Source organism: Phyllobates terribilis, unplaced genomic scaffold (assembly GCF_046119375.1).
Source record: "Phyllobates terribilis strain yellow unplaced genomic scaffold, ASM4611937v1 Scaffold_116__1_contigs__length_5312468, whole genome shotgun sequence".
Lineage (NCBI taxonomy): Eukaryota > Metazoa > Chordata > Amphibia > Anura > Dendrobatidae > Phyllobates > Phyllobates terribilis.
Window position 1 is genome coordinate 831,857 of NW_027362876.1, and position 64,276 is coordinate 896,132.

The 64,276-nt window shown below is 46.1% G+C and overlaps 1 protein-coding gene across 2 annotated transcripts; it reads right to left on the reverse strand.

Annotated features, from left to right (window-relative positions):
* Positions 1-27,708: 27,708 nt before the first annotated feature.
* LOC141201464 (uncharacterized) lies at positions 27,709-59,377 on the reverse strand. 2 transcript variants are annotated; one of them, XM_073663456.1, is made up of 7 exons: positions 59,296-59,377; positions 40,226-40,375; positions 39,929-40,096; positions 39,722-39,845; positions 39,541-39,638; positions 38,331-38,421; positions 27,709-29,340 (listed from the first exon to the last, which is right to left on the reverse strand). In XM_073663456.1, exons 2-7 carry the CDS (start codon positions 40,301-40,303, stop codon positions 27,812-27,814), a joined length of 2,088 nt encoding a protein of 695 aa, XP_073519557.1. In that variant the 5' UTR covers positions 40,304-40,375; positions 59,296-59,377; the 3' UTR covers positions 27,709-27,811. The 2 variants fall into 2 exon arrangements, with proteins under 2 accessions (XP_073519557.1, XP_073519556.1); XM_073663455.1 differs by having other exon boundaries at positions 27,709-29,343.
* Positions 59,378-64,276: the final 4,899 nt, after the last annotated feature.

The window sequence follows — 64,276 nt, forward strand, 5'->3', positions numbered from 1 at the left end:
GTTTTTTAATGCTTATTTTGTGACTTTGATTTTCTTTAGTAGTTGGTAATGAATCAGAAGACAGGACCTGTTTCATAGGATCAGATGACAGATCTTTGCTGTGAAGGGATGATGGTATATCTGGAGTAATGGCATTCACTTCATTTTTATATTGTGGGATCTTAAGATCATCTGATTTAAAAATTGAAGATGTCGGCTGTCCCTCTGATCTCCTGATGCAGTCATCTGCCAAGAATAAAAACAATTATTATTTTAGAATAAAATATCTTTGAATTTTATATATTTGAAACCCTTTACCCCCGAGGGTGGTTTGCACATTAATGACCAGGCCAATTTTTACTATTCTGACTACTGTCACTTTATGAGGTAATTACTCTGGAACGCTTCAACGGATCCCCCTGATTCTGAGAATGTTTTTTCGTGACATATTGTACTTCATGATAGTGGTAAAATTTCTTCGATATCACTTGCGTTTATTTGTGAAATAAACGCAAATTTGGCAAAAATTTTGAAAATTGTGCAATTTTAAACATTTGAATTTTTATGCCCTTAAATCAGAGAGATACAGTACAGACCAAAAGTTTGGACACACCTTCTCATTTAAAGATTTTTCTGTATTTTCATGACTATGAAAATTGTACATTCACACTGAAGGCATCAAAACTATGAATTAACACATGTGGAATTATATACTTAACAAAAAAGTGTGAAACAACTGAAAATATGTCTTATATTCTAGGTTCTTCAAAGTAGCCACCTTTTGCTTTAATGACTGCTTTGCACACTCTTGGCATTCTCTTGATGAGCTTCAAGAGGTAGTCTCTGGAAATGGTCTTCCAACAATCTTGAAGGAGTTCCCAGAGATGCTTAGCACTTGTTGGCCCTTTTGCCTTCACTCTGCGGTCCAGGTCACCCCAAACCATCTCGATTGGGTTCAGGTCTGGTGACTGTGGAGGCCAGGTCATCTGGCGTAGCACCCCATCACTCTCCTTCTTGGTCAAATAGACCTTGTACAGCCTGGAGGTGTGTTTGGGGTCATTGTCCTGTTGAAAAAGAAATGATGGTCCAACTAAACGCAAACCGGATGGAATAGCATACCGCTGCAAGAGGCTGTGGTCGCCATGCTGGTTCAGTATGCCTTCAATTTTGAATAAATCCCCAACAGTGTCACCAGCAAAGCACCCCCACACCATCACACCTCCTCCTCCATGCTTCATGGTGGGAACCATGCATGTAGAGTCCATCCGTTCACCTTTTCTGCGTTGCACAAAGACACGGTGGTTGGAACCTAAGATCTCAAATTTGGACTCATCAGACCAAAGCACAGATTTCCACTGGTCTAATGTCCATTCCTTGTGTTCTTTAGCCCAAACAAGTCTCTTCTGCTTGTTGCCTGTCTTTAGCAGTGGTTTCCTAGCAGCTATTTTACCATGAAGGCCTGCTGCACAAAGTCTCCTCTTAACAGTTGTTGTAGAGATGTGTCTGCTGCTAGAACTCTGTGTGGCATTGACCTGGTCTCTAATCTGAGCTGCTGTTAACCTGCGACTTTTGAGGCTGGTGAATCGGATAAACTTATCCTCTGAAGCAGAGGTGACTCTTGGTCTTCCTTTCCTGGGGCGGTCCTCATGTGAGCCAGTTTCTTTGTAGCACTTGATGGTTTTTGCAACTGCACTTGGGGACACTTTCAAAGTTTTCCCAATTTTTTGCACTGACTGACATTCATTTCTTAACGTAATGATGACCACTCGTTTTTCTTTACTTAGCTGATTTTTTCTTGCCATAATACAAATTCTAACAGTCTATTCAGTAGGACTATCAGCTGTGTATCCACCAGACTTCTGCACAACACAACTGATGGTCCCAACCCCATTTATAAGGCAAGAAATCCCACTTATTAAACCTGACAGGGCACACCTGTGAAGTGAAAACCATTTCCGGTGACTACCTCTTGAAGCTCATCAAGAGAATGCCAAGAGTGTGTAAAGCAGTCATCAAAGCAAAAGGTGGCTACTTTGAAGAATCTAGAATATAAGACATATTTTCAGTTGTTTCACACTTTTTTGTTAAGTATATAATTCCACATGTGTTAATTCATAGTTTTGATGCCTTCAGTGTGAATGTACAATTTTCATAGTCATGAAAATACAGAAAAATCTTTAAATGAGAAGGTGTGTCCAAACTTTTGGTCTGTACTGTACATGGTCCAGGTCATGTATACAGTGCAACTGCTCTTATGAGGGGATGATGTCACCGGAAGGGGCGTGGCCTCCTCCAGTTGTGCTGAGGCTGCTGGAGATGAGGCTTCTCTATACTAACAATGAGAGGAGGAAGGCGTTGCATCATGGAGCTGTAAGGAGATGGGAACAATGTCTTTCTGTTTTTTAAATATGGGACTAAGGACGCAGTCTGACAGCCGTATTAATCGGACGTATATCGGAGTGCAATGTTAAACGGCGACTCTCCCTACTCAAGTGTGACAGCTCTATAGGAATACATGAAGTTGTCACGCTCGTGTCGGGAGAGCTGCCGGCCAGTCCAATCATTGCATTTCGATCTATATGTAAGGGGTCTGGGAGGCGGAACCTCTGAGCAACTATACAAGGGGGCGGTCCTTGTAAGGAAGCGGGTGGCTCCCAGGGAAGACGGGCAGGTAGTCACAGCAAGTGACAGGGACAGTCTCTGGGTAGAAGGACGGGTAGTCACGGCAAGTGACAGGGACAGTCTCTGGGTAGAAGGACAGCAGGCAGGTGGCTGGTGAGTGCTCCCAGGTGAGCGGGCGAGAGTCTCTGGACAGGCAGGTGGTCACGGCAAGTGACGGCAGAGCCTCCAGGTAGACTAGCAGACAGGTAGCAGGTGGGCGCTCCCAGTAGAGCGGGCAAGAGTCTCTGGACTGGCAGGTGGTCACGGCAAGTGACGGCAGAGCCTCCAGGTTGGCTAGCAGGCAGGTAGCAGGTGAGCGCTCCCAGGTGAGCGGGCAAGAGTCTCTGGACAGGCAGGTGGTCACGGCAAGTGACGGCAGAGCCTCCAGGTAGGCTAGCAGGCAGGTAGCAGGTGGACACTCCCAGGTGAGCGGGCAAGCTGGTCCATAGACAGACTGACAGGTGTCGGAAGGCAGACCGTCGGACCGCAGGCTTGCAAGCAGGTAAGCGGATATCAGGCAGGTATCAAGCAGGAATCTGGCAGGTGACTGGCAGGTAACAGGCAGGAATCTGGCAGGTGACTGGCAGGTAACAGGCAGGAATCTGGCAGGTGACTGGCAGGTAACAGGCAGGAATCTGGCAGGTGACTGGCAGGTAACAGGCAGGAATCTGGCAGGTGACTGGCAGGTAACAAGCAGGAATCTGGCAGGTGACTGACAGGTAACAAGCAGGAATCTAGCAGGTGACTGGCAGGTAACTGGTAACGGGACCTGAGGGCTGAAGCAGAGTGAAGGCTTTGCAACAACATTGCTCGGACACCTCCATCTTGGAGGAGGTGCCTTATATATGGAGAGGTCCTCCGGCCATTGGCCGGGGACTCCTTAGGGCGGCATGCATGGCCCCTTTAAGAGAGGGGGAGTGAGCGCGCGCCCTAAGCACAGTGACCGGGTAGGAGCGCGCGCTGCCAGCAGAGCGGGAGGAAGACGCCGGGCACGGAGCGGAGAGGTGAGGGGAACAGCGTCCCTGCCTAGCAGGAGGCAGGGACGCCGACGCTACAGTTCCTCCCCCCTATAAGACCCCCCTTTTTTAGGCCAGACAGAAATTTACCAAGGATGAGAGGGGCATGGATGTTCTCCCGGGGCTCCCACGTTCTCTCCTCAGGACCAAACCCCTTCCAAACTACTAGAAAAAAGGTCTTTCCTCTTACCATTTTGGTGGCCAGAATGTTCTCTACCTCAAACTCGTTTTCAGCGGAAACTGGAGCAGGAGGCGTACCTGTAGACTTGGAAAAAGAGTTAAGTACCACGGGTTTGAGGAGAGATGCATGGAAGGAGTTAGGGATCCGCAAGTTGGCCGGGAGTTTCAATTTATAGGCCACCGGGTTGATCTGTTTGATAACCTCCAGTGGGCCGATGAACCAAGGCCCTAACTTGTAGGAAGGAATCTTGAGTCGGACATACTTGGACGAGAGCCAGACTTTATCTCCAGGACGGAATTGTGGAGGATCCAGGCGTCTTTTGTCAGCGTGTTTTTTCATCCGCTCGGACGACTGAAGGAGTGCGGATCGGGTACTCTCCCAAATGGAGGAAAATTTGCGAACGAGAGATTCCGCAGCCGGATTGTCCACCGAGGTGGAGACGGGAAATGGGATCCGAGGATTCTGACCGAAGACTACAAAAAACGGGGATTTGGAGGAAGATTCGCTCTCGTGATTATTGTAAGAGAATTCGGCCCAAGGTAGGAGATCCACCCAGTCTGAATGGTGGGCATTAACGAAGTGCCGGAGGTAACTGGTCAGGATCTGATTGATCCGCTCCACTTGACCATTGGACTGTGGGTGGTAAGCGGAGGAGAAGTCCAGGGTGACATCTAGCAGCTTACATGTGGCTCTCCAGAAGCGTGAGGTGAACTGAACCCCACGATCCGACACGATGTGGAGGGGCAGGCCATGGAGACGGAAGTTGTGGCGGATAAAGTCTTTAGCCAGCTCGGGTGCAGACGGGAGGCCTGGCAGGGGAATGAAATGAGCCATTTTGGAAAAACGGTCAGCAACCACCCAAATGACCGTACAACCGGCAGAGACAGGGAGATCAGTTATGAAGTCCATAGCTATATGCTGCCAGGGGGCAGTAGGTACTGGAAGAGGAAGGAGGCGACCGGCTGGCAGGTGTCTCGGAACCTTGTTGCGGGCGCAGGACACACAGGCAGAAACAAAGTCTATAACGTCCTTGTGCAGGGTAGGCCACCAGTAGTGCCGGGTAATAAGCTGGAGGGTCTTTTTCTGACCGGCGTGGCCAGCTAGCTTAGACGAGTGACCCCAGTGTAGGATCTTCTCCCGATCAGGTACCGTTACGAACGTCTTACCGGGAGGGAGACGATTTAGACTCATGGGGGCCACCTGCATTACTCTGGCGGGATCGATGATGTGTTTAGGCTCCTCCTCAAGATCAGACACCAGGAGGGATCGGGACAAGGCGTCAGCTTTGATGTTTTTGTCAGCCGGGGGAAAATGAAGAACGAAATCAAAGAGGGCGAAAAACAAGGACCACCGGGCTTGGCGCAGGTTAAGTATCTGGGCGTTCTGGAGATAGGCCAAGTTCTTGTGGTCTGTGTAAATTATTACCGGGTGAAGAGCCCCCTCGAGCAGGTAACGCCACTCCTCCAGTGCCAGCTTAATGGCCAATAATTCTCGGTCTCCAATAGAATAATTGTGCTCCGAAGAGGAAAAGAGTTTGGAGAAAAAAACGCAGGTTACCATTCTTCCGGAAGATGACTTTTGGGTAAGTACCGCCCCGGCTCCGGAGGAGGAAGCGTCAACTTCTAGGAAGAATTGTTTGTTGCCGTCCGGACGATGCAGCACCGGGGCGGAGGAGAAAGCCTGTTTTAAGGAAAGAAAGGCCTCCTCTGCTTTGGGCGGCCATTCTCTGGGATTAGTACCCTTACGGGTGAGCGCAGAAATAGGGGCAGTCCGGGAAGAGAAGTGCGATATGAAGAGGCGGTAATAGTTGGCGAAGCCCAGGAACCGCTGAATAGCCTTCAACCCCTCTGGTCGGGGCCACTTCTGGATGGCAGACAGTTTCTCAGGATCCATTTGTAGGCCGGTCTGAGAGATTATGTAGCCCAGAAATGGAAGAGAGGTCTGCTCAAAGATGCACTTCTAATATTTAGCGTAGAGGTGGTTCTGCCTGAGCCTGAGCAGGACCTGACGAACATCCCTCCGGTGAGTAGGAAGGTCCAGAGAGAAGACCAAGATGTCGTCCAGGTACACCACCACGCAGGAGTAGAGAAGGTCACGGAAGATGTCATTGACCAACTCTTGAAAGACGGCAGGAGCGTTATAGAGACCAAAGGGCATTACAAGATACTCATAGTGGCCGTCCCGGGTGTTGAATGCCGTCTTCCACTCATCCCCCTGACGGATATGGACCAGGTTATACGCCCCACGGAGATCCAGTTTGGTTAAGATTCTAGCCCCCCTCAGACGGTCAAATAATTCAGGAATGAGCGGGAGGGGGTATTTATTCTTCACTGTAATCTGGTTAAGACCTCTATAATCTATACATGGACGGAGTGAGCCGTCCTTCTTTTTGACAAAGAAGAAGCCTGCTCCCGCCGGGGAGGTAGATTTCCGGATAAATCCCCGGGCCAGATTCTCCTCAATATATTCTGACATGGACCGGGTCTCTGCAGCGGACAAAGGGTAGATACGCCCACGGGGAGGAGTAGAGCCGGGTATCAGGTCGATTGGGCAGTCGTATGGTCTATGAGGGGGTAATGTCTCTGCTTCTTTTTTATTGAAGACATCCGCATAAGACCAATAGGGAACCGGTAGACCGGGTAGATTGACTGGGGTAGGAGAAGGACGAGCAGGATGAACGGGAACTAGACAAGTCTTATGGCAGTCCTGTCCCCAGCGAAGGACTTCTCCGGTCTGCCAGTCAAGCACGGGTGCATGTTTCTGGAGCCAAGGTAGGCCTAGCAAGAGTGCGTGAGAGAGTCCAGGCAGAACATGAAAGGAGATGCTCTCAGAATGCAGCATTCCCACCTGTAGAGTTAGAGATTCGGTGATGAGTTGGATGGGATGTGGTAAGAGACCCCCATCCACGGCGGCGACAGATAAAGGTACGGCCAGAGGTTTGGTGGGAATGTGGTATTTTTCTACCAGGGATTGAGAGATGAGATTTCCAGCAGCTCCTGAGTCAAGTTGAGCCAGTTCAAAATAGCGGTTCTCTCCGCAGATGATAGAGACTGACAGCATCAGGGATGGAGAGGGTTTACTTTTGTCTAGGGCGACCTCTCTGAGCGATCGTAGACACAGGCGTTTCCCGACCTCTCTGGGCAGGAACGGATCCGGTGCTCCTTACTGCCACAGTAGAAGCAGCTCCCCTCGGCACGGCGTAAGTCTTGACGGGTTTTGACCATCTTGGTCTGGTCGACCTGCATAGGCTCAGGTGAGTGTGCCTGGGGAGTAACGGAGGGAGTGACTGGTTTCTGGAAGGTAGGGGCTAGACGTGGAAACCTCCTCTCACGGGTGACCTCTTTGGCGCGCTCCTGGAACCGGATGTCAATCCGAGTGGCAAGTGTTATTAAGTCGTCGAGAGTGGTAGGAATGTCCCGACCGGCGAGTTCATCTTTAATACGGCCGGACAGACCCTCCCAGAAGACAGACACCAGGGCGTCGTTATCCCAGGCCAGCTCCGAAGCAAGGGTACGGAACCGTATGGCATATTGGCCCACGGTGAGATTTCCTTGATGGAGGCGTAGCAGAGACGATGCGGATGAGGTCCTCCGTCCGGGTTCGTCGAAGACTTTCCGGAAAGCCGTGAGAAAGGCTGGCAGGTCGGACACCAGAGGGTCTCCTCTCTCCCATAGAGGATTTAGCCAAGCCAGAGCCTCCCCCGTGAGGTGGGACATGATAAATGCTACTTTGGACCGGTCGGAGATAAACTGGTGGGACAAGAGTTCAAAGTGCAGGGTGCACTGGTTTATGAAGCCCCGAGCTTGAGCGGGGTCACCTCCGAAGCGAGGAGGTGCAGAAAGCCGGGGTCCGGGGCAGGATACCATGGTATTGGTGGGCAGCGGCGCTGCCGGGTTGCGAGTCAAGACACTAGCGGTGGTTGCTGGTGGAGCAGTCAGAGTGTCCAGGCGAGAGTTGACATTCCGCAGGTGACTCAGGATGGACTCCTGTTGGGACCTCTGACGGGACAGTTCATGACATAGGTCCGAGAGCGAGGGAGCTTGGGTGCCACCGGGTTCCATGGCCCGAGCAAACTGTAACGGGTCTGGGAGGCAGAACCTCTGAGCAACTATACAAGGGCGCGGTCCTTGTAAGGAAGCGGGTGGCTCCCAGGGAAGACGGGCAGGTAGTCACGGCAAGTGACAGGGACAGTCTCTGGGTAGAAGGACGGGTAGTCACGGCAAGTGACAGGGACAGTCTCTGGGTAGAAGGACAGCAGGCAGGTGGCTGGTGAGCGCTCCCAGGTGAGCGGGCGAGAGTCTCTGGACAGGCAGGTGGTCACGGCAAGTGACGGCAGAGCCTCCAGGTAGACTAGCAGACAGGTAGCAGGTGGACGCTCCCAGGAGAGCGGGCAAGAGTCTCTGGACAGGCAGGTGGTCACGGCAAGTGACGGCAGAGCCTCCAGGTAGGCTAGCAGGCAGGTAGCAGGTGGACGCTCCCAGGTGAGCGGGCAGGCTGGTCCATAGACAGACTGACAGGTGTCAGAAGGCAGACCGTCGGACCACAGGTTTGCAAGCAGGTAAGCGGATATCAGGCAGGTATCAAGCAGGAATCTGGCAGGTGACTGGCAGGTAACAGGCAGGAATCTGGCAGGTGACTGGCAGGTAACAGGCAGGAATCTGGCAGGTGACTGGCAGGTAACAAGCAGGAATCTGGCAGGTGACTGGCAGGTAACAAGCAGGAATCTGGCAGGTGACTGGCAGGTAACTGGTAACGGGACCTGAGGGCTGAAGCAGAGTGAAGGCTTTGCAACAACATTGCTCGGGCACCTCCATCTTGGAGGAGGTGCCTTATATATGGAGAGGTCCTCCGGCCATTGGCCGGGGACTCCTTAAGGCGGCGCGCGCGGCCCCTTTAAGAGAGGGGGAGCGCGCGTGCGCCCTAAGCACAGTGACCGGGGAGGAGCGCGCACTGCCAGCAGAGCGGGAGGAAGACGCCGGGCACGGAGCGGAGAGGTGAGGGGAACAGCGTCCCTGCCTAGCAGGAGGCAGGGACGCCGACGCTGCACTATGCATGATTTATACGGCTGTCTGACTGCGTCCTATGTGTGAGTCGTCCGAGACTGTATTTTGAGAGCACAGAAAAGTGGTTAATATTTCTTGCATGGGGCTTCAAGTCAGTGGACTTTTATAAGGGATATTCTGATGCTGCATGTTGGGGGGCTTGCACAGGGAGAAGGAGGATGTAAGCACGGGGCTGCATGTTGACTGGGCTGCACAGGGAAAGGCTAATGTTGCATATGGGAGGGCTTGCACAGGCAGTGGAGCAATTCTGCCTGTAAAGAGCTGCAAATTTGGAGCTTGCACAGGGAAGGGGGTGATGTTACATGTCGGTGGTCTTGCACAGGGATTGTGCTGATACTGCATGCACAATGCTGCATGTTGGGTGGCTTGCACAGGAAGGGGTGATGTTGCTTGCATAGGGCTGCATGTTGGAGACTGTACAGGGCAGCGGCTGCTGGCTGTTTCTTGCATGGTGCTGCATGCTGGGGGCTTCGCAGGAAAGGGGATGTTACTTGCATGAGGCTGCAGGTAGGTGGTGTTTATGTGAAGGGAAGGGGTGAGGTTACTTACGTGGCGGGGTGGGGACGTCACAGGAAAGGGGGTGATGTTGGTTATCTGAAGTAAGGGATTAATGTTATTTACATGGATATCTGCCTGAAGGGGCTGAGAGGTGAGGAGTGAGTCATGTTTTGAACATAAAACGTTTTTTCTTGTTAATAGTATTGGGGGACACAGAACCGTGGGTACACACAGTGTCACCTGGAGGCTCAAAACTGCATTTAAAAAAATGTTGGCTCCACATAACGGGCTACATTCCCTACTCAGACACTGCATCTCAATTTTAGCCCAGTGTCCATAGTAGTTAGGCACAAATTGCATTGAATCTTCTACACAATTTTTTTCCCAGGTGGTGCGGATTTCCTCCATCTTTTTTTCACCATCCCTTTCACTTCACTGTAGTGTATCTCCCTGCGAATTACATTTCATCACTGGCCATTGTCCACCATGACTGCTACCGCAGTGGAGTGCTCGTGTCCCCACAATATATGTGAAGTCACGGAAGCGGCGACCCTGTGAACATCCGATGACATCAGATACAGTAGATGAGTATAATCCCTTCAAACTCCCCATCCCCTTCTCTTTATTACTATTGGCTTGCTTGAGTCTGTCCATTGAGGGTCTCCCAACTTTCTATTTCCGTTGGGCCATTCTTTTCTCCCTTTCTGTACTTTCTTGATGCTTCTCTGCGGCTTTTTTCGGGGGTTCATGTGATTTTTTGTGAAGTTCGAGGAAGTGTTATCGGTGGTACGGGGCCCACCCAGTTCCTGGCTGCTGGCTAGGCACTGTACTACATGTGTGTGACTTGCACAATATTGCAAGTTCATCTATGTGCAGTTCTAATGCAAGGCGATCGCCCCCCTCAATGGATGAAGAGGCTAAGAGTGGTTGTTCATCAGTATTCTGCACCTGTGTTACCTCTTCTAGTAAGGGGGTCTGCTGCATCCCATGTGTGCATTTTCCTTGCGATCTTGGCTGATCAATACCATTGCATTTTTGCTTTGTTTCTAAATGAAGTATTCGGGGAATTTTTAAAGTTCCTTTCATTGCTTTGGCTGTGCTGTTTATTTTCTTGCGGCTAGGTCTGAAATCTTGTTCCGCCTATAGGGTGGCATGATACCACTCCAACCTCCCCCACCTGGGTTGGGTGCAGTGGTAGAGTGGTATGACGGAGGCGAAGGGAGGGTGGGGGGTGGAATAAGAGACTGGCATTTTTCTCCCTTCAAGCAGTTTTCACTGGGTTTACTTGGGGAGAGCCTTATTTTCCTGGGTTTTCTGCTGCAGACTCTCTTGCTGACTCTCTTCTCCTGTTCTCACACTCTTCCTTTCCTAAGTAAGCATCCAAACAGAAGACCCAGGTGCCATCTGTCACCTTTGCCATTTGAGGACACAGTAGCATGCTTTCATGCCTGCACCTTTACTGGTTAGCAATAGGTGCCATTTTGGGCCTATTTTCAATTTTCCAGGCACCATGTCCTCTTCCTAGGAGCCCCACATGCAGCCTCCTGTGGCTCTAGTTACTTATTGTCTTTGTTTGCGCTGTGACAAATGTCTGACATGTGTTTAGCCCGGCTCCCTCTATGCTCACTGCCATATAGGTGCTCCCAGAGGTTTTTCTCCTCTCGTGACTCCTATTCCTACAGAGACGACAAACTCTTCTCGACCCTCCAACTCCAGGCAGCCCTCATTCAAACCTACACTGTCCTCACACACCCATTTTAAGGCCACAAAGCCCTCCACTTCCAGATCCTCCACTATACGAAGATCTTATATTACGCTAAAGTTTTCCTACTTGAAGGGACAGGTTTCTGCCCTTTCCATACTCTTTCATGATATACTAGCATTTCACAAACAGGTTAAGACCTTCCTACAGGAGGTGGCTCATTGCACCCTCCTTACTTTGGGACCTTTTTTTTTTTATTGCTCTCCAATAGCCTCCCTTTGAGCTTCTTAGGCAACTTCTCCTCAAAATTCCCTTTATAGAAGCTGTTGCGAGGCAAAAAATCTGAAAATAAGGCATTGTGGCGGGTGCTGTCATGATTACAACCAAGATGAGAAGGTGTAGAAAAACAGTGAACATTTATTTATCACATGATGACCTGAGGAAGAAGTCAAATCAATGAAATCAAATAGCATGGCTCCTCAACTACAATATGTAAGTGGCATTATGCTTGACTTGATAAATTTGCTCTTTTTTCCAGACTTCCCTATGTGCAATATCTTGACTAGCTGATAGTATGTGTTAAATGAATTTAGGCGCTTGCATCTTATTTATTCATTACTTATTTATGTTCTGACACACATTTGCACTTTGTTTAATTTTGCTGCTATCATATATATTGAGTACTGATATCTATGCACTAGCACTTTCTAATACTTTTTTACATCCTGCTCCTTTATATTTATTGGCATTTATACTCCTCTAGGGATGATTATAAAACACTATATACTTAAAATCTATTCTGTCATATGCTTTGCTATTTGATTGCTACATGTTCTGATACCTTTGCTTATTTTATGTATGTTTTATATTTATTCCTAATAAAATTACAATTTAAACAATTTATTTATGCCTCATTTTAATAGAGACATGATTTGGAGCTCTAGTATTTTGTTTCTTGATCGACTTTGATTGCTGCATTTCGGGGGTTAACGTGCCAGCAGTGGTGTTTGACCGCTCCTGGCACATAGCACCGGGTGTCAGCTGTGACAATCAGCTGACACCCGGCGGCGATCGCCCCGCAGCGCTTGAGTGCGGGCGCGATCGCATTATGCGTATTAGTACGTAGCTGGTCCATAAGTCCCAGGGCGCAGCTACGTACTATTACTGACGTCGTTGGAAAGGGGTTAAAGAACAGTAACTGCCAGTTGGATCATTATCAGGGTGCGTTCACACAGTGTGATTTGTTGCAGAAACTATCTGCAGCAAAGTACTCACCAGTAGACCTGCACTAAGTTGTTCAGATCTTGCAGACAATTGTTCTGTCTTCAGCAGTACCGGTTAAAAACAACAACAAAAACATCCATGATATTCGCTTATACAACCAAGGTGTTAGGTCCTCCCAGTCCTCGGTGTATTCCGGCCTTCCATATGCCCCATGCAGCCTGATTAATTGCAGAGATCATAAGGGACAAAACATTTTTTACAGTTTTATTGTAAAGTGACATAAGTTTCTTTTGGCTGAGGGTCTGACTGGTGGTACCCCCACTGTTCCATAGGACAGGCTCTGGAAGAGGTCATGCTACATATTTTACAGAGGGGTAAAAATACTCCTCTTAGCAATTTTGATGAGTATGTTTAGCCAACATGATTTGCAGTAACTCAAATCTATAGTACATGGATAGGTATACATAATACTAAGATCTCACTATTAAGGGAAACTATCGCATAAACAAAGCTTACAAATGGTCCTCAGCAAATATTTCAAACTGCAACCCATCCTTTTCATGTGTCAGGATGGGTTGCAGACTTAAGAAACAGCTCAAGAAATGCAACAATTGTCAGAGGAGCAGCGTGGGGTAATTGTTGAACAACCATACGTCACTCAGCCACTGGGCAGGGCTGTGACATGAGAACAAATATAACCTCCCCGCTGACTGAGCACAACAGGGTTTTTTTTCTCTCCAGACTCAGTTCTACATGCTCAGTCCGTCGCCATTCCCTGTTGTAACGCCGTCAGGCAGACAGAGCAGAACGGGTATACAGTTAAGCATAGAGGAGGATGAAGCAGAAGAAAAACCCCTGTTGTGCTCAGTCAGCGGGGGGATTTATTTTTTCTCATGTCACAGCCCTGCTCTTTGGCTGTCGGAGATTTGTTTGTTCATGACGCTGCTTCTCTGAAAGTTGAGACACTTCTCAAGCTGTGTTTCTTCATTCTGCAACCCATCCTGACACGTGACTAGGACAGACTGCACTCTGAAATATGTGACAAAGGCCATCTTTATCATATTGCTGGAGAACCCCTGGAGAACAGTTTTATTGTTTTGGAATATTTGAATGCTGTATCACCCCATGCATTAAAAGGAGAACAAAGAACTAGTTTGAAGGCTGCGATTAGTTATCACCTAATCCTTAACCCCGTCATGACATTTGACGTACCTATACATCATGGTCGAATGGGGTTCCCGACTGATGTTGTATAGGTACGACATGGGTATCATGCGTGGCACAGAAGCTGTGACAGCGTGATCGCTGCCGGGGTCTTGGCTACATGATAGCCAAGCCACAATTCTCATAGCCAGGTGCAGTGCCTGCACCTAGTGGTTTAACCCACTAAATGCTGCGATCGATATCAATCGCAATATTTAGTAGGCTAGGAGAGGTAAGGGATTCCCTCTCCTGTCCAACCATTGCCCCCAGAATGTCATCGAGAGGGCCCTATGGTTATCAAATCAACCCGAGGTCGTCATGATGACATCCAGTCTGCCAGCAACAGTGGTCTGCTTGGATCATGCCAGTAGCATGGGTAACTATCCTCCTAAACGTGCCTCTCTTGGGCTATAAGCCTACAATTTTAAGTGGGCAAGTAGAAACCAATACTAATTAAAAGCACCCTTGGACTGATGGGTGGAGTGCAGAGTCAGAAAAGGAGGCAGTCAAAACTCCATGGTAAACTGCAAGAAAACAAAGAACCTGACCAGCACCTCCATATAGTGTGAACAGGTGCATGCTGCAATGACTGCATAACATATAATAAGAAAGCACAGCAGCACACTGTAAGGGCCAAGACATGCAAACACTGAGAACAGAAGAGCTAAACTGCATTATTGCTAAATAAAATATACTTACAAAAAATTAAGGTTCTTAGGCTTATAGCCCAAAAGAAGCATGTTTAGGAGGATAGTTACCCATCATGCGGAGGTCACTTTGCAGTGGTTGATGGGCATACATAAATTTGCCAAGAACCTTCATTTTTTTGTAAGATGCCAGTAGCATGGTCTAAGAGGCTTATGTCAGTGTAACACTGGTGTGATGCATTGCAGTGATGGTGCATAAAATTCTGTGACACACCTCTGGTGTCAATATGATCACTGCACCCATAGATGTCTTCATTGAGAGGTGTCGTTTATAAATGGGATCACTTAAGGGGGGGGTCTATGAAAAAGTTAAGCTAGCACCAGGACTTGTTCATCCAGAGCAGACGTCCTCAGGAGAGATTTGCTGCAGGATCAGCCTAGGGTCAGCGGTGCTAATACCCAGAGTCCATGTATATGCAGTAAGTGAATAGAAGAATGGTAGCACTCACCATAGGTATGTGGGATCTGCAATCTTTATTTGGATAGACATAAAGGAGAAGCGGTGCAGGAGGAGTGCGGGGAAGAACGTTACTGGACTGCGGCCATTTCACGTTTGATTGCGCTTCTACAGGTCCACTGTACATTATACGGATGTAGACCCGTAGAAGCTAAATCAAGCGTGAAACGGCCATAGTCCAGTAACGTTCTCTCCCGCACTCCTCCTGCACTGCTGTTCCTTTATGTCTTTATCCAAATAAAGACTGCAGATCCCGCATACTTATGGTGAGTGCTACCATTCTTCTATTCACTTAAGGGGGATTCTTCTGTTCTGGGACCTCAGGGGCTCTGCCAATGTGACATGGCACCCACAAAGCATAACAGAAAAATCTGCACTGTGAAATGGCGTTCCTTCCCTTCTGAGCTATGCACTGTGCCGCAAAAGTAGTTTTCGACCACGTATGGGGTATTGACGTATTCAGGAGAAATTGCATAATAAATTTTATTGTTTGTTTTCTTCAATTACAAACGTAGGGCCAAAGTAACATTTTGGTGGAAAAAATGATAATATTTCTTTTGCTCAGCTCAATGTTATACAATTCTGTGAATGCGGGGGCATTTATGCATATAGCATTTATGCATACTTTATCGAAGTGCCATAATTTAGCAAAGTGCCCTGGCAGTTAGAAAATGGCAGTTGGACAGGGCAGGAGACAGGTAAGACATGCAAGACAATTAAACAAACTTGCTTCCAGGTCATCTTTTTGGCAAACAGTATTCACCATTTGTATCTGTGCCATTTATACTCTGGTTGCTACGATCATCCACATTCACCGTTCACCCACAAATGCGGCACACTTCATCCATATTAATCCCTCACTCCTCTCTTCTCCTATGTACAGTTGTCATGCTCTCTTCACAATGTTATACCACGCAGATCCATTCATTCCCACCATACAACGCAGGAAACGCTCTCACAAATCACTCAATCATCTGCTCACTCTCTGTATCTTCCTTCTATTAGTCGCAGGTGATATTTCTCCCAACCCAGGACCCTCCAGTAATAATAACACTAACTCTTTCCCTGTTACATTCAGAAACCCTGCTAATCTCATTAATATTCCCTGCATATCTTCTGTCTCATTCAACTGTGCCCTTTGGAATGCACGCTCAGCTTGTAATAAACTCTCTTACATCCATGACTTTTTCCTCTCTAATTCCCTCAACCTTCTGGCTCTCACTGAAACCTGGATCCAGCAGTCGGACACCACCGCCGCTGCAGCTCTCTCCTATGGTGGCCTACATTTCTCTCATACCCCGCGACCTGACAACAGATCAGGTGGAGGTGTTGGTCTGCTTCTTTCAACAAAATGTACTTTTCAGGTTATCCCCCCTGTACCCTCCCTTATCTTCCCGTCCTTTGAGGCCCACACAGTCAGACTCTACCGGCCCTTCTCCCTGCGAGTGGCGGTTGTCTATCGCCCCCCAGGTCCCCCCCGTCAATTCCTGGATCACTTTGCTGCCTAGCTTACAAATTTTCTATCCTGCGACATCCCCACGATAATCATGGGAGACTTTAACATCCCAATTGGCGATCCTCTTTCCCCATCTGCCACGCATCTTTTATCATTAACCTCCTCCTTCGGCCTTTCACAGCTTGCTAATTCTCCTACACATGAGGACGGGAACACATTGGACCTGATCTTCTCCCGGCTTTGCTCAGTACATGACTTTACTAACTCTCCCCTTCCACTCTCTGACCATAATCTTCTTTCACTCTCTGTCAAGAACTGTGACTCTACTCAAGACACTCCCACCGTCCACACTTATAGAAATTTACGCGCCATTAACACCCAGAAATTTATAAAAAGGTTGCAATCATCATTGGCCCCAATCTCCTCCCTCTCATGTCCCGAATCTGCATTGAAGCATTATAACAAAATAATGCTATGCGCCCTGGATGAAGCCGCACCTCCTACACAAAGAACAATTCGGCATAGACGGCGACAACCCTGGCACACGCCTCAAACACGTCTTCTCCAGAGGTACTCCAGGTGCGCTGAACGGCTGTGGAGAAAATCAAATCTGCCCGAAGATTTCCTCCACTATAAATTTATGCTGAAAACATATAACTCTGCCCTTCACCTCTCCAAACAAACCTACTTTAACAACCTCATCATCTCACTTTCCAATAATCCTAAACGACTCTTTGACACGTTTCATTCTCTCCTCAATCAAACAGCACAGGCCCCGACCACCGACCTCAGCGCTGACGATCTGGCTAACTATTTCAAAGAAAAAATTGACCATATCCGACAGGAAATTTTCTCCCAATCCCCAAATGTTATGCATGCTCCCCCCCGCCACATTGTATCTTGCTCATTTTCAGACTTCGAACCAGTCACGGAAGATGAAGTGATCAGGCTCCTTGCATCTTCTCGCCCTACCACCTGCACCAGCGACCCTATTCCCTCACATCTCCTTCAGTCCCTTGCTCCAGCTGTCACCTCTCACCTAACTAAAATTTTCAACCTTTCCCTCTCATCTGGTATCTTTCCCTCTTCTTTTAAACACGCCAGCATACAACCATTACTTAAAAAACCATCCCTCGACCAGAACTGCACGGCCAACTACAGACCTGTTTCCAATCTTCCCTTTATCTCTAAACTCCTGGAACGCCTGGTCCACTCCCGTCTAATCCGCTATCTCTCAGACAACTCTCTTCTTGACCCTTTACAATCTGGTTTCCGCTCTTTACATTCTACTGAAACTGCCCTCACTAAAGTCTCTAATGATCTACTAACAGCTAAATCTAATGGTCACTACTCCCTGCTGATTCTCCTGGATCTCTCTGCAGCATTTGACACTGTGGATCACCAGCTCCTCCTCACTATGCTCCGCACTATTGGCCTCAAGGACACGGTTCTCTCCTGGTTCTCCTCTTATCTCTCTGACCGCTCCTTCTCTGTGTCTTTTGCCGGCTCCTCCTCCTCCCTACTTCCTCTTACTGTCGGGGTTCCTCAAGGATCAGTCCTAGGCCCCCTTCTTTTCTCCTTATACACCGCTCCTTTTGGACAAACAATCAGTAGATTCGGTTTTCAGTACCATCTCTATGCTGATGACACCCAATTATACACCTCTGCTCCGGACATCACCCCTGCATTACTACAAAAGACCAGTGATTGTCTTTCTGCTGTGTCTAACATTATGTCCTCCCTCTACCTAAAACTGAATCTGTCAAAAACTGAACTACTCGTCTTTCCTCCCTCCATTAATCTACCTGTGCCCGATATTGCCATCTCCGTTTGTGGCTCAACCATTACTCCCCAGCTACAAGCCCGCTGTCTTGGGGTCATTTTTGATTCAGATCTTTCTTTCACTCCGCACATCAAATCACTCGCTCGTTCATGTCATCTACACCTCAAAAACATCTCAAGAATCAGGACTTTTCTCACCTTTGACTCGGCAAAAACTCTTACTGTCGCTCTTATTCATTCTCGTCTTGACTATTGCAACGCTCTACTAATCGGTCTCCCTCTTACTAAACTCTCCCCTCTCCAATCCGTCCTGAACGCAGCAGCCAGGATCATATTCCTCGTCAACCGCTACTCAGATGCCTCTTCCCTGTGCCAGTCATTGCATTGGTTGCCCATCCAATATAGAGTTCGTTTTAAACTTATCACGCTTACCCACAAAGCGCTCCATGCTTCAGTACCCCCCTACATCTCCTCCCTTGTCTCAGTCTACCACCCTACACGTGCCCTCCGTTCTGCAAATGACTTGAAACTAAAATCCTCCATAATCCGAACTTCCCACTCCCGTCTCCAAGATTTCTCGCGTGCTGCGCCAATTCTCTGGAATGCACTACCCAGGACAGTTCGATTAATTCCCAATACCCACAGTTTCAAGCGAACCCTAAAAACACATTTCTTTAGACTGGCGTATCACCTAAACACACTCTGTCCATCCCAGCTTTCCCCCATATTAAAATCTTCTTCAACTTCGGGTTCAAACCAACCATGCACATAAAAGCCTCTGTCAGGACTGCACACATACTGGCTGGCGACCAGTCCATGTATTATTATTTATCCTATTCAGTATATCAAGGCTGCATTATACAATATATGTACTTTTTACCTTTTGTGTCTCCCCCACTTCCTCATAGACTGTACGCTCGCGAGCAGGGCCCTCACTCCGTTCGATATGAGATATGCTTATTCTGTATTGTCTGTATAAGTCCCCCCTAAAATTTGTAAAGTGCTGCGGAATATGTTGGCGCTATAAAAATAAACTATTATTATTATTATTATTATATTATTAATCGCCTGAGGGTTAAAAATGCTCACTACTCCCTTAGATGAATTCCTCTAGAGGTGTAGTTTCCAAAATGGGGTCACCTGAGGGGGTTTCTGCTGTTTTGGAATGTCAGCGGTTCTTTAAATGAGACATGGCGTCCACTACCTATTCCAGCCAAAATGGCGTCCCTTCCCTTCCGAGCCAATGCATTAGTTTTCCACCACATATGGGTTAACAGCTTACTCAGGAGAAATTGCACAATCAATTTTGGAGTCAATTTTCTCCTGTAACTTTTGTGAAAATAAAAAAATTGGGGCTAAAAACATTTTTGTGGGGAAAATTAGTTTTTTTTTTTATCACGCCTCATAAAGCACATTGGGGTTCAAAGTGCTCACCACACATTGGAAAAATGAGAAATTGATGATAAACTTTTAACCCTTCTAACTTCCTAACATAAAAAATTATGTTTCAATAATGGTGTTGATGGAAAGTAGGCATGTGGGATATGTTGTTATTTATTAACTATTTTGTGTCGCAGAACTCAGGTTCAAAGGCATAAAAATTAAAAGTTTGAAAATTGTGAAACTTTCTCCAAATTTCTGATATTTTCACAAATAAAAGCAAAAAATATCGTCCTAAATTTACCACTAACATGAAGAACAATTTGTCAAGAAAACTCAATCTCAGAATCAATGGGATCCGCTGAAGCTCCAGAGTTATTACCTCATAAAGTGATACTGCTCAGGAAGGTGAACAAACAGGCTCTGGGGAGAAAGGGTTAATAGGACTTACAGGAGGAACCGGTCCAGAAAGCAGAAGATCCATTAAGTACCTGCCACATACAGTATTCTGTGATAGAACTAGGAGATGATTAATGGCGTTGTGTGAGGACTTCTCTGGGCTTCTGTCCTTCATCCTGCAGTCGTCTGAATGGATCTAATGTGGACGGGAACCAGCTAAGCCGCATTCTGTACACAGCTGTTACCTCACTGTTCACACCACACAGAGACCCCAAAAGAGTCTCAGTGCTGAAGGGGTTAATGCCCCCCCAGCGCCCAGTAAAGGGGGATCTCCAGATACCTCCACCTGCAGAACCGGTGGAGAAACTTCTCCGCAGTCAGTGACATTTCCGGCATTATTTGCCCCTCACTACTGGCACAATTACCCCGCGCCGCCTTTTCTACAGTTTTATGTGTGGATGCAACATGGGATTTTCCTGCTTGGAGACAAATAGACGACACATGAGGTGATTATCACCAGTTACTGGATGTCTACTATATGGCGGCATATGATTGTGCTATCCACTTCATACCAGGAGCTAAAATGCAGAAATCTCGTATGTTTAACCCCTTCCAGGGAGGGCGGCCTTGAAAAACTATATTCAGAAGAGTCCAGCTAAGCGCTCATACCCATATGTGTGAAAAAAAAATTCCGTATTCTGGACCGAAAAAACGATAGAGTTCCATGCGATTTTCATGAGAGGAAAATGTGATTTTTCGCACCTAACATCCGTATGGGTTTTTTTTCTCTGCAACTATTATTCTGCCATCATTTACAAGACCATTTACAGTGTTCTGTGCTACAGAATGATAATGTATCCATAAAAATCGGATGGCATACGGCTGGTCCCATTGACTTGCATTGGCGAGTCTCGTCCGATATACGCAGTATGCTGCGATTTTTTTCTCAGTCCAATTTCAACTGAGAAAAAAAATCACAGATGAGATGTACAGTACAGACCAAAAGTTTGGACACACCTTCTCATTTAAAGATTTTTCTGTATTTTCATGACTGTGAAAATTGTACATTCACACTGAAGGCATCAAAACTATGAATTAACACATGTGGAATTATATACTTAACAAAAAAGTGTGAAACAACTGAAAATATGTCTTATATTCTAGATTCTTCAAAGTAGCCACCTTTTGCTTTGATGACTGCTTTGCACACTCTTGGTATTCTCTTGATGAGCTTCAAGAGGTAGTCACCGGAAATGGTTTTCACTTCACAGGTGTGCCCTGTCAGGTTTAATAAGTGGGATTTCTTGCCTTATAAATGGGGTTGGGATCATCAGTTGTGTTGTGCAGAAGTCTGGTGGATACACAGCTGATAGTCCTACTGAATAGACTGTTAGAATTTGTATTATGGCAAGAAAAAAGCAGCTAAGTAAAGAAAAACGAGTGGCCATCATTACTTTAAGAAATGAAGGTCAGTCAGTGCAAAAAATTGGGAAAACTTTGAAAGTGTCCCCATGTGCAGTTGCAAAAACCATCAAGTGCTACAAAGAAACTGGCTCACATGAGGACCGCCCCAGGAAAGGAAGACGAAGAGTCACCTCTGCTTCTGAGGATAAGTTTATCCGAGTCACCAGCCTCAGAAATCGCAGGTTAACAGCAGCTCAGATTAGAGACCAAGTCAATGCCACACAGAGTTCTAGCAGCAGACACATCTCTACAACAACTGTTAAGAGGAGACTTTGTGCAGCAGGACTTCATGGTAAAATAGCTGCTAGGAAACCACTGCTAAGGACAGGCAACAAGCAGAAGAGACAAGTTTTGGCTAATGAACACAAGGAATGGACATTAGACAAGTGGAAATCTGTGCTTTGGTCTGATGAGTCCAATTTGAGATCTTTGGTTCCAACCACCGTGTCTTTGTGCGATGCAGAAAAGGTGAAAGGATGGACTCTACATGCCTGGTTCCACCGTGAAGCATGGAGGAGGAGGTGTGATGGTGTGGGGGTGCTTTGCTGGTGACACTGTTGGGGATTTATTCAAAATTGAAGGCATACTGAACCAGCATGGCTACCACAGCATCTTGCAGCGGCATGCTATTCCATCCGGTTTGCGTTTAGTTGGACCATCATTTATTTTTCATCAGGACAATGACCTCAAACACACCTCCAAGCTGTGTAAGTGCTATTTGACCAAGAAGGAGAGTGATGGGGTGCTACGCCAGATGACCTGGCCTCCACAGTCACCAGACCTGAACCCAATCGAGATGGTTAGGGGTGAGCTGGACCGCAGAGTGAAGGTAAAAGGGCCAACAAGTACTAAGCATCTCTGGGAACTCCTTCAAGATTGTTGCAAGACCATTTCCAGTGACTACCTCTTGAAGCTCATCAAGAGAATGCCAAGAGTGTGCAAAGCAGTCATCAAAGCAAAAGGTGGCTACTTTGAAGAACCTAGAATATAAGACATATTTTCAATTGTTTCACACTTTTTTGTTAAGTATATAATTCCACGTGTGTTAATTCATAGTTTTGATGCCTTCAGTGTGAATGTACAATTTTCACAGTCATGAAAATACAGAAAAATCTTTAAATGAGAAGGTGTGTCCAAACTTTTGGTCTGTACTGTACCTCATAGATTAACATTGATCAGAGTGCAATCCGATTTATCGGATTGCTCTAGTCTGTTTTTCTTGCATAGGGCTCATACTCATCTGCGTGAAAAACGGATGAGTGCAATCCGATAAAAAATTGGATTGCACTCTGATCAATGTTAATCTATGAGTCCCTGCTCATCTGCACAAAAAATCGAAGCATGCTGCAATTTGCCACATATATCGGACAAGACTCGCCAATGCAAGTCAATGGGTGCGAGAAAAAAAAAACGGATGGCACACGGACCATCCATATGGCATCCAATTTTTACGGATACATTACCATTCTGTAGCATATAACACTGTAAATGATTATCGAATAATAGTTGCAGAGAAAGCAAAATGCATTGCATACGGATGTCATATGGATGCTAGATGTGAAAAATCGCATTGTCCTCATGAAAATCGCATGACACTCATCCGATTTTCCGGTCCAGATATCGAAACGTTTTTCACACATATGGGTATGAGCCCTAAGGGTCATATACGGCCATCCACCTCTCCAGTCACAGAGGAGTGGGTGAAGATCTTAGGCAGCGCATTCAGGATGCTCAGGAAGGTTTACCTATGAACAAGCTTTATGTATTGCCCTCTTTACATGTACATCTTCTTAATGAAGAACATGATTCCGTTTTAGCTGGGCACGCGGGTTCGTCTGCCACTTGGAGATCTCTTTCTAGGTCCTTTTGGTGGCAGAATGCTCTTAAGGATATTGGAGAGTATGTTTGGAAATGCAAAGTCTGTGCCAGGGCTAAAGCCTCTCATCAAGCTCAGTGGGTTATCTCTTCCCTAACGATGTTTCGTTGCAGCCCTGGACCCACTTGTCCATGGACTTTGTCAATGATTTGCTTAACTCTGGTGGTATTACTGTCGTGTGGGTGGTGGTGGACCGTTTGAGCAAAAAGGTTCTTTTGGTCCTGCTTCAAAAGTTGCCAACAGCTAGGATCTTAGCAACTTTGTTCATTTCTCATAGATTAAATTTCATGGTGTTCCCAAAAATATAATTTTTCATTCAGGGGTTCAATTTCTGGCTAGTTTTTGCTCCAGATTGGGTAATAAGCTGCTTTTTTCTCTCAGTCTATCATACCGAGACTAATGGTCAACCAGAAGGATGAACCAGGAAATAGAGCAGTATTAGTGATGTTTTGTCTCCTCAAATCAGGAAGACCGGGTGGAATTTCTGCCCCTTATCGAGTGTGCTCTAAATAACCGTTCCTCAAAGGCTACCGGGACCTTGCTTTTTTTTAGCTGCTGTAGTTTTAATCCAGAGTTTGGGAATATTTCAGGATTACAATCATCCCTGCCAGTGGAGGAGAGATTTTGTCCCCAACTAATTAAGGTCCGGAGGGAGGACAAAAGGGTCTTTTTGGTAGCTAGTGACCAGGCCAAAAGTGGTGCTAACTGCAGACGTAGGAAAGCTTCTGTCTTTAGGGTGGGGGATATTGTGTGGTTGTCCTCAAAATATCTGCGCTTAAAGGTCACATATAGAAAGTTTGCACCTAAATTTGTAGGTCCTTATAAAATTATTACAAATTTAAATCATGTGACAGTTAAGTTGCAACTTCTTATTACCTGGAAAATCATAATTCTTTCCATTCTTCTCTTTTAAAAAAATTTGAGGGGACCTCAAGACATAAATAAGGTGGATTTGGAAGGGTGTTGGGAGTATGAGGTAGAGCGAGTTCTTAGTTCCAGGTGGGTCAGGCGCTGTCTGCACCATCTCGTTAAGTGGAAAGATTGTGCAGCAGTACACATTGGTACCAATGACAAAGTTAGAGGAAGGTGGAAGGTCTTTAAAAATGATCACAGGGAATTAGGAGAGAAGCTGAAGTACAGGACATCCAAGGTAGTGTTTGCAGAAATACAGCCGATTCCACTAGCGTCACTAGAAAGTTAGAGGGAACTTAAGGAGATAAATAAGTTGCAGGATAAAGGGTTTGGGTTCATGGAGAACTGGGCCTGCTTCTGTCGGCTACAGGCTCTACGATAAGGACAAACTGCACCTCAACTGGGAGGGTGCAGATGTGCTGCAGTGAAAAATGGTCAGATGGATGGAGGAGCTTTTAAACTAGGATCTGTGAGGAGGGAGGTTTTTTTGTGCAAATAAGGGCATAGAGTAGACAGAGAGAGAGAGAGACAGTAGGGGTCAATGAGGATTTAGGGGGCTGGGACATTCAAGGAAAGTAAGGAGGCAAGTAGGAGTAATAAATAGTTAATAGTAAATGTCTGCTGGCAAATGCAAGAGGTCTTGCAAACAAACCTAATGTCAGCCACAGATTACGATGTGGTGGGCATTACAGGAACCTGGCTAGAAAGCCATGACTGAGTGACAAACATAGAGGGTTACACTACATTCAAAAGGTTAGGAAAGAAAAAAAGGTGGAGGGGTGGGTATTTTCATTAAATCCAACTTAAGACCTGTGCTAAATGACGACATTGGAGTGGAGCTTCGACAATGTAGAGTCAGTATGGGTAAATGTACATGGAAATGCCAATAATGGAACGCTGCTAATTGGAGTTTGCTACAAGCCTTCTAATATAGCTGAACATGTAGAGGATGAAATGCTGCAACAAAAAAAAGTCATGGTCAAAGTGTTGGCTTCCTTAAAATTGTTCCAAAAAATGAAGTAATTCTCCCAGAAAATTACTGCAATTACACATTTTGCTATACATGTTTATTTCCTTTATGTGTATAGGAAGAACAAAAAAAAACAGATTAAAAAAAGGCAAAGTGAACATAATTTCACACAAAACCACCAAAAATGGGCCGGTCAAAATTGCTGCCACCTTTTGTCAAAATTGTGGGGTGTGGGTAAACAACTTCGTTTCAAGCATGTGAAACTCGTTCATACTCAATTGTGGCAAGTAACAGGTGTGGGCAACATGAAAATCACACCTGAAACCAGATAAAAAGGGAGAAGTTGATTCAATCTTTGCATAGTGTGCATGCGTGTGCCACACTAAGCATGGAGAACAGAAAGAGAACAAGAGAACTGTTTGAGGACTTGAGAACCAAAATTGTTCTAATCTTGAAATTCTTGATATTTTTCAAGTCCATCTCCAGAGATCCGGATGTTCCTTTGTCCATGGTGCACAACATAATCAATACATTTACAACCCATGTCACTGTAGCTAATCTCCCTGGATGTGGACAGAAGAGAAAAATTGACGAAAGGTTGCAACGCAAGATAGTCCAGATGGTGAATAAGTAGCCCCACCAAAGTTCCAAAGAAATTCAAGCTGTCTTGCATGCTCAGGGTGCATCAGTGCCAGCGTGAACTAACCATTAACATTTGAATTAAATGAAACGCTATGGCAGGAGAATAAGGCGGACCCCACTGCTGACACTGAGGCATAAAAAAGCTACACTGTAGTTTGCCAAAATGTACATGAGTAAGCTGAAACCCTTCTGGGGAAAAGTCTTGTGGACAGAGGAGACCAGTATAGAGCTTTTCGGTAAAAAACACTTCGTTCTACTGTTTAAACAGAATGAAGCCTACAAAGAAAAGATCACAGTAACTACAGTGGAATATGGTGGAGGTTCAAAGATGTTTTGGAGTCGTTTTGCTGCCTCTGACATTGGGTGCCTTCACTGTGTGCAAGGCATCATGAAATCTGAAGATTACCAAAGGATTTTGTGTGGCAATCTAGTGCCTAGTGTCAGAAAGCTGGGTTTGCGTTCTAGGTCATGGGTTGCCAGCATGACGTTATACTTACAGTTAGGTCCATATATATTTGGACAGAGACAACATTTTTCTAATTTTGGTTCTAGACATTACCACAATGAATTTTAAACAAAACAATTCAGATGCAGTTGACGTTCAGACTTTCAGCTTTCATTTGAGGGTATCCACATTAAAATTGGATGAAGGGTTTAGGAGTTTCAGCTCCTTAACATGTGCCACCCTGTTTTTAAAGGGACCAAAAATAATTGGACAATTGACTCCAAGGCTATTTCATGGACAAGTGTGGGCAATCCCTTCGTTATGTCATTCTCAATTAAGCAGATAAAAGGCCTGGAGTTGATTTGAGGTGTGGTGCTTGCATTTGGAAGCTTTTACTGTGAAGTAAACATGCGGTCAAAGGAACTCTCCATGCAGGTGAAACAAGCCATCCTTAAGCTGCAAAAGCAGAAAAAACCCATCCGAGAAATTGCTACAATATTAGGAGTGGCAAAATCTACAGTTTGGTACATCCTGAGAAAGAAAGAAAGCACTGGTGAACTCATCAATGGAAAAAGACCTGGGCGCCCACGGAAGACAACAGTGGTGGATGATCGCAGAATAATCTCCATGGTGAAGAGAAACCCCTTCACAACAACCAACCAAGTGAACAACACTCTCCAGGAGGTAGGCGTATCAATATCCAAATCTACCATAAAGAGAAGACTGCATGAAAGTAAATACAGAGGGTTCACTGCACGGTGCAAGCTACTCATAAGCATCAAGAATAAAAAGCCTAGACTGGACTTTGCTAAAAATCATCTAAAAAAGCCAGCACAGTTCTGGAAGTACATTCTTTGGACAGATGAAACCAAGATCAACCTCTACCAGAATGATGGAAAGAGAAAAGTATGGCGAAGGCGTGGTACAGCTCATGATCCAAAGCATACCACATCATCAGTAAAACACGGCGGAGGCAGTGTGATGGCGCGGGCATGCATGGCTGCCAGTGGCACTGGGTCACTAGTGTTTATTGATGATGTGACACAGGACAGAAGCAGCCGAATGAATTCTGATGTAGTCAGAGCCATACTGTGTGCTCAGATCAGCCAAATGCAGCCAAACTGATTGGTTGTTGTTTCATACTACAGATGGACAATGACCCAAAACATAAAGCCAAAGCAACCCAGGAGTTTATTAAAGCAAAGAAGTGGAATATTCTTGAATGGCCAAGTCAGTCACCTGATCTCAACCCAATTGAGCATGCATTTCACTTGTTAAAGACTAAACTTCAGATAGAAAGGCCCACAAACAAACAGCAACTGAAAACCACCGCAGTGAAGGCCTGGCAGAGCATCAAAAAGGAGGAAACACAGCGTCTGGTGATGTCCATGAGTTCAAGACTTCAGGCAGTCATTGCCAACAAAGGGTTTTCAACCAAGTACTAGAAATGAACATTTTATTTACAATTATTTAATCTGTCCAATTACTTTTGGTCCCTTTAAAAACAGGGTGGCACATGTTAAGGAGCTGAAACTCCTAAACCCTTCATCCAATTTTAATGTGGATACCCTCAAATGAAAGCTGAAAGTCTGAACTTCAACTGCATCTGAATTGTTTTGTTTAAAATTCATTGTGGTAATGTCTAGAACCAAAATTAGAAAAATGTTGTCTCTGTCCAAATATATATGGACATAACTGTATATTCTATGATATACTGATGCTGATATTGTCCTGGTTAATCGTTTTTTTTTTGTTTGTTTTTTGCATTTTTGTAATTGAAAATTATTTAATCTTTCAATAAAAATTTAATTTTGAAAAAGGCTTCTCCCCTGTGTGACTTCCCTGATGTTTATTAAGAGTTGCTTTCCGCGTAAAATATTTCCCACATTCTGAACTTGAAAAAGGCTTCTCCTCTGTATGAGTTCTCTGGTGTATAACAAGACTGTATTTCGGTTTAAAATATTTCCCACATTCTGAACATGAAAAAGGCTTCTCCTCTGTATGAGTTCTCTGGTGTATAACAAGACCGTATTTCTGTTTAAAATGTTTACCACATTCTGAACATGAAAAAGGCTTCTCCCCTGTGTGACTTCTCTGATGTTTATTAAGAGCTGCTTTTCGTGTAAAATATTTTCCACATTCTGAACATGAAAAAGGCTTCTCCTCTGTATGAGTTATCTGGTGTATAACAAGACCGTATTTCTGTTTAAAATGTTTACCACATTCTGAACATGAAAAAGGCTTCTCCCTTGTGTGACTTCTCTGATGTTTATTAAGAGCTGCTTTTCGTGTAAAATATTTCCCACATTCTGAACATGAAAAAGGCTTCTCCTCTGTATGAGTTATCTGGTGTATAACAAGACTGTATTTCTGTTTAAAATGTTTACCACATTCTGAACATGAAAAAGGCTTCTCCCCTGTGTGAGTTCTGTGGTGTTTAACAAGATTGCATTTCTGTTCAAAATGTTTACCACATTCTGAACATGAAAAAGGCTTCACCCCTGTGTGAGTTCTGTGGTGTTTAACAAGACTTGATTTCTGGTTAAACCGTTTCCCACATTCTGAACATGAAAAAGGCTTCTCCCCTGTGTGAGTTCTCTGGTGCCTAACAAAATTTGATTTGTGGTTAAAACATTTCTCACATTCTGAACATGAAAAAGGCTTCTTCTCAGTGTGAATTCTCTGGTGAATAACTAAATCTGATTTCTGGTAAAAACATTTCTCACATTCTGAACAGGAAAAAGGCTTCTCCCCTGTGTGAATTCTCTGGTGACTAACTAAATATGATTTCTGGTAAAAACATTTCTCACATTCTGAACATGAAAATGGCTTCTCCCCTGTGTGAGTTTTCTGGTGCTTAACAACATTGGATTTTTTTGTAAAACATTTCCCACATTCTGAACATGAAAAAGGCTTCTCCCCTGTGTGAGTTCCCTGGTGTTTAACAAGATCTGATTTCTTGTTAAAATATTTCCCACACTTGGAACAAGAAAATCTATTCTCGGCTGTGTGAATTTTTTGATGTTTAGGAAAAGATTTTTCGAGAGGAAAACTATTTCCATATTCTAAAAATGTCTTCTTTGCTTTAGGATCAGTTTGTTTTTTAATGCTTAATTTGTGACTATGATTTTCCTTAGTAGTTGGTAATGAATCAGAAGACAGGACCTGTTTCAAAGAATCAGATGACAAATCTTTGCTGTGAAGGGATGATGGTATATCTGGAGTAATGGCATTCACTTCAATTGTATCCTGTGGGATCTCAAGATCTTCTGATTTAAAAATTGAAGATGTCAGCTGTCCTTCTGATCTCCAGGTACAGTCATCTGCTAAGATAAAAATCTATTATTTTTCAATAAAATATCCTTGGATTTTATTTTTTTAAATTTCTACTTAAACTGTCTATAATAATGGCAAGCTATGTACCATATTTTTCGGACTATAAGACACACCGGACCATAAGACGCACCTAGGTTTTAGAGGAAAATAAAAAAATAAAAATTTGAGCAAAAAATGTGGTCATGATGCACTTTTAAGGGGGAGGGGGGTCTTCTGCTGACACTGGTATAGGGGTAATGGCCCCCAATTCTGAAAATATCCCCCATCCTGGTATATATGCCGCCCCCTTCCTTTTATACGTGGTCCCCATCCCCATCCTGGTATGCCTGGCATCCCTCCATCCTGGTATGCATGGCACCCCTCATCCTTATCCTGGTATGCATGGCACCCCTCATACCTATCCTGATATGCATGGCACCCCTCATCCCTGTCCTAGTATGCATGGTACCCCTCATCCCTATCCTGGTATGCATGGCACCCCTCATCCCTGTCCTGGTATGCATGGCACCCCTCATCCCTGTCCTGGTATGCATGGCACCCCTCATCCCTGTCCTGGTATGCATGGCACCCCTAATCCATGTCCTGGTATGCATGGCACCCCTTATCTCTGTCCTAGTATGCATGGTACCCCTCATCCCTGTCCTGGTATGCATGGCACCCCTAATCCCTATCCTGGTATGCATGGCACCCCTCATCCCTGTCCTGGTATGCATGGCACCCCTCATCCCTGTCCTGGTATGCTTGGCACCCCTAATCCCTGTCCTGGTATGCTTGGCACCCCTAATCCCTGTCCTGGTATGCATGGAACCCCTAATCCCTGTCCTGGTATGCATGGCACCCCTAATCCCTATCCTAATATGCATGGCACCCCTAATCCCCATCATGCTGCACATTAAAAAAAAATAAACACTCCTACCCACCTTTCTTCTCTCTCCTCCAGCGCTGCATCCTGTCTGCCTGCACTGATCTCTCCATGTGAGCCGTGCATGACGTCACTGCCATGCGCGGCTCACAAGGAGAGATTAGCTGCTGGAAGTCACTGCTTCCCACGCCGGGACTGTGTGCGCGGGGAGCAGTGACTTCACTCTACTTCATAGCCGGCACATAGCGGAGCCGCGCTGCGGCTGCTGGCTATCTCCTGTGCCCGCTCATTAAAGGGCATGAATATTCACCCCCTCCCCATGCCCATGGGCGTGGAGAGAGGTTGAATATTCAAGCCCTTTAACAGAGGGCATAGGAGAAAAAAAAGGAGGAAAAAAGTGCGTCTTATAGTCCGAAAAATACGGTAAATACATTGAATTAATTATTCACCAAGACACTGACATTTCAAAATCTAATAGAAAACCTCATAGGATGAACCAGTAGAGCGTGGTTTTCAACTGTTTGTTCATTCTGCCTCTCAAATATGGAATAAAAAGCCACCAAATTATGTAGGCATCAATAATACCAATAAAAACTTCTACTCATCTCACAAACAACAAGCCCCACTCAGGTCCATCGTCTGTAATTGGAAAAAAATCATAGTTACCGGTAACAGGATTTTACAGAGCCCATGACAGCACCACCTGAGAGATGGTATCCGCCCACCCAGGACAGGAAACCTGCTGCATAAAAAAGGCGGTACCTCTCCTCCACATCAGTTTTGTTTTAGAGCATGAGAGGACCTTCAGACAGTATGTTAGTACACAACTACCACCAATAAAACATTTCTCACTATACATCCATATATGGAGAACACCATAAGTGATCAAAAAAGGGGGGGAATATAAGGGTGCTGTCATGGGCTCTGTAAAATCCCGTTAGGTAACTATGATTTTTTTCCCCTTCTCCTACGATAGCACCACCTGAGAGATTTATATAGAACAGACACCTTAGGGATGGATCACCGCTTGCAACACCTTTCTCCCAAAGGATAGATCAGCAGATGAAGAAAGATCAAGCCGGTAATGGTTATAGAAGGTAGAAGGAGATTACCATGTTGCTGCCTTACATATGTTATCAATGGACACTTCCGCCTTCTCAGCCCAGGAGGCTGCACCAGCTCTGTGGAATGGCCCTTCAGGTTCTCTGAAACCGGCACATTACTAGGGAAATATGCTAAGCTAACGGCGTCCCTGATCCATCTAACTATAGTTCCCCTTGTAACTTTAAGTCCCTTACTAGCTCGCTGAAAGGAGACAAATACAGCATCACTTCTCCTCCAAGGCCTTGTTACCTCCAAATACTGAACCAAAACAGTCTAACATCTAGAGTATAAAGCCTCTGCTCCTCTAAATCTTTTGGGTTAGGATACAATGAGGGGAGAATGATCTCCTGTGTTCTGTGGAGGCCACCTTCGGAAAATAGGCCGGGTCTGGTCTTAATGTAACTCCATCTACAGTGACCTGTGTAAAAGGATGATTTACTGACAGAGCTTGTAAGTCACTACCTCTACGGGCTGATGTTAGCGCTATCAGTATCACTGTGTTCAGAGTGAGAGTTCTTTCTGTCACGCTTCCTAAGTGCTCAAATAGGAGACTTAGTCAGGGCTTCCAGGACCAGGTTTAGATCCCAGGGAGGCATTCTCGGGGTAGCAATAGGTCTGGATCTATTGCACGCCTTTTTAAACCTGATAACCCATCTATCTGCTGCCAAATTATAGTTATATAAAGCTCCAAGCGCTGATACTTGTACCTAAAGGGTACTGGTAGCCAACCCCATATCTAAGACCCTTTGAAGAAATTCCAGAATAGCTTTATAGGAATTTTAACCTTAGCTGACTGCGCCGAAATAGATAGGACATGGTCAAAATTCCTACCATAGATCTTAGTCGTCACACTGCTTTTGAGCAGAGTAGTGACTAGACCTGGGGAAAACCCTTCCTGGATTAGTAACGACCTTTCAAACTCCAGGCCATCAAATTCCCAACCTCTGAAGATGGAAGCCTGGGCCTTGCTTAAGGAGATCTGGAGCATCTGGAAGGACCCATGGATCTGACTGGGACATCCTCTTTATCCAGGTGAACCAGGGTCTCTTGGACCAGAATGGGGCGATTAGTATGACCCTTGCCTGCTCCTCTCGGATCTTCCTCAAAATCGTTGGCATTAACATTAGTGGGGGGAAAGCATAGGCTAGGCCAAAGCTCCAGGGTATTTTTAATGCATCTAATGCATAGGGTCTTTCTTTTGGATTTAAGGAGCAGAAGATCATTGTTTTTCTGTTTCGTTTGTTTGCGAAAAGATCTATTTCTGATTGACCCCAGCAATCCACAATTTGCTGGAATACTGTTGGATTCAGCTCCCATTCGCCCTGATTCAGTATATTCTGACTCAGAGAATCTGATCTTTAGTTTTCTTTGCCTCTTATTTGCAGAGCCGAGAGCATAAATTCATGTTGTTCTGCAAACTGTAGAATCTGATCTTTCACTAACATGAGAGGTCAGGATCTCGTGCCCCCCTGATGATTGACATAGGCAACTGTTGTCCTGTTGTCGGACATAATTCGGATGTGTTGTCCCTGTAGTTGGGAACTGAACTTCATCACAGCATTCTTTACCGCCGACGGCTCCTTCATGTTTTGAGGAGAAGGCTTTCTTGCTGTCCGACCAGATTCCTTGTATTACACGATCTCCCAGATGTGCTCCCAGCCATCTGAGCTTGAGTCCGCTGTAATTATGTCCCTGACCTGATACGACCAAGGAACTCGCTGTGACAGGTTCTCCCGATCCAGCCACCATGCGATTGAGCTGATGGCTGTATTGGAAAGTGTCATCTTCCTGTCTAAGTGTCCCCTGAGTTGTTTCTCTGCTGCTAGGATATCTTGCTGCAGATATCAGGAGTGTATCGGAGCCCACTGAACTGCTGGGATACATGATGTCATTGTACCTAAAAGAGACATTGCTTGGATGGATTCCTGACTACTCCTGAGGCTAGGGACGTAATTCTGTTTTTCTTGTCTTCTGATAACAGACAAGTCTATCCCTCTGAGTCCAAGATAAGCCCTAAAAAAGACGGAACCTTCCGAGGCTCCAGGCTTGACTTCTCTAGATTCAGTATCCATCCAGGATTGATCAGGCTGGCTCTGACTCTTATCAAGAGAGCATTGAAAACTCGCATTGACCTGCCTACTACCAGGAAGTCGTCCAGGTAAGGGACAACTAGAGTATCTTGTTCTCTCAAATGCGCCATGACCTCCAGAATGATCTTCGTAAAGATTCTTGGAGCCATGGAGAGGCCAAAGGACAGAGCTGTGAACTGAAATTGCCTCACATGATTGATGATATACACAGCTACTCTCCGATACCGCTGGTATCCTGTATGGATTGGGACGTGGTAATAGGCGTCCTTCAGGTCAAGGACACTCATATAACAACCCAGGAACAACACCTTTATGGCTGATATTATAGATTCCATCTTGAAGGGTCTGTAGATTAGAAAGTTGTTTAGGCTCTTCAAGTTGATTATGGTTCTAAAGGAGCCTTCTGGCTTCTTTATCAGAAACAGGGGCGAATAGAATCCTTTCCCCTGCTCGCTTATTAGTCTCTCTCAGAACCTTCTTTTCCACTAGGTTTAATACCTCTTGCTCCAGGGCTGTTTGCGCTCTGGGCCTCCTGGGAGACGAAATCCTGAAGGTCTGCAGGGGAATGGATCTGAATTCCAGTCTCAGTCCTGTCTTTATAATTCCTAATATCCAGGCACTGGATGTAATTTTTTCCCAGGTAGGCAGGAAGTGGGACAGTCTTCCTCCTACCTGGGGAGGCCCATCACTTAGGGGATTTTCTGTTCTCAGAGGAAGGACCTCCGAACATGAAGCCTCCACTCCTCGTCCTTCCATCTGACCTGGTCTCTGGAAAATGTACCTATGCTATACTTCCTTTTACGAAAGGAAGTCTTGTACTGAGGCATCAACACACTGGAAAACCAGTGTTTCTTATCTGCGGCTTTAAGCAGTATGTCATCCAGAGCTTTGCCAAAAAGAAACTCCCCTTCACACGGGATTGAACACAGTTTCATCTTAGACTGTACATCACCTGACCAGCTCTTGAGCCACAGAGCTCTGCAAGCTGCATTGGATAAATTCGCTGATCTGGCGGCCAGCCTTACTGAATCTGCCGACGCGTCCGCGAGGAAGGCAGCCGTCCCCTGCATTAGCGGAAGACTGGCCAGGATATTTTCCCTTGGAATGTCCCCTTTAATCTGGTCTTCTAGCTGCTGCAACCAGACCATCATTGACCTGGCTGTGCAAGTGGCTGCGACTGCCGGTTTCAATGCTCACGCTGGTCACTCCCAGGTTCGTTTTAATAAGGTTTCCGCTTTTTTATCAAGAGGATCCTTGAAAGCTCCTAAATCCTCAGACAGCAGGGTGGATTTTTTTTTTTAGAGAATTTTGATACTGTCACGTCAATTTTGGGGGTTTTATCTCACCTGGTTGATTCTTCTTCCTCAAACGGGTATCTTCTCTTTGAAGTTGATGGTAACTGCCCTCTCCTATCAGGTCTTTTCCATTCCATGTCGATGAACAATCCTCTCATTGACGGACAATGTGCACCTCTTCTTCTGATCCAGACCCCCAAACATGATGTCCTGAACAGTCCTAGGGGTCTTGGTATCGGCTATGCCCATAGTTGTTCTGATGGCTTTAATCAGCTTATCCGTGTTTTGCACTGGAAAACACGGCCTACCTCCTGTATCGCTATCTGAGGAAGATGATGATGATAAGAATGACGAGTAGTTAGGAGAGGAAATAAGACTTCCCCTTGCCCTGGAATACTACAGATTCTTCTGAGTCTGATGTATGACGTTTCAGCTTCCTACTCTTTTTACGTGTAGCCAACGTCTTTAGGGAGTCCCTAACCTCCGTCTGGATTAAAGATTTTAAATCCATAACAAAATTAGGTGTTTCCTCTGATATGGTTTCTTGGATACAACTCTGGCTAAGCTTTTTAGTATAAGTGCTGGGAAAATTAACCCCGCACAGCGCACACTCCTTGTTATTCCTCTTGGCACTACACTTTTTGGGTTTTTCCTAGTTTAAAAAATAAAATACATAGAAAAAATTGACCCATCTACTATGGTGAACTTTCACGTAGATCACTCACTACTCTGCCGTTCAGGGTACCGGAGACTGAGGCTGGATCAATTCATATGATCGCTCCCGGCTGGAGGTGGTGGACTCGCGACCTGCCCTGCTCCTCCGGCTGGTCTTGCTGCCGCTTGTCCGACTGCCACTGCTGCGGCCTTGAAGGAGCTGCTGTTGCTGCTGCTCTGGTGACTTCTGCTGCTGCTACTCTGGTGAATACAGCTCTTGACGCAGGGAGCGTCACTTCCTGACACGCGCCGTGCGTGTGCTCAGCCCCATGGCCCAGCATTCCGGTGCGCAACGTCAGCAGGGTGCGCCAGAAACTGACATGCGCCCTGCGCGTGTGTAGTCCTGGTCCCGGCATTCCAGCACGCTACGTCAGCAGGGTGCATCGCAAGCTCTTGACACGTGCCCTGCATGTGCACAGCCCCGGAAGTCCCACTTGCCAGCGCGCTTAGCCACGGGGTGCATAATACCACTGCACTCCCGCGTGTACCCATGGTGAGCGGATACCCTCTCTCAGGTGGTGCTGTCATGGAAGAAGGGAAAAAAACAGAGGTTTCCATAAAGGCTCTTGAAAAGCAACATGGCTTCCATAACCCAATCCAGCAATATCCGATCTCCCAAAGCCAAATCTCCCCTCAGCTTCTGAGCCTTGCAGTGTTCCCAAACCACATTTAGCATCTATGTATTTGACATTAATATAGCGACAAGAACCCACTTAATTTACGGTGTGTGTCTCCTGGAGCACAATCTGGGCACTATGTGTTGGGCAATAAAATGGAATAATTGCAATTTTCACTCTCCAACATCAACTGAATGCTAATATCCGGAAAGTGCAGCTAGAATCAAAATAGTCACTACCCCTTTAGATTAATTCCCTGAGGGTTAAAAATTACACAATGGAGCAATGGAGTCACTTTATGTGGATTTCACCGTGCTGCCCTGCTTAGGGCAGCACGATAGCTTAGTGGTTCGTACTGCAGCCTTGCAGCGCTGGGGTCCTGGGCTCAAATCCCACCAAGGACAACATCTGCAAGGAGTTTGTATGTTCTCCCCGTGTTTCTCTGGTTTCCTCCCACACTTCAAAGACATACTACTGATAGGGAATTTAGATTGTGAGCCCCAATGGGGACAGCGATGATAATGTATGTAAAGCGCTGAGGAAAAATGGTGTGTCCCATCTCCTCTGGGATCTGCTCCTGCAACGTCTGCTTCAGTCACCAGGAGCCGCCTTATTCATCCTGCAGGCGGCGCTGGTGATGGAGGAGACGTCAGGACCAGAAGCTCTGGGCGGCGCAGGCTCTGTCCAGCTGGGACCAGTAGTACCATCCAGTCTGGCAGTATGGGTGTGTGTGTTGTCCAGCTGGAGTAATCTGCTCCCAGCTTCAGCCAACTGGAAAGCACCGTACCCTACTAAAGCTGGAAGCGTATTGCCAGAAGCTGCCAGATACAGCCTTGTTCTCCTCTGGGTCAGTCCTATGTACTCAGCTCCCGGCTTGTGTATTTGTGTCCTGTTGTGACCTCGGCCCATTTACGGACTACTCTTGCGTCTTCTGATTTTGTATTTTCTCTGCCCTCCTGGTTCTGACCTGGCTACCTGACTATTCTTCTTCCCATCTCACTCCACAGAACAGCAGGTAACACAGTGGCCCAAGCCTAGAGGTCTCTGTGTAAGTCCAGATCCATGTAGAGGGGGTTAAAGGATGATGAGCAAAACGGTGACTATAGACAATAACACATCCCCTGAAATGATCAAACTCAACAGTCTCCATCAGTAAGTTGTGAGTAACTAGTGGTGAAACCTCTCTGGGGTAATTATAGTATACGGCTTGGTGGCTCTTGGCCATCTAAAATATTGTAAGGTCTAATAAATATTTTCTATCACATGAGATTCAAGAAAAAATATACTTTTATTAAAGAGAACTATTTATAATAGTGCAGAGCTGAAAATGTCTTAATTTTAGATCTCGGGCATCTGGGAGAGTCAATGGAGACCTTTTTTTTAAAGACTACCAGGGAGTTACAGACTGACATAAGTGAGGCCGGCCGATCCAAACAAAATCAAACTATCATACAGAATGAATCTGGAAAAAATAACTTATTTTTTTATTCTATGTTACATCCTCAACAACAATGTATGTATGAGAGGAGAACTACAAACTAAATAGGAGTTGCACTCATTTGTTGTGGACCATTGGAGCTACTATGAGTCCTGACCAGAAGAGTAGAGAAAGTATTAGCGCCCCCATTTCAGGAGAGATTGTGCAGTAATCTGAATTCTTTAGGATTGAAAACATAATGGAATTTATGACGTGGAGTGAATCCATGAAACCAGGGCTGGAGCCAACACATCTCCTGTAGGCGTGAATAAATGTATATTACAGCCATCAGCCACGCACAGCTTAGAGATATATCATGGCACAGGTGTAATGTTTTCTGTTTAGTTTATCACAATCTGGTTTGAAGTTAGTCGGTTTTAGAAGAAATTGAAAAGTCAGGATAAAGGGAAACTCTGCTGTTATTATACAGAAATTCACACTTGGCCCTCACTGCACATTTAATGTTATCGATCATAAAAGTGAAGTTTGGCCAGAAAGACTGGACCTGGTCTTGTAGGGACCATATGAGCACATTCAGCAGCACAGAAGGGAGAGAAGGTAGATTCATCCAATAAGATATCAGGGATCTAGGAAGACAACAGGGGGTAGGTGGATCCTGCAGGTTGTAAGTTCTATAGAAAAGGGCTTTCAATGCCCAAAATCGTTTGAACAGTTTTGGATGGAGGAGAATATTTTGGTCTAGAGGCAAAATGGTGATCACACGATTGTGATATGGCCGGACTACACCACCGATAAAGCAGCCACAGCCGGTGACAGAAGAATCTGTGACTTCTCTGCATTTAGTGGTTACTACTCACCTGGGTAGTCAGATGTAGGAATCTCCTCATTACACCGCTCATCACCCCTCACATATGTCTCTGTAGTATTAATATGGGTCAGATCTTCACCCTGAAACAAATATTGTAAAAGTCACAGACAGATGGAGAAGTCCCATCTATGATCAGCTCTAATCCTGCCATCTCCACCGTTCTCATTACAATAGTCTATAATATAACCGGGTATGCGTGTCTCTGTCTGAAGCCTCGATAGACTGCGCATGCGCGATGCGCAGTCTGGCTCCAGAAAGAATCAGGCATCCAGCCATTACAGGTAAGAGGGGTGTGTATGGCTCCGGAGATCGCTGTATGCGTAGGTACTGAACGCATACCGCAATCTCCGGCGTCATACTTACCTGATCGGGAGGAGCGTTGCCGCGGCACCTCTCTTCGTCGGAGATGGGGCAGGAGTGAGGCGTCGGATCGGCGCATGCGCATAGCGCTATCCAGCGCCATTTTACTGAAGACACATTTACAGTGTGTGTTCAGCAAAATGGCGCCGGACAGCGCAGTGCTCCGGCGACACATTCCTCCCCTGGCCTCCGGCAGAACAGGGTGCAGAAGCGCTGGAGCACAGAGAAGAAAGGTGAGTATAACTGTTTTTTTTTTTTTGTATGTGTGTACAGTGTGAAAGGAATGAGGGGGCCACACATACCATGATTGGGGGGTGAGGGGACCATGCATACCAGGATTGTGGGATGAGGGGATCATGCATACCAGGATGAGGGGTACCACACATACCAGGATTGCGGGGTGAGGGGACCATGCATACCAGGATTGGGGGGTGAGGGGTACCACGCATACCAGGATTGGGGGTTGAGGGGGTACCATGCATACCAGGTTTGGGGGTGAGGGGTGCCATGCATACCAGGATGTGGGGGTGAGGGGTGACATGCACCCCAGGATTGGGGGTGAGGGGTGCCATGCATACCAGGATTTGAGGGTGAGGAGTGCCATGCATACCAGGATAGGATGGTGGGGACAGGATGGGGGCAGCACAAATACCAGGAGGGGGGCAGCACATACCAGCATGGGAGACCATATACCAATAAAAATGCTCGCCACCTGGGCGTAGAATGGGTTCAATAGCTAGAATAAAACATATAATACTGGTGGATAAAACAAGACTGAGCACAAGACCTTCACAGCTGTCTACACATTATAGATCTCATGACACCTTCTCTCCATCTACCTGATGATCCTGAGGAACACTGGGATCTTCTTGTTTACAGCCCTGTAGAAGAAGAGGACGGGGACATCTCTCTGGTGTTGTCTTCTTACTGGATAGATCTGGAGGAAACACATACAGGGACTGGATTCATTCTTTACATACAGATAATTATAGGCCGTGTGTATTTAGTCCTGTCTGTTACCTGGTGATATGAGGGGCTGGGGAACCTCCATCATGACGTCCTTGTACAGATCTTTATGTCCTTCTAAATACTCCCACTCCTCCATGGAGAAATAGACAGCGACATCCTGACATCTTATAGCAACCTGACACATAAAATTATACAGTCATTCCTCCGATCCCTTCATAGTGTTACTATATAATGTCCCAGCATTCCCAGCAGTGTCACCTCTCCAGTCAGCAGCTCAATCATCTTGTAGGCGAGTTCTAGGATCTTCTGGTCATTGATGTCCTCATGTATCAGGGGGTGAGGTGGAGGGCTCAGGGGTCTTCCCCATCCCTCAGACACAGGGTCCTGACAGCGCTCACTAGAGGTCTTCTTCGCTACTGTATAATCCTGGTTATGGAGAGACACATTAATAAATCTCACTACAGACATTTCCAGAGTCCTCACCTCTCCAGTTCTGTCCATCTGTTATTCCCATAGATAAGAATGATGTAATGTGATGTCATCAGAATCTCTCACCTCTCCAGTAAGCTGGAAGAGGATATCTACGGTGAGGTGTAATATCCTCTCCACCATCTTGTTTCTGTCCATATCCATCTTTGATGGGTCAATAAGGATAATTCTCTTATATAGAAGATCTTCACTCAGAGGATCGGATATTGTAGGGACCTGAATGAGAAGATGATGAGCCGATGTAGCATCATAAATATCCTGTGTAATAATACAATTACTGGAGATAATAAGGGGAAATGTGGTGGGCCACTGGGGAGGCGTCAGATGTTGCAGAAGGGCCAGCTGGGGTATGTAGTCTCAAAGGCAGCAGATAATGATGTCACAGTAGTTGAAGTGGGTCGCTGGACCCCTAAACACTTCCCTAGTGTCCACAACAATTGTCAAAAGCGGAAGGTGGCACTTGTGGATGGTATAGGACCTCCCGGGCGGGGGGCACTCCTGTAGTTGTGGTGTCTGGGTGCAAGTTTGGAGTGCCCGTGATGTTTGTGCAATCACAAGCAGCCAGACACGCAGGTGAACTTGTAAACATAACAATTTTACTGAAGGAGGTAACGGGGTACAGTCTCTCTTGAAGGCAAAGTTTACAGTATTTTGTGCATATGAAAGTAATGGTTCTCTCCTCATGAGACAAGCGAGGTTATGGCCTCTCAGGGCGGCTGGAGCAGAGTTCTCTTCACTTGCTAGTAGAGGAAATGCTATGTGTAGTCCAAGAAATATTACACTGATGGAGGGACCTTCACAGATTAGCTCTCCGTGGAAACACACTAAAGTGTGGGTGTGCTCACAGTTTTTAGCCCACCGTTCCCTTTCGCAGGGGGTAGGTTTAAACAAAAAGTCGGTGGTGTGGCAGCCACGTGGATCTGGTCCGGCTAGAAGCAAACAGGATAACCAGCGTGCAGGAGAGAGAGCACACAAACAGCGTTATCTCTCCTGACTGGAAGAGGCTTGTCTTTTGTGAAGGAGATTATGTGGAGAAAAATGTCCCCCCAGCGTGGACTGGCATGGAAACTCTTCTGTGAGAAATAGTGTCTGTCTCCTATATCTTCATTAGGCTGAACCCCCCACTACTGATTTGTACCAGTGCTCAGTCAGTGTGCGAGCACTGAGCTGGGAGACTCCTCACAGCCATTTCTATGGCAGCTTATTGTGAGGAGAATCACTTACCTTTCATATACACACATTGGCCAGTAGATGGCAGGAAAGTCCAATTTACAATGCAATGTATTATATCTCCTAACTCACAGTGCCCACACTGGAACAAGTCTACTATCACACTACAACTGTCTCATTTAGCAGCAGTAGAACGGGTACCGGGATGCCACAGAAACATATGAGGAGATATATTATTTTACAGTACCGTATTTTTCGGACTATAAGATGCACCTAGGTTTTAGAGGAGGAAAATAGAAAAAAAAATGTAAGCAAAAAATGTGTTGACATTGCTGACACTGGCATAGGGGTAATGTCCCCCAATTCTGACAATATCCCCCAACCTGGTATATGTGCCCCCCCCCTTCCTTTTATACGTGGCCCCCATCCCTGTCCTGGTATGCCTGGCATCCCTCCATCCTGGTATGAATGGCACCCCTCATGCTTATCCTGCATGACACTCCTCATACCTATACTGGTATGCATGGCACCCCCAATCCCTGTCCTGGTATGCATGGCACCCCTCATCCCTGTCTGGTATGCATGGCACCCTACATCCTTGTCCTGGTATGCATGGCACCCTACATCCTTGTCCTGGTATGCATGGCACCCTACATCCCTGTCCTGGTATGCATGGCACCCTACATCCCTGTCCTGGTATGTCCATGGGCGTGGGGAGCAGTGAATATTCATTTTCTTTAGCAGCGGGGACAGTGTAGGCTGCAGCAGGCGGCGGCTGCCTCCTGTGCCCCGCTCCTCCGCCGCTACCGCTCCCCCCACACATCATATATATACACCCCCATCCCCCAACATTCGGACTATAAGACGCACACCCATTTTCCTCCAAAATTTGAGGAAAAAAGTGGTCTTATAGTCCGAAACATACGGTATTTAGTTTTCTTCTCTACATCTACTAATAAAACCTATATATTTTAGGCCACAGACAACAAGCAGTTTCTTTCTTGGAGTCAGCAGCTGAACACGTTTTTCAAAGACTCATCTTCCTTATTGCTAATTCTCATCTCATTTACCGACACTGGAATGGACATTATCAGTACTGCAGGAGATATTCATTACACGTAACATGAGGAATAACTACTTCATCATGAGGACGACATCTTCATCTTCTACTACGGCTCTAGAAACATATTTGGCCAGAGTCCGTCACTGACTACATCACCACTGGCCGTCTATATGAATGTTTCCCGTATTCCCTGAACTGTAATCTTGTATCACGTTAGATCTCATGTCTGATTAACACACAGAAGTTTGAGGCTTTGACACATTGTAAAGTTTTTAATATTAGACAGAGTAGGACTATCCTGAATACGTTCATCTTGCCATGGTGGGATAGCTTTCATGCTATTTTTGATCAAGAACAGTGTTACTAAGAACTCTATTTTATTTAAAATCACTTTTGGTTTTTATTTATTTATTTACAGCAGGGTTTATGATCAGTTTTCTTCTTGTAGTTTTTTTTTGATTAATGGCCATTGTAAACATGCATTTATGTGCTGCATGTATACCAATTTAAACCAAGCTCAAATTCTTGTTTTTCTCATGGGCACCATAGTGGCTGGGTGGGCTGCTGCTATGGATGATACGCCTCTAACTATCCAACTATGATGTGGTAAAAATCTCATAGGTTCTGGATTCATTAGTATCTGCACCAAGAATGGGGCTAAGTGAGTATTTATGAATCAGCCCTGGGGTAGTCGGTGGAGTGGATGAAACCATATTGTCGGTGTAGGGGGCAGTACTGTGGGAAAACCTCCCTAAAGTAAAATCTTAAACATTTATTAAATATATGCATTAAAAACTGGACTAACAACACATATGTTCTTAAAACTAGCAAAATTACAAGCTGAATGGCTTGTTGTGGATGTATATAAACAGATGTAAACAATGATGCTGCTGAATAATTGATACAGTCACTACCTTACCCTATCCTGTACCTAAACAAAGCTGATACTGCCTAGCCGACGAGGTTGGCACCCTCTACAATGGTGCCCCCCATTGTGATCCCTTGCTGTCTTTGTAAGTTTGCCCACTGACAAAGACATGAACAGTCTATAATTTTAAGGGTAGGTTAATTTTAACATTGAGAGATAGAATATCCCCCCCCCCCCCCAAAAAAAGTCAAGAAAATCACATTGTATAAATTAAATAAATTTATTTGCATTTTGCAGTAAGAAATAAGTATTTGATCCCCTACAAACCATTATGAGTTCTGGCTCCTACAGACCAGTTAGACGCTCCTAATCAACTCGTTACCTGCATTAAAGACAGCTGTCTTACATAGTCACCTGTATAAAATACTCCTTTCCACAGACTCAATTAATCAGTCAGACTCTAACCTCTACAACATGGGCAAGACCAACAAGCTTTCTAAGGATGTCAGGGACAAGATCATAGACCTGCACAAAGCTGGAATGGGCTACAAAACCATAAGTAAGACTCTGGGTAAGAAGGAGACAACTGTTGGTGCAATAGTAAGAAAATGGAAGAAATACAAAATGACTGTCAATCGACATCTATCTGGGGCACCATTCAAAATCTCACCTCGTGGGGTATCCTTGATCATGAGGAAGGTGAGAGATCAGCCTAAAACTACACAGGGGAACTTGTTAATGATCTCAAGGCAGCTGGGACCAAAGTCACCAAGAAAACCATTGGTAACACATTATGCCTTAAAGGTTTAAAATCCAGCAGTGCCCGTAAGGTCCCCCTGCTCAAGAAGGCACATGGCAAACTTCAGACGGGCCTGCACAATGAACACCTGGATGATTCTGTGAGTTATTGGGAGAAGGTGCTGTGGTCAGATGAGACAAAAATTGAGCTCTTTGGCATTAACTCAACTCGCTGTGTTTGGAGGAAGAGAAATGCTGCCTATGACCCAAAGAACACCATCCCCACTGTCAAGCATGGAGGTGGAAACATGTTTTGGTGGTGTTTCTCTGCTAAGGGCACAGGACTACTTCACCACATCAATGGGAGAATTATGGAGCCATGTGTCATAAAATCCTGAGTGACAACCTCTTTCCCTCTGCAAGGACATTAAAAATGGGTCGTGGCTGGGTCTTCCATCAAGACAATGACCCAAAACATACAGCCAAGGCAACAAAGGAGTGGCTCAAAAACAAGCACATTAAGGTCATGGAGTGGCACATCCAGTCTCCAGATGTTAATCTCATAGAGAACTTATGGAGGGAGTTGAAGCTCCGAGTTGCCAAGCGACAGCCTCAAAATCTGAATGATTTAGAGATAATCTGCAAAGATGAGTGGACCAAAATTCCTCCTGATATGTGCGCAAACCTCATCATCAACTACAAGAAACGTCTGACTGCTGTGCTTGCCAACAAGGGTTTTGCCACCAAGCCATTAAGTGTTGTTTGCCAGAAGAATCAAATACGTATTTGTCACTGCAAAATGAAAATAAATTTATCTAATTTATACAATGTGATTTTCTTGATTTTTTTCTATCTATTCTATCTCTCAATGTTAAAATTAACCTACCCTTAAAATTACAGACTGTTCATGTCTTTGTCAGTGGGCAAACTTACAAAAACAGCACGGGATCAAATAATTATTTCCTTCACTGTATGCATGTTTTTCTCAATATCTGAAATGAAATCTGGAAAGGTTTATTCTGTTTTAAGTCAATTAGGATGACCATAGTTTTTAATATTTGTCAAATGCCAGAATAATGAGAGTGAGAGAATGTTTTAAGGCATATTTATTACTTACTGCAAAGTCAAAAGTTTACATACACTAAGATTACTATGCCTTTAAACAATTGAGGACTGCGCATATGATCATATTGTTACGGGTCCGGGTGGTGGAACCTCTGTGCTGAGATACGAGGAGGGACCAGAGGGGCGTAACTAAGTGCCTAACACGGGGGCTTAATCGACTCCGTGAACCAAGGAGGGACCGGGAAGGTGGACCAGGTGCCACACCGGGACCGACCTCTAGTGAGAGCAGACGACTCCCACAGGACTGATGGCCAAAGCAAACAGGCACGATAGATGAGCACGGCTGATAGACAATGCAGGTAAACAGGCAGGCTTGGCTGGCAGACTGACAGGTGGACACAGCTGATAGACAGGCAGCACTGGGACCTGAGGGCTGGAGAGAGTGTTTAGAACACAAACCACAACTTTGCACAGGCACCTCCATTTTGGAGGAGGTGCTTTAAATAGGGGCTGGCCGGGGACTTTTTAGGACGGCGCGCGCGGCCTCTTTAAGAGTACAGTGCCCGGGGATCTGTGCACGCACCCTGGGAAGATGCTGCGGTGAGACCAGAGGAAGTAGTGGGGGCCGACACTACACATATGTGTTTGGAAGCTTCCGATAGTTTTTTGGCAACATCTTAGTTATTTAGAGACACACCTGTGGATGTATTTTAATGCACACCTGAAACACACTGCTTCTTTGTGTAGCATCATGAGAAAGTCTAAAGAAATCAGCCAAGATATCAGGAAGAGAATTGTGGACTTGCACAAGTCCAGCTCATCCTTCCGTACAATTTCAAGATACCTGAAGGTGCCTCATTCATCTGTACAAACAATTATACGCAAGTACAAACAAGATGGGAATGTCCAGCCATCATACCGCTCAGGAAGTAGGCGAGTTGTGTCCCAGAGATGAACGTGCTTTTGATCCGACGTGCATATCAACCCAAGGACAAAAGCAAGAGACCATGTGAAGATGATGGCGGAAGCTGGTAAGACTGTGTCAATATCCACAGTGAAATGAGTGCTGTATCAACATGGGCTGAAAGGCCACTCTGCCAGGAAGAAGATATTACTCCAAAAGAAACATAAAAAAGCCAGATTAATGTTGGCAAATGCACACAGGAACAAAGACCTTAATTTTTGGAGGCATGTCCTGTGGTTTGATTAAACTAAAATTTTGGGCATAATTACAATTGTTACATTTGGAGGAAAAAGGGAGAAGCTTGGAAGCCTAAGAACATCATCCCAACTGTGAAACATGGGGGTAACAGCATCATGTTGTGGAGTTGTTTTGCTGCAGGAGGGACTTATGCACTTCACAAAATAGATGGCATCAAGAGAAAAGAATATTATTTGGCAATACTGATGCAACATCTCAAGACATTAGCGAGGAAGTTAAAGCTTGAACGAAAAAGGGTCTTTCAAATGGACAATGATCTGAAGCATACAGCCAAAATAGTAACAAAGTGGCTTAGGGATAACAAAGTCAATGTTTTGGAGTAGCCATCACAAAGCCCTGTTCTCAATCCTATTGAAAATTTATGGGCAAAGATGAAAAGGCAGGTGCGAGCAAGGTGACCTACAAACCTGGGTCAGTTACAACAGTTTTGTCAGGAGGAATGGGCCCAAATTCCGACCAAACTATTGTGAGAAGCTTGTGGAAGGATATCCCAAATGCTTGACCCAAATCATTCAGCTTAACCCCTTTACCCCCCAGGGTGGTTTGCACGTTAATGACCAGGCCAATTTTTACAATTCTGACCACTGTCACTTTATGAGGTAAGAACTCTGGAACGCTTCAAAGGATCCCCCTGATTCCGAGACTGTTTATTCGGGACATATTGTACTTCATGATAGTGGTAAAATTTCTTTGATATCACTTGCGTTTGTGAAAAAAAATGGAAATTTGGGGAAAGTTTTGAAAATTTCACAATTTTCAAACTTTGAATTTTCATGCCCTTACATCAGAGAGATATGTCACACAAAATAGTTAATAAATAACATTTCCCATATGAGTACTTTACATCAGCACAATTTTGGAAAACATTTTTTTTTTTTTTTTAGGGAGCTATAAGGGTTAAAAGTTGACCAGAGATTTCTCATTTTTACAACAAAATTTACAAAACCATTTCTTTGGGGTCGCCGTCACATTTGAAGTCACTTTGAGGGGTCTTTGTGACAGAAAATATCCAAAAGTGACACCATTCTAAAAACTGCACCCCTCAAGGTGCTCAAAACCACATTCAATAAGTTTATTAACCTTTCACATGCTTCACAGCAATTAATAGAACGTGAAAGGAAAAAATGAACATTTAACTTTTTTTTCACTAAAATTTTACTTTAACCCCCAATTTTTTTTATTTTCACAAGCGTACCAGGAGAAATTGGAAACCAAAAGTTGTTGTGCAATTTCTCCTGAGTATGCTGATACCCCATATGTGGGGAAAAGCCATTGTTTGGGCGCACGGCAGGGCTTGGAAGGGAAGGAGCGCCATTTGAGGTTTTCAATGCAAAATTCGCTGGAATTGACAGCGGACCCCATGTGCCTAAACAGTGGAAACCCCCCACAAGTAACCCCATTTTGGAAACTAGACCCTTAAGAAACTTATTTAGAAGTGTGGTGAGCACTTTTTACCCCCAAGTGTTTCGCAAAAGTTTATGACGTAGAGTCATGAAAAAAAATCTTTTTTCTTTCCACAAAAAGGATCTTTTAGCCTAAATGTTTTTATTTTCACGAGGGTACCAGGAGAAAGTGGACCTCAAAATCTGTTGTCCAATTCCTCCTGAGTACGCCGATACCCCATGTGTTGGAGAAAACTACTGTTTGGGCGCACGTCAGGGCTCGGAAGGGAAGGAGTGACGTTTTAGAATGCAGACTTTGATGGAATGGTCTGCGGGCGTCATGTCACGTTCTCAGAGCCCCTGATGTGCCTAAACAGTGGAAATGGCCAATAAGTGCCCCCTTTTTGGAACGGATACCCGATTTGTGAATCTTATAATGTAGTGTCATACGTCAGTTGTGTAGGATAACCTGTCGAATATTACACAACTGACGTATGACAACCTGACGAACACTACGTCAGTTGTGTAGTGTTCCGTCAGGTTGTCATACGTCAGAAATTAATTTAGTAGTCCATGGAAGTATGGTATCTTTTGAAGCATTCTTTCATGCACAGTCCAGGTTTGTCGGGGCAGGTGTCACATTATAAAAGGTGAATACGCAAGGACACCATTTATCAAACAAACTCGGCACTTCTTTTGTGACTTACCTTTTTTTTCGCTGTGAGGCATTTGCCTTGGGAAATGCTGGTCTGGTACAATTCAAGGACCTTCAGTTCTGGAAGTACTGGGGCCCGCTCAGTCACCACTGCAAAATATCAGGGCCTTGATAACTACCTCCTGGAACTGAAGGTACAACGTAGAAGTCTAGCCTGCACATTGTGACAGAAGTAAAGCGTCGTTGTGCATTGCCATCTGTACAATGTGCACGGCCAACTTCTTGTACCACACCTTGGCCTTTCTCAAAGCACTGTAAGGCTGGAGAACTTCATCAGAGAGATCAACTCCCCCCATGTACTTGTTGTACCCCACTACAAAGTCTGGTTTGACGACCTGTGTAGTGGAACCTTGTACAGTGCTGAGGGTGCTGCCATCACCTTGTATGGTGGTCAAGAAAAGGACATCCCTCTTGTCCTTGTACTTGACCACCAGAAGGTGGTCGCTACATTGGGCTCTGCTCTCACCCCTTCTGAGCAGCTGCCCAATTAGCGTCTTTGGGAGGCCTCTGTATTTTTGCGGACAGTATCGCAGGCTGCGGTACGTCGCACAGAGAGGGACTTGAAGAGAGAGACACTGGTATAAAAGTTATCCACATGCAAGTGATAACCTTTATCCAGCAGTGGGTGCATCAAGTTTCACAATTTTCCCACTCACTCCCAGAACAGGGGGGCATTCAATCGGGGAGTCCTTCCCTTCATAAACTCTAAACTTGTGAGTGTACCCTGAGGTACTCTCACAAAGTTTATACAGCTTGATTCCGTACCTGGCCTTCTTAATGGGCAGGTACTTCCGGAATCCAAGCCGCTCCATAAAAGCCATTAAGGACTCATCCACGCAGATGTCCCTTTGGGGCACGAACACTTCAGCAAACTTGTTGTTGAAGTGGTCGATGACCAGCCGAACTTTGAAAAGATGATCAAAGTTCGGGTCATCGCGTGCAGGACACCTTGCATTATCGTTGTAATGCAAGAACTTGTGGATGGCCTGAAAACGTTTCCGGGTCATGACCATTTGGAACACTGGAGTGTTATACAAAATGTCAACACTCCAATATTGCCAAAGTTCTGGCTTCTTCAGGTTCCCATATGAAGGACCAGGCCCCAAAACTTCATTATTTCTACTGCGTCTACAGGAGACCAGTTAGAAAATGATGAAGAGGGGTTTTGTTCCAAAAATTGATGAGCGTATAAATTAGTTTGGCCCACCATGAGGTTTACAAGATCCTCAGAGAAAAAGACTTTGAAAAAGTCTAGTTCTGTGAGGCCGGTGGTGTCAAACTTGATTCCTGATTCCGCCACAAAATCAGGAATCAGTGGTAATAATTTTTGGGGGGGCGAGGTCCACACGGGGTCAGTAGTGGGGGGGGCGCTGATTCATCTTTTCTCCTGGGGCGTCTGAGTGGCGGTTTAGTAGCACTTGAAGGACTCCCGCTTTCCCGGCTGTATGTTTTAAAATTGTGTGTAAAGAATAAAGGATCTTCATATTCAATCGCTTGCTGGAGTGCCACCTTCTATCTGTTAACAGGATTTCGAAGGAAAAATCTTTCTTTGGGCAGAGCACCTGCTGATTAGCGATCCCTGGCTATTTGTTACTGACGCTCACTGGACTGCAAAAAGGTATGCGATAGGAATAAGATCTGTGGTCACTGATCAGCGCTCGGCCGCTGCAGGAAGCACAAAAAAAAAAGAAAAGGACAACAGTCGAGCGATGATGTGATGATCAGCACTTGGTGGCAGAAAGGGGGATGGGAAGGGTGAGAGGGGGATTGGGGTGGATGAGGAGGGATCAAAAAATCCTACTTACAGTTGTTGTCTTTCAGATGTCATCTGTAAGATGTCTTCTGGAGCAGGAGCTGCGATTGTGGTGTCACAGGCTTCTGTGGCCCAGCAAGGCGCACAATCGGACAGCGTGACTGCCCTCTAGAAAAGAAAAAAGGTTAGTTGAAAAAAAAGGTAAAGTAGCGAGCACGAGTGCTGATCGGTGATTTGCGTCACCAATCAACTCTCGGCGGCTGCTGGATGCACGCACGGAGGTGGTGCAAAGTGGGGGGGGGGCGGGGGAGGGGAGAAATAATTGACAGAGATGATGAAAAAAAGTCCTGAAAAGCAGCGAGCTTGGACGTTGATCAGCGACGTAGTCACTGGTCAGCCCTCGGCCGCTGCAGGACGCACAAAAAAAAAAAAAAAAACTGGGGGCAGGGTGGGTAAAAAGGAGGGGGTTGGGGTGGATGAGGGGAGAAAAGGGATGGACTTACCAAAGTCTTATCTGTTCTTCTTTCAGCAGCAGGTTCAGGAGCAAGACCTGCAGCAGCAAGACACGGAGCAGGAGACCCAGGATCCAGGAGACCGCAGGACGCCGGAGCAGCAGCGACTGGAGCACGTGAGAAGAAGGTCTTGTGGTGTCACAGGTGCTTCTGTGGCAACACAAGGCCCAGCACAGAGGTGATCAAATATGACCGCTCTATAGATATCCTCACCAAGTGTGAGGATCTGCAGGGCGGTCACAGGGGGGGTGATAGGGTGGTGACAGGTAGGTCACAGGCTGGTCACCTCCCGGTCAGGCACTCTTATTGTCATCATCGATCGCACCAATCAGAGATGGCTGGGGCCTGGGCAGCATCACAGAGGGTCACAGGGAGGTGTTCAGGTACTCTGATTGGAGTGACCGATGTCATCATCGATCGCTCCAATCAGAGCTGTCTGGGGCCTCTGCTGACATCACAAGGAGTCATGGGGCGGTGACAGGTAGGTCACCAGTCGGTCACTGCCCCATGACTGCCCAGTCACCGCGCGGTCGCGCTATGATCGGTGAGATCGATGTGATTGGCAATCACACCGATCATAGCGGGTTGGGGTGAGGGCTTGGGTCTCTTAGCAACAGCCTAGGATCGATGCTCTTATGAGCACCGATCCCAGGCTGCACATCACTGTTTCCGGCAATCTGATTGCCAGAAACAGTGAGAAATGCTGTGACTGGCTGTTCAGAATTGAACAGCCAATCACAGCGATCGTGGGTGTGGGGGAAGGCGGCGCCATCTACCCTGAAGTAAGATGGCACCGGAGATTTAATGCGATCTCCGCGACTTTGACTTTTGACTTTGCAGTAAGTAATAAAAATGCCTTAAAACATTCGCTCTCTCATTATTCTGGCATTTGGCAAATATTAAAAATTATGATAATCCTAATTGACCTAAAACGGGAAAGGTTTTTTCTGATTTCATGTCAGATATTGAGAAAAACATTCCAGTGTGTCTTTTTATATAGTGTATGTAAACTTGTGGTTTCAACTGTATATAATACACTGATACATTAAATAGAACCAGATACGTATCAAGGTATATATAAAGGAAAGGGTATGGTACTCAGAATGTTTCAATAATCCGCCTCAACGCGTTTCCCCAACAGCTTCATCAGGAGGCTTGATACAGGGATGATAATTCATGATGTTCAGCATAGTGTGTCTAATAGCCAGGTGTCCATGTTTAAATATCCCACTTCATCCAAAACCCCTCCTCAGACTAGGAGACCCATTCCCATTCCTAGATGTGAATTGTCATAGGATATATAGAATGGAGTATGTCTACAATAATGTACTGAACCTGCGCGAATTCTCATGCACTAGCAGTTCGATAATTTCCATACCATAGTGTGCATGTCCGGAAGTGACGTGCTTTACACTGAAACACCAAATAAACTGATTGAGACCGCCCCACTGGTACCCATGACTGAACATTCCCATAGTTATGCGTTCTACGCCAGAACATATCTAGGATCATTGTCTGCGATTGCGTATGGCCGGATGTCTGCGTTCCACGCCGGAGCACATATGGTATTGGATTGCATTCCATCTCACAAAAATCCTCTCTCTGAGATCAGCATCATGGGAGACTAAAAAAAAATTGCGAAGACACTGGGTCTTCCGTGGGCATAATACTACTCAGACAACACAGGGTGATGGTAAAACAGCGTGGCAATACATTATTAAACCACAAAATAGGACAATAAACACACAAAACAGTCCTAGCAAATACCAAAGATGGTACAACATTACACAGTCTCACCCATCCTTCTCCACCTGCCTGGGATAGAACAACTGCGACTTTGGAAACTTCCAGGCCCGACTACCACAACCAGTGGCTCCCCGCTTCTGGCAGGGCCCCACAAAGAGGAGGTAGCGGCAAGCTTAGGAAGCTAGCAGTCCATCGAGGTACAAGACCACGAGACCCGAGGGTCCCAACCTGGCCTTTCCAAGAGTTTCCATGGGGCCAGATGACTGGCGGGTCCCAATCTGGCTTCTCCGAATGTCTCCGTGGGTTGGAGGGGACTGGTGGGTCCCTCCTGCCATCCCCAAACAATATATCCATGGGGCCAGGTGACTTCTTTGTCCTCTCTTGGTCTCCCCAAAATGTATCCATGGTCTCTCTGATAGTCAAATGAAGAAGATCTGTATCTTTCCAGTCAGGGCCGATACCCTTACAATAGAATCATTTAGAATAGAAATCTGTGCCTCTTTGGATAATGCCATGCAATCCATCTGCTGTCCTGAAGGATGTCTCTCATTCTCTTTGTAAAGTCTTTCTCCAATCTCTGTTTCAAGTGTGACTGCTACAGAAACACATGTCCCTTCTGCTTCTCTGGGCTCAGCCCCCTGAATGGCAGAACTGCTCTCACCCTCCTCCCCCAAAGCTAAGTGTGTATTAGTGGAGGTATCTTTCTCAGGTGACCTCATCACCTGGGTCTACATGTGAGACTCCCTGTGGTGAAGGCTCTGCCGGATTCTCCTTTCAACACTTACACAATGGGCCTAGACAATTTCTTGAACAATGGTTAGAGGCTCCTGAGATACTAATGAGATTAGTGGAATGCTGGACACTTTACAAGTTAAATTAGTGTACATAAATGGACGAGCAAGCAGAACATTAGTAAAACACAGCCAGCAATCTCTAATAAAACACAATAATGTATTTGTCTTGGATTAACAAATCTAATCGTCTGGCTAATTAAGATTTTATGCTGTATCGTCACACAAGTATTGCACATTCTCCCATCATGCAATAGGCATGTAGATCTACTTCATCACTACATAAAATATGAGATGATGGGCACCAAGTCTTGCATTGTGCAGGTGTGTCAACGGGTTGTTGTCCGTGTGCACGGTGAACTTTGCGGAGACCAGGTAATGTTTAAACCGTTCTGTGACGGCCCACACCACTGCCAAGAATTCTAGCTTGAAGGAGCTGTAATTCTCCGGGTTCCTTTCAGTGGGCCTCAGCTTCCGGCTGGCGTACGCGATCACCCTTTCTCTGCCCTGTTGGTTTTGGGACAGTACGGCTCCTAGCCCCACATTACTGGTGTCTGTGTGGAGGATAAAAGGCTGGCCATAATCGGGGTAGGCCAGGATCTCATCCCCCATGAGGGCCATCTTCAACTGGCGGAAGGACTCCTCTTCCGGCTTGTCCCACTTGAAGGGTGGCTTGTGACTTCTGGATTTAGACTGACCTATCAGGAGGTCCTGCATTGGAGCTGCCATCTTAGTGAACCCGGGGATGAACCTTCGGTAGTAGCCTACCAACCCGAGGAATTGCCTCACTTCTTTGATGTTAGAGGGGCTTGGCCAGCTCTTGATGGCTGTAACCTTGTCGGGTCGGGGGCTACTCCTTCAGCACTCACCACGTGCCCTAGGTACTGTACCTTCGGTTTTAACAGGTGACACTTTGAGGGCTTTACTTTCAGGCCATAGCCTGCCAGGGCTTCGAACACCTCGGCCAGGTGTTTCAGATGGTCCTCGTAAGTCTTCGAATAGACAATCACGTTGTCCAGGTAAAGTAAGACCGTCTCGAAGTTTCGGTGCCCTAGACAGCATTCCATCAGCCTCTGGAAGGTCCCGGGTGCATTGCAGAGCCCGAATGGCATACAGTTGAATTCACTCAATCCCTTCGGGGTGGTGAAGGCGGTCTTCTCCTTGTCAGCCTCTGCACAGGAACCTGCCAGTACCCGCTAGTAAGATCCAAAGTAGAGAAGAAGTTAGCTGATTTTAGTGCGGCTAAAGACTCCTCGATCCTAGGTAACGGGTACGCGTCTTTATGGGTGATACGATTGATTTGTCTATAGTCCACGCACATTCTCATGGTACCGTCTTTCTTTTTTACCAGAACCAAGGGGGCTGCCCAGGGGCTACAGCTGTCTCTAATGACCCCGGCTTCTTTCATTTCTCTAAGCATGCCCTTTGCGTTCTGATAATGTGCAGGGGGTACAGGTCTGTATCTCTCTTTTATTGGTGGGTGGCTCCCCGTGGGGATGTGGTGTTCTACCCCTTTCACCCTGCCGAAGTCTAGCGGGTGCTTACTAAAGATTCTCTCGTACTCCTGAACCACCCGGTAGACTCCTTGCTTTTGGTGCAAGGGAGTGGAGTCAGCACCCACGTGGAGTTTCTGGCACCAGTCCTCCTTGTGTTTCTGGGAGCCACTATCCTCCACCGGTGGAGATGGAGGCAAGGGTTCCAAGACCCTGAGAGCATTGTGTTCGACAGCAAACAATTTGGCTAATGTAGCGTACCGGGGCAAGTGTACTTCCCTTTCCCCGATGTTTAAAGATCCGGACGGGCACCCTTCCAAGGCGGACATCAACCACCCCCCGGGCTGTCAAAATGGTGGGCCTGCTGTCTGAGTACACGGGTTCTACCATGGCTTGGTAGTCTCTCCCTCTTAACCCGATTGCAGTCCGACACCAGATCATCATTTCACTTTTGGGAGGCATGGCAATGGGGAACGGGTCGCTCATCCTCACGCTACCGATCTCACCACCAGACAGTTCTACCTGATGCCGTCTCATCAGGGCTCTTATCTCCTTCTGGAGGACCCTCTGTTGGCTGGAGCTCGCATTCATCGCCACCTGCTGCAAAATTACAATCACTTCTGAAAGACAATTTTCAATCACATTAGTACCCAAGGTTATTTTAGGGTGACTTTCTCGACTGTCAATGTCCACAATGATCACTCCCTGTGCCGGCAGTTCAACTTTTTCAATCTTAATGGTCATCTCTCTGAACTCCACCTGCAGCACGGGCTGGCCATTGCTAGTGATGATGCTCAAGTCACTGTCTGGAGAGCAGGTTATGTCAGTGTCACTCCAGTACTGCTTGAAAAGTACATAGGGGATGGTAGTCACTTGGGACCCGGTGTCCAGCAGTGCACTCATGGGGATACAGTCCAGCACTACGGGTAAAAAAGGGCGTCCCCCTACATACTTATCACGCCAATTAGACGAGCCTGGTGACCTTATGCCTGGGGGTTGGCCCTCTGCCCCAGGTCGGACCCATTTAAAGCACAGTACCTGGCTACGTGTCCCGGCTGGCTACAACGGCGGCAAATCGGCTGTCCATCCTCAGTGTAACGATCGGCGGGCCTCCCTCTGAACGACAGGATTCTCCTCCGTCGATGCCACGGGACATCCTCCGGGCTGGAAGCCAGCTTGATTGGTCCTGACGGGTCCATCTGTAACGACTGTACGGTCCTGGTCAATGCAGCAACACTCTTTGTTAGTTTGCAGGCGGGGATGGGTTTATGGCCTGCGCATCAGCCCCCACAAGGTCTGCAGGGTAGGGCGCAGCCTCCTGGTGGTAAGTGATGGCAGGGCGCCGAGAAAATACAGCGCCACCGGGTGCGGGTTCTCGGAGCACCCGGATGGCCCTATCTTTGAACTGTGCAAAAGTCAAATCGGGGTTCTGTAGGGCCATGAGGCGCAGGTGAGTTCTGTGGGCGCTGGACAGCAGACCTTCTATGAACTGGTCAGTAAATAGTTTATCTGTATCCTGCACGCTGCCAGGGTCAGCTTGCTTAATTGCCCCCAAGGCTTCCTGTAAATTTAGGGCATAGTCTCTGATGCTATCTTGAGCTCGCTGCTTACATCCATAGAACCGCATCTTGATTTCTGCTGAGGTACGGGTATCAAAAGGTGTCCCGTAGACGGGTCAGAACCCCCCTTACAGTCCTTTTCCCCTCAGCTGTCCAAGACTTTACCTCCCGCTGGGCCGCACCAGTTAACTGCCCTATCAGTATGCTTACTTTCTGTTCTTCTGTCAGGGGGTAAACTTTGAACAGGCTATACAGCCTTTCTTTAAAGTCGCCCAAGGTATGCGACTCGCCGGCATACTGTGGCAGCCAGGCCGCTCCGGGGATATAGGGCATGGAAAACGGCATCACAGCTGCAGCGGCTATGCTGGTGGTAGAGGGTCCCTCCGCGTCCAACATCTTCCTCCCCCCTAGTTAACCATGGCCTACCTTCCGGCGATCCTCTTCTGTAGGCCGCGGCTCTGTTCGCGATGCTCTGGGCGAGGACCTTGCGTCGCTCGGTGATGACGTCTGCGTCCGCTGGATCTCCTTCCAGGACCTTGCGCAGCGTCTCAGCGTAGGGCGGGGCTTCAGCGTTCCGAAGATGGCGCCCGATGGCGGGAAACGGCTCCGATTGGCGGGAAATGGCCCCGAATGGCGGGAAACTTCACTCAGGTAAGTATAAAGTCTTTTTCAGGCACGCAATACCCGTTTGTGGCGGGTTGGTCACAATCCTGCCGACTACACCAAAGCTGACTCGCCCCCTGGGCCGTGGGGCACCCGGAACCGGGCTTCTATGCGATGCTGGGGGTAGTAGTGGCAACCCGATCCCGTGGCTCAGGGTGGTCAGACCAAATTGTGGCAATCTATTTATCAGTGTTTTGAAAGTCCGACTACGCCACCCGTGGATTGCGGTCAGAGCTAACCGCCGCTGCGAGGCAGACCACTGAGGCTGGTGTTGGTGTGCAGCACAGGGGTAGGACAACTCCCCACGGGAAGAGTGTAGCCTCAGGGCAGTGTAGGTGAATGCTGGGGGTGATAGTGCAGGCCCCAATAGTAAGAGTTCAGAGTCCGCTTCAAACAGTCCAGGGTCTTTATTGCAGACGTTATTACTGACCCAACAGGAGTACCGGTTAGGAGTGGGCCTGGGTATCTGAGAGCATTCGGGCGAGCCCCACTGGTCAGGGTGTAGGCCTACCGTTCTCTCTATGCTCTTTCTGACTACCCCCCTCTTCGTGGTGTAATAGCCCACGTCCCTGAGCTGGCCGTGTACTTTGCCTGTATGGCTTGCGAATTGGGCCTTAGGTATCTTTTGCTTTCTCCTACTGTACTGGTCCCTCTGTGTGGCGGAGCCTCCAGGCTTCTTAGGCCAAGGGACCTGAAATCTCTCGCGTGTTTGGTTCTCTGCTGCTGGGCTTGCAACCCTGACAGCCTCGGACCCCAATGTCCGGTTGTGTACTTCTCTCAGCCAGGACCGGCTCTCGTCGCCTCTGTCCCTAGCTCGCATTCTCTCCTCTGCCTCACGGACTCCTCAGCTGCTGCTGACCTGTCCCTCTTCTCTGAGAACCCTTCTGGACACTTCAGAAGTGGAGTCTGGTCTCCCTAACCCTGCCCCAGTTCCAGCTTTTATAGGGGCAGCCTGATTCCCCTACTTGCCTGGGACAGGAGGTGCTGCATGCTAATGGTCCCTGAACATGGAACCTTCATCCTGCTCTCAGACACAGCCTTTAATATTTGTGGCATCCAGGCCTGGGGTGACACAGATGCCACCGCTTATGATCATCCCTGAATATTGTGGTTTCCTCCCACCATCCCAGGAATAGGTTAGCATACGAGGGGGTACAGGGGCTCCCCATCACAGTATAGCTGAGCTTGGGAGAAGTACTTCCTGTCAAAAAGGAAGAAGTTATGAGTAAGAGTGAATTTTAGAAGATCCTCTATGAAGTCATTATGTCTGCTACACTCTATTGATCTCAATTTCAAGAAATGTCTTACTCCTCTGATACCATCCTCATGCGGTATATTACTGTACAAAGCCTCGATATCTAGTAAGGCCTGCTCCCCTACATGCATGTATATATGCTCAAGGGTGTACATGTAGGAGAGCAAGGAAAGGTAAAACCAACTCCAGAGGAATTATTCCAACCTCAGGCGGTACTGTGGGAACATTATACTGTGTGTGGTGCATCATACATACTGCATAAGGGGCATTAAACTGTGGGGGGCATCATACATCCTGCATAAGGGGCATAATGGGGGCATCATACATTCTGCATAAGGGACATAATGGGGGCATCATACATTCTGCATAAGGGACATAATGGGGGCATTACACTGTGTAGGGGCATCATACATCCTGCATAAGGGGCATTACACTGTGGGGGGCATCATACATCCTGCATAAGGGGCATAATGGGAGCATTACACTGTGTGGGGGCATCATACATCCTGCATAAGGGGCAAAATGGGGGCATTACACTGTGGGGGGCATCATACATATTGTATAAGGGGCATTACACTGTGTGGGGGCATCATACATCCTGCATAAGGGGCATAATGGGGGCATTACACTGTGTGGGGGCATCATACATACTGTATAAGGGGCATAATGGGGGCATTACACTGTGTGGGGCATCATACATACTGCATAAGGGACATAATGGGGGCATTACACTGTGTGGGGGCATCATACATAATGCATAAGGGGCATAATGGGGGCATTACACTGTGTGGGGGCATCATACATCCTGCATAAGGAGTATAATGGGGCATTACACTGTGGGGGCATCATACATCCTGCATAAGGGACATAATGGGGGCATTACACTGTGTGGGGGCATCATACATCCTGTATAAGGGGCATAATGGGGGCATTACACTGTGGGGCCAGTAAAGGGGTCCTGTACTATGAGACCAATACGTTTCCTCCCTTCCTGTCTCCATAGTTGGGTCGTATGTATCTATTACAGGAAACAGAACAAAAACCTTATGATTCTTATAAAGGGGCAAAACAAGACCCCAAAAGAGTCCCCGTGCTGAAGGGGTTAATGCCCCCTGCGCCCAGTAATGGGGTCTCCACATACCTCCACCTGCAGAGCCGCCACCAGATATATGGCTGCTCTGTGCGCACAGGAGCTGTGATGAGGTCACAGGAGGGGAGGAGTCAGGGGTCACATGATCAGGGGCCTCAGTGGATGCAGGACTCTGCTGTGCTGGTTGTCATGGTGCTGGATGAGCTGAAGTTTATGTGTGGGGTCAGGAGGGGTTTACAGTGTGGATGTAGCAGAGCCGCGTGTGTACGAGGCGTACGGAGCAGAACCATGTGTGTACGAGGTGTACGGAGCGGAGCCGTGTATGTACGAGGTGTACGGAGCAGAGCCGCGTGTGTACGAGGTGTACGGAGCGGAGCCTCGCGTGTACGAGGTGTACGGAGCGGAGCCGTGTGTGTTTATGGAGCCCTGTAAGTACGGAGCCATGTGTGTACGGAGAGGAGAGGTGTATGTACGGAGCGGAGCCATATGTATACGAGGTGTAAGGAGCCGTGTGTGTACTGAGCGGTGTATATATGGAGCCATGTGTGTATGCTGTATACAGCTGTATACCCCCCAGGTTCGGTCGTAGACACCGCGGCTCTTTATCTGACACTGGACACTCGTTAAAACTGCGCTCGGACGTCTCTTGTTTCTCGCACAGATATTGATAACATAAGATGGAGTCAGACGAACCCTCCTACAAAACCTGATAACAAAGTCATTACTACAGGACTGGATGAGAAAGGGATTTATTCTACAAGAAACGCTGGGGCCACAAATGAGAGAATCCGGGCCCCGTGGCTGGATACTCCGGGCCCCCAGCGTGTTAGGACCAGACGGGGTCTTTGTCCCTGGAGCTTCTCTGCTCGGTATAATGAGACTCTGATCTTGTTCTTATAAAGAGGGTTGGAGTAAAATAGAAGCTGCCTGAATATGAGGACCTTGTCTGATCTCTATGTCCTTGTCTACAGAGCTATGGAGATAGCGCTATTCTCTGTATAATAGATGTGATGTCGCTGGAGCCCTAATATTCCTGTACAGGGGTCTCTGTAGAGATAATCTTACCCCAGCATTATGGATTGGGAGAAAGGAAAAAAGGGATTGGGGACATTTTATTGTAACTTCCGTTAAAAAAAACCTGTAATCTACTATATAATCGGCTAATGTTTTGGCTAATTTGAATACTATTCCACCTGCTGATTTTGATGCTTATTTTGATGCTGATTATGAGGTTTTGTCTGACTTACCTGCCGGTAATGAGAATGCAGCCTTCACTGGTGGCATCTCGTCTTCTTTTCTACCTCCCATTAGTCCTGGTAATATTATTGACACCTTTCAGGATCGTGTTATCGGGGAGGTTGAATCATTGATTTATGTACCCCCGCTTTCTAATTTGTCACAAAATGAGAGATCGGCTTTGAATGAAATTAAATCTTGGAAGGATGTTGTTGTACTTAAAGCATATAAAGGTGGTAAAATAGTATTACTTAATAGAGATTTTTATGTGGCAGAGTCATTGTCGCAACTGGCAGATTCCAATACTTATACACCTTTACCTAGTGACCCCACATTTAAAAATAAAAATTTATTGAGATCTTTATTAAGAAAATACGTAGAGAAAGGCGTTCTATCTAAATCTAATGCTGAAAAGCTTCTGCCAGAATTACCATTGAGACCTTATTGGTATACTATACCAAAAATCCATAAGTGTACCAAAATGCCCCCAGGCCGCCCTATTGTCTCGGGGGTGGGCTCCCTTTTGGAGCCTTTCTCGAGATATATAGATTGGCTTTTAAAACCGTTTCTACAAAAAATACCTTCATTCATAAAAGACACTGATAGTTTTCTGGTTGCTCTAAAGGAGGTTAACTGGCAACCTGATTTTTCTCTATGTTCTATAGATGTTACCAGTTTATACACTTGCATCCCCAAAGCACTAGGGTTGGAGGCAGTAAAAAAATTCCTGATGCAGTCTAATAAAAGTGAGGAATTTTCCTCCTTTATTTTAGAAAGCCTTGATTTTGTGCTCTCAAATAACTGTATTCAGTTCCAGAACCAATGGTACCGCCAGAATATCGGGACTGCGATGGGCACACCCGCAGCATGTGTCTATGCTAATATTTTTTTAATCTTTTTGTGAAACGCAATTTATCATTTCCTGCAAAAATCCGTTTGTTAAGTGTATTAGACCTTTTTTAAGATATATTGATGATATTTTCATTGCTTGGTCGGGTACCGCAGAAGATTTTACGGCTTTTGTTCAGTTTTTGAACACCACAAATACAGCTAATATGAATTTTACTGCGAATTTTGGAGGACTTTTTCTTGATTTTCTGGACGTTTCCATTTCAATTGAAAATAATACTATTTACACAAAATTATTTAAAAAACCTTCATCTGGTAACACTTTGTTACATTATAATAGTGCTCATCCAGTGCATACTAAATCTGGGGTCCCATACAGCCAATTTCTCCGTCTGCGTAAATTGAATACTTCTGACCAAACCTTTCTTGATCAGGCTTCAGAGTTGAAAAACAACTTTCTTGCTCGTGGTTATCCTAGACATGAACTAAATACCGCACTTGAGAAAGCACAAAAATTTACACGAGATAGTCTTTTATCAAAACGCTATAAGGCTGTGTGCCCACGTAGCGTTTTTCAAGCGTATATGCTGCGGAATTTCCGCAGCGTAAACGCTTGAAAAACGCATGTACAGTACAGACCAAAAGTTTGGACACACCTCATATAAAAATTTTTCTGTATTTTCACGACTATGAAAATTGTACATTCACACTGAAGGCATCAAACCTATGAATTAACACATGTGGAATTATATACTTAACAAAAAAGTGTGAAACAACTGAAAATATGTCTTATATTCTAGGTTCTTCAAAGTAGCCACCTTTTGCTTTGATGACTGCTTTGCACACTCTTGGCATTCTCTTGATGAGCTTCAAGAGGTAGTCACCGGAAATGGTATTCACTTCACAGGTGTGCCCTGTCAGGTTTAATAAGTGGGATTTCTTGAGTTATAAATGGGGTTGGGACCATCAGTTGTGTTGTGCAGAAGTCAGGTGGACACACAGCTGATAGTCCTACTGAATAGACTTAAAGAATTTTATTATGGAAAGAAAAAGCAGCTAAGTAAAGAAAAACGAGTGGCCATCATTAATTTAAGAAATGAAGGTCAGTCAGTGCGAAAAATTGGGAAAACTTTGAAAGTGTCCCCAAGTGCAGTTGCAAATACCATCAAGCGCTACAAAGAAACTGGCTCACATGAGGACCGCCCCAGGAAAGGAAGACCAAGAGTCATCTCTGCTTCTGAGGATAAGTTTATCCGAGTCACCAGCCTCAGAAATCGCAAGTTAACAGCAGCTCAGATTAGAGACCAGGTCAATGCCACACAGAGTTCTAGCAGCAGACACATCTCTACAACAACTGTTAAGAGGAGACTTTGTGCAGCAGGCCTTCATGGTAAAATAGCTGCTAGGAAACCACTGCTAAGGACAGGCAACAAGCAGAAGAGACTTGTTTGGGCTAAAGAACACAAGGAATGGACATTAGACCAGTGGAAATCTGTGCTTTGGTCTTATGAGTCCAAATTTGAGATCTTTGGTTCCAACCACCGTGTCTTTGTGCGACGCAGAAAAGGTGAACGGATGGACTCTACATGCCTGGTTCCCACCGTGAAGCATGGAGGAGGAGGGGTGATGATGTGGGGGTGCTTTGCTGGTGACACTGTTGGGGATTTATTCAAAATTGAAGGCATACTGAACCAGCATGGCTACCACAGCATCTTGCAGCGGCATGCTATTCCATCCGGTTTGCATTTATTTGGACCATCATTTATTTTTCAACAGGACAATGACCCCAAACACACCTCCAGGCTGTGTAAGGGCTATTTGACCAAGGAGGAGAGTGATGGGGTGCTACGCCAGATGACCTAGCCTCCACAGTCACCAGACCTGAACCCAATCGAGATGGTTTGGGGTGAGCTGGACCGCAGAGTGAAGGCAAAGGGGCCAACAAGTGCTAAGCATCTCTGGGAACTCCTTCAAGATTGTTGGAAAACCATTTCCGGTGACTACGTCTTGAAGCTCATCAAGAGAATGCCAAGAGTGTGCAAAGCAGTCATCAAAGCAAAAGGTGGCTACTTTGAAGAACCTAGAATATAAGACATATTTTCAGTTGTTTCACACTTTTTTGTTAAGTAGATAATTCCACATGTGTTAATTCATAGTTTTGATGCCTTCAGTGTGAATGTACAATTTTCATAGTCATGAAAATACAGAAAAATCTTTAAATGAGAAGGTGTGTCCAAACTTTTGGTCTGTACTGTATATCCGCACCCCATGGTCCCCAATGTGATTCCGCAAGTTCTATGCACATGCTGCGGATTTTTCCGCAGCGTTTATGCTGCGTTCAAAAATCCGCAGCATGTCATTTAATTTTGCGTTTCCGCAAGCAGAATTGCCTTTGTCCAATGCATAAAAAACGCAAGGCAATTCCGCATGTGGAAAACGCGTGATAAACGCGCGAAAAATGCGCGATAAACGCGTGCGGAATTCCGCATGCGTTTTTCCGGGAGAGGACTTGCAGAAATGAAGCAGAAATTTTCTGCTTCATAAATGCAACGTGGGCACATAGCCTAAGTCATCCTCCCATCATGCACAAAAGGCTACTAAAAGGTTTGTAACACAGACCTGTAGAAGCGTCTTCACGTGAATCAGCTGTTGTCTGCTTTTTTCTTCCCCGCTCGCCGGACTTTTTATCCTCATGGAATAAAGATACTGCTTTTAAGGACTGGTGAGTGCAGCTCATTTTTCTTTCTTATGGTTATTTTGGAATTATTGACAAGTTTATTATGACATCAAAAAGGTGAGTGCAACCAGCACTTATTTAATATATATTTGAGTCTTGATACTGCACTTACAATCTGCGCTCTCTCCCCTCTACTTATTTTATAGTATGTTTTTGGAGTGTGGGAGGAAACTGGAGAATCTGGAGGAAACCCACACAAACACGGGGAGA

What these genes read in the sequence shown, in the direction of transcription:
- LOC141201464 (XM_073663455.1), bottom strand. Translation starts at nt 40,303, where the DNA reads ATGGATATGGACAGAAACAAGATGGTGGAGAGGATATTACACCTCACC. An exon ending in CCAGCCCCTCATATCACCAG is followed by an intron (nt 39,639 to 39,721) that starts GTAACAGACAGG and finishes TGTTTCCTCCAG; the next exon opens with ATCTATCCAGTAAGAAGACA. An exon ending in TCCTACATCTGACTACCCAG is followed by an intron (nt 29,344 to 38,330) that starts GTGAGTAGTAAC and finishes TTTTTATCTTAG; the next exon opens with CAGATGACTGTACCTGGAGA.